The sequence below is a fragment of the Callospermophilus lateralis genome, chromosome 1 (assembly GCF_048772815.1).
Source record: "Callospermophilus lateralis isolate mCalLat2 chromosome 1, mCalLat2.hap1, whole genome shotgun sequence".
Lineage (NCBI taxonomy): Eukaryota > Metazoa > Chordata > Mammalia > Rodentia > Sciuridae > Callospermophilus > Callospermophilus lateralis.
The window spans coordinates 216,981,926-217,054,014 of record NC_135305.1 but is presented as its reverse complement, the minus strand read 5'-3'; the positions used below and the strand labels follow the sequence as shown (position 1 = coordinate 217,054,014).

Here is a 72,089-nt window from a genome sequence, read left to right as displayed (position 1 = left end):
TATATACATGCATAATTCCATTCTTCTATACATCTGTCCCCAAAATGCAAACACTGTCAGGAATTTGATAAGTATATTTTGTCCATGATTTTCTAACATCAGTATTGATTTGCTTATGTGTAATTCTCTTGAAAATCTAGGTAACCAATATGCTACTCTATATTACATCTAACATTTTAATAAAATACTGAATTAAAGTCTTTCCATGAAGTACATATATTCAGATATAACATTTCAATGCATAACATTGCCTGAAGATTGGATTTCATTTTATTTTTAATTTCTCATGACAACAATCCTATGAAAATTCTCACACTTCTCTTATCACACAAGTGAGAATTTGTATATGATGTGTGCCTGCAGGATACTGTTTTGAGTTGTAAAAAAAGATGTCTATTCAATTTTTACTATTTAATGCCTACATTTGTTTTTTCAATAGAAAAAATCAGGTGCTATCAAATACTTTCTTTTATTAAGATATCAAATGAAGCAAAGCTCAGTGGAACACACCTATAATCCCAGTAACTCAGAAGGCTGAGGTAGGAGGACCACAAATTCAAAGCCAGCCTCAACAAGTGAGGCCCTAAGGAACCTAGTGAGACCCTGTTTCTAAATAAAAAATAAAAGCACCCCTGGGTTCAATCCAACAATCAAAACAATACAACAACAAAAAAAGATATCAGATAAGAAATATTCTTGAATTCTGTCTAATATAATCACTCTCTGAGAGTCCCATGTGAAAATTCTCATCTTATATAGGAAATAATATTTCCATGTCTCAGATATTCAAACTTGGTTGTAAAAGTGCATTATTATTCATTTCAAAAATTACATACTTATGTCAGAAATGCCTCTATAAACCACAGTTCATGCTGCCACTTCTCAGATGAACTTACTGAATTGCAAGAGAAAGAATCAATGCTTCTGCCTTGGTTTGTTCATCTGTGCTCGAGGAGGTTTTACAAGAAAAACTCTAATTTGGCTCTCATGAGGAAACAAAGTCCTGAAAGTACAGTCAATAGACCACGGTCTGAGTCCAATTTCTTTTTCTAACACTCACACTGTAGTACGTATAAAGAACTCTCCCCTTCTCTGTACTAGCTTTCCTTATCTGGAAATGGGGAGAATAATACTAAACTCTAGAGATGTACAGTGCCTAAACTTAATAAATATTTGTTTATTAATATTTGAATCATCATTGGAATTTATTCCAGGCTTATTCATAAAATACAATCCTATACAGTTTTTATGCCCTTCTGTTGTTTATATGGTACAGAATACAAGTCTCTCAGGTCTCAGGCACTGGAGCCCAAGAGAATTGAAATAGAAAGTTCTATTCCTTTCAAGTAAAAGAACAATAATGTTTTATACCTGGAAGTGACCATTGTAGATGAAATTAAATAAACTATATAGAGTCAGGCACTTGGGAAAGTTTAACAAGGATTCATGACATCATCATTATAGTCATCTTTGTTCTTATCTTCATCCTGACCTTCATGATTATTTTAGAGCACATAAGAGACAGTTTAGAGAGATCCATTTCTTGTGATAATAAAAGAGATACCTACCAGAGCTAGAACTAGTGTGGAAAGAGAACAGAACTCCTCTCAGTCATGGATCCTGACCAGAACCAAGACTATAAACTAGAATAGTGGTCACAGAGGGTGGGAAGGGAAGGGAGAAGTGGGAAAGAGGGAGATTGGATAACAGGTACTAAAATACAGTTAGCTAGGAGGAATAAATTTTAGTGTTCTATAGCACAGAAGGGTAGGCAAAGTTTACAATACTTTATTATATATTTTATAAAGAACTAGAAGAGAGGCATTTGAATGTTCCTAACACAAAGAAATAAGAAATGTTTAAGGAGATATAAATGCTAATTATCCTGATTTCATCATGAAATATTATATACATGTATCAAATTATCACACTGTGCTCCATAAACATATATAAAATTATTATGTCAATTAATTTTTAATTTAATTTTTTTATTTCATAGGCCTCTGAGTTAAAACTTTGTATTTGGTGGGCCTCCTATCTGGATACTCCAACTTCTTGTCTAGGTAATGAGGAACTGATGCTCTCTGAGTCCCTTCTGCATCTAGTTTCTTCCACCACACTCACCAGTCACAGCTGTCATGCTGGGGCATGACCAAGGAGTGACAATCCATTGCCTCTCCTCTGCCTGGTAAGTGGTGAGGAATCAGGCTCCGTCCTCAGAATTGGCAGGAGGACAGACTCAGGCATGGACCTCCAATGTAGAAAATGACTCTGGAAAGAGGAGACACACAGAACCAACTGGACTGGGACCAAGAAGCTGCAGGACATAGGCCTATATTTCATAGTTGTATGGGTGGGACTGAGAGCTCCAGAGGCAGAGCTCATAATTAGCTAAATTGGTTCATGTAATGCTAATCTCTGAGGACTCATTAATATTAATGGAACAGAAGCACAGGGAAAGTTGACTACTCCCCTCTTACAACTCTGAAGCTTCATAAATATCAAACTCACTTTTTAAGTTTAAACAAAATCAAGAGTTTAATCTCATTAAAAGCATGCAAATTACCAAGAAATTTTGAGAAAATTAGATCAGTATTAGAAATCAGATTGCATATCAGATAGCATAATTATCTCAAATTAATACTTTGCCTCTAGAATGAACTCACAGAGGTGTCTCAAATCTCCAACAATAATCACATTATTAGACTTCAAGTGTTCAAATCCCCCTTGCAAACACACCCCATAAAGCAGGACATTCCATGGGACTACTCCTAGTAGCTGAGGACAAAGACCAGACTCTCTTAAGTAAGGCTAAATTTTCACTACACACATCACAACCTGGGCTTCAAACAAGACTCTCTTGGAGCAAAATGAGCATAGTTGTTGGAACATCTACCTTCAGAATACCTTTTATGTAACAAATAAACCCTATCAGTCTGAGTGTGCCTATCATTTGGAGAAGCCAGTATTGGGTTGAGATAGATTGTTTTTAAAAATAACTAATCTACTCTGGGTGTGGTGGCATACACCTATAACCCCAGTGACTCAGGAGGCTAAAGCAAACATTGCAAATTTGTGAGGGCCCTGAGCAATTTAATGAGACCCTGACTCAAAATAAAATTAAAAACGGCTAGTGATGTAGCTTAATGGTAAAGTACCCTAGTTCAAGCCCTAGTAACAATAACAAAAAAAAGACATTGATCTGTCTAGTAAATATTTTATATACATATTCATTTATTTGTGCTAATGTACTTACCCCTCCCCCTTAATTTAATGCTATATGTACCTGTAATAAACTTGTGCAAAACTAACTTAGCTGAAAGTTAACTAAATTCAGTTCTAAGCATTCTAAATCCTGCAACTAAGGTAGTAATGGATTTCCTTCATTAAATAATCCATTTGTTCATTCCTATACCCTCATCTCTTTCTTTCTGTCTTTCCCCCTCCCCTCACTCCCTGTCCTGGCCCACTTTTATTTTTGTTCATACTTTTTCACCTTTGGAAGGGACATTAGTTTTGGTCAATATTCTGGTCCAGATTGTCAGCACTAATACTAGTCTAGCAAGTTCCTACCCTTAAGTCCACTCCCATTTATATGGGGGAAAGTTACACAGGTACAAAATTTGAGAGCTATCATGACTACTAGGCAATAAGGTACAGTCACCGTGAACCCTAACTTTGTCAGATGGGTGAACACAGGGTTCGCCTACTCAAGCCCAAGGAATTCTGACATAGAGGCCTAAAGCTAGGCCTAAAAGTTTTTGCCTTCGAATCACCCCTTCTTCTGGTGCCCAAGGTTTCAGCTCTGGTCCTGCCTGGGCTACTGCATTGAGTAAGAAAAAGAACGTTGAAATAATATGGAGAAGAATTATAGGATTGTGCCAGCATTCTCTCCTTCCCTTCTCCTCTTCCCCAGATCCACAAGAAAAGCAGGTGAATCTATTTAGTTGGGAACAAACCTCAGTGTTGAATATGAGCTCATACTCCCAAAGGCCCTTCATGCCTTTATCTCTGGCTATTTTAGACAACTCAAGTTATTTCAATTGCCCATCCTACTTTTCTATTAGACCTACTGTAGTTTAGGTAAGTGTCCCCCAAAGGCCCATAAAGTCCCCAGAGCAGCACCATTGGGAGGCAGTGGAATCTTTAAGCAGTGGGGTCTAATGAGAGGTCTTCAGAATGTGGGGCACATGCTCTCAGGGGATAATTTGACCCCAGACCCTTCTTCTTCTATTTCACAATCATGAGGTGAATGGCTTTCCTTGACCACATACCCCTGCCATAATATGCTACTTCCTACAGTCCCAAAAGCAACAGAACCAACTAATAATGGACTGAAACCTCCAACACTGTGAGCCAAAACCAAATTTTGCTCTTTATAAGTACCTTGTCATTTGTTATAGTGATGGAAACCTAACACAAAACTATTAGTCTGAGGACAAAAGTGTGTTTCTTGGTATGAGGAATGAGACACAGGGGTCCAAATTGGTGCCTTGTCATCTATTCTAGTTCTTTTATGGTACTCTGAACATTCACTTTTACCATCTAGTAAGAAAAACCCAGTCCAGAGATAAATTTCTATTCCTGTCAGGATCACTTATGTTTTACAGTTGGACATAAATCCAACCCACCAGCCATGTGCAGGGCCTTCCTCCTAAGGATTCTGTCCCCTAGCCATATGCAGCCTCTTTCTCTCTTGTTGGCACATAGAATGTTCATATGGGCACTCTGTATCTCAGAGGTGCAAGGAAAATATGTCTACCTTCAGGTCATGTATACACTGCTGTTGCCCCGTTTTGGTCAGCTTTTTCACTACTGTGACTAAAAGACCCTATCAGAACGATTGTAAAAGAGGAAAAGTTTGAGGGCTCACAGTTTCAGAGGTCTCACTCCATAAACAGAAGGCTCACTTTCACAAGGTTCAAGGTGTGGCAGTACATCATGGAGGAAGAGTGTGGCAGAGGGAAAAAGCTCACATGCTGATCAGGAAAGAGAGACAGTCCACTCTTCAGATCCAAAATATATATGCCATAGCCATGCCCCCAGTGAACCACTTCCTCCAGCCACACCCCACCTGCCTCTAGTTACTAATCACTTTAAGTCATAAGGAATCAATTCACTGATAAGGTTAAAGCTTTGACCTAAACATTTCTCCTCCAAATCTTCTTGCATTGTCCCACACATGAGTTTTGGAGGACATCACATATAAATCATAACTTTCTGCTCCTGGTCCACAAAAACTCACTCTCATCTGACAATGCAAAACACATTTAGTCCATTCCCAAGAGTCCCCATAGTCTCAACTGTTCCAAAATTGCTCAAAGTTCAAGTCCAAAGTATTCTGAAGCTCAAGGCAATCTTGCATTGTAAGCTCCTGTAAAATTAAAAGCAATTTACAAGTATCCCATATATAAAGGTACACAGTAAACATTAAAAAATAGGGGTATAGAAAGAAGGAAGGGGACCAAAGCAAGACAAAAATCCAGCTGGACAAACAAGTCCTGTAGTTCTGTGTTCATCCTCTGGAGTACATGTCATGATATCCTCTCCAAAGGGCTTGTATAGCTCCACCTCTGTGGCCTTAATGGCTGCAGTACAAGTAGCCTTTCTGTTTTCTTGCCTCTGCTCAATTCCTAAAGCTTTCCTACATTTTTGGCATTTCTTAATCTCAGGGGTCTCCACTGCAGCTTCAGCTTCCTCCTCAAATCTCCATACCTTGTCTTCTCAGGTAGCACCTTCAGGGAATCTGACCCTGCTACACTTTGCCTGGCTTCCAAGGCCTTCCTCTGAAATCTTGGCAGAAGCCTCCATGACCCCCTAAATATAGCATCCTGCATTCCTGAGGAACTAGCATCATGAGGTGGACACCAAGGTCTGCCACCATCTTGAGCAGTAGCCAAGCCTCTAGGGACCTGGATTATTATTTCAGCAGCCTCTGAGTGTCTGGGTGGCTGAACACATTGAAAAAATTTCCTAACCCCTCTTATGCAAGGATTCCCCACTGGTCCCTACTCAAGAGAATTTTCACTTTTACTCCCTTGAGCCTGAGATGGGTGTGGTTTTGCCAGGTCCTGAGATGCCCTCAAGCCATCTTTCTTATTGTCTCTGGGCAAAATCTTTAGCATTTCTTTAGTGTCAGTGATGTCTTTAACAACTACAACTTCCTTAGCCCCAGTTTTACTCCTCCTTTCAAGTCCAAGTTTTTTAAATATTTCTGTTCTGCTTTATGCTCCTGAATATCACAATAAACTTGGCTAAAATCCACCAGCAATACACATGCCACTTCCTGTAAGCTATGTTGCCTAGACATTTCTTCTGCCAGATTAATAAATCCATCACTTTTAAAATCAGCATCACAGAGAGTCTCAGGACACAGAACAAAATGCAGATAACTTCTTACCTAGAACATAACAAGAATGACATCTAGTCTAACTATCAATAGAATACTCCTTTTCCTCTAAGCCCTCTTGAGTCCTTTCTTCACTGTCCTATTGGCATTCTGGTCTTCTGAGCTCCCACCAGAATCAGCCATTAAGCTTTGCTTACAACAACCTAAAGCATTTCCAGCTTACACTGATAAACATTTCAAAATTCCTCCCACCTATTCAAAATGTTCCAAAAAGTTAGCAAACACAGGGTAAGATTAGTCACAGAAAAGAACCCACTTCTAGGTGCCAATTTCTGTTTTAGTCAGCTGTTTCACTGCTGTGACTAAAAGACCCGACCAGAACAATTGTAAAGGAGGAAAAGTTTATTTGATGGCCCACAGTTTCAGAGGTCTCACTTCATAGACAGTAGACACCATTTCTCAGGGCTCAAGGTTATGCAGGACATCATAGAGGAAGAGTGTGGCAGAGGGAAGTAGCTCACATGGTGATCAGAAAACAGAGAGAGAAAGACTTCACTCTCCAGATGCAAAATATATACCCCATAGCCATATCCCTAGTGAACCATTTCCTCCAGCCACACTCCACCTGCCTCCAGTTACCACTGATTTAATCCCATCAATATGGATTCACTGATAATGTTAAGTCTTTGACTCAATCATTTCTCCTCTAAACCTTCTTGCATTTTCTCACATGAGTCAATGCCACTCATCTCATGACTCAGATGGACACCTCAAGGGAGCACACCAGAATATCGACTCACTGGTTCCAATCATCTTACACTCCTAGAAAAGAACCTCTGATCAGCACCAACATGTCCTCTATTACTACCTCCCTTAAATCTCCATAGTGATTTATTTCCCAGGGTCATGCCCCACATAAACATACCTTTAATTGGTCAGTTTGCCCAATGTAGCTAGGCCATTGGCCAAAACCCATGAGGTAGTAAAAATACAAGTAGATAGGCAAACACCATGCAATTCAACTCACTGAGATGATTTGTCTCTATCTTCCTCTCAGAGTGGCAGCCTACCATCTGTTCAGCTTGTAATTGCCATCCATAAACCAAGTAGTTAATCAGTTTAGAGCTATACATAGATCACTGCCCAAGTGACAATGGAAGTGGACATTTCCTTGGATGATTGCAAAGGCTACCTGCTCATAAATACTTGCTTGCATTTATCCAATAATACATTCCTGTATAAATCATTTCCATTTCATTATGGAACTTATCTAGGTACCCACCTCCTCATTTGTGCATTTCTCTGACATTACCTAAGACATTATAGATATTTCAGGTATAAAAATTATTGTAAGCACTTTACCCTTAGGGGTAGTGTGTTAATCTTTTCAGGGTGTTATAAAGAATACCATAAACCAGGTAGCTTATAACCAATAGAAACTTATTTTTCACAGCTCTGGAGACCAAGAGGTCTAATATCAAAGAATCTGATGAAGGTCGCTTTCACAGATAGTGCGTTCTTACTGTGCCCTTACATGGGAGAAAAGGCAAAGCAACTCCCTTGGAGCCTCTTTTATAAGAGCATCATGAGGGCAACACTCTCATACTCTAATCACTTCCCAATGGTACCCTTTCTAATTCCATCACATTGGTGATAAGGTTTCATCATATTAATTTGTAGGAGGATAAACCTTCAGATCATAGCAGATTATTTCAATTAATAACTACAATCAAGAGAGTAATTATCTCTCAAATGAAAGTTTTCAGGACTAAAATTCCTGTGGACACTACAGGGTGGTGATCACAAGTTTTTGATTTAATTTGTAGTCTGTGCTCCACACAGCACTTTCACATAGATTTGTGCATACCAGTGTCCTGATTTCTTACATGACACTTTTTTATTCTTTTGCATTACTGGGTATTGAACCTGGGCATGTTATACCACTAAGCTACATCCCAATCCCTTTTTCATTTTTTATTAAGACAGGGTCTCACTACGTTTTCTAGGCAGACCTCAAGCTTGTAACCCTCCTGCCTTAGCCTCCTGGGTAGCTGGGATTACAGATATGCACTATCATGCCCAAAGTAGTAATCTCTTTTTGTCTACCCAGATATTATATGCCTGAACATGGATTTTAGCTTTATGAGGGCAAGGATTTTTTTTCACTGCTATATTCTTAGCATCTAGAACAACCTGGTACACTATAGATATCCAATAAATATTGCCAAATGAATGAATTTAACAAGAACTAACAATGATTATTGGTAAAAAATGAACTATTTAATGTTTTATCCAAGAGTCTCTGAGTTGATACTTGAATGGTTGTATAGACCTATAGGAATGCAAACATCAAGTTGAGATGTAGTGATGTAAAATGTGAAAGGAGTAGAGGTGGGGAATACAACTGAGGGTAACAGAGTGATCACCATAAAAGATTCAGACAAAATACTCACAGGGATCTTTTGATTAAAGATAGAGAAACAGAGTTGGTGAGGGGTGAAAGCCTATATAATTTAGATTCAGAATTTCCTGATGAAGAATTTCTTTTGCTGGTACTTTTGCCACATCAAGAGCCCAGGAATAGTATTCTTGTCACTGAACATAAAATGTTCTGCCAAGAAGTTTCTTCGGGGCCCTCTTAATGTCTGTGTTCCTCAAGCTATAAAGGGGTTCAGCATGGGGGCGAACACAGTATACATCACGGAGGCCATCATGCCCTTCCAGGAAAATGATGATGCTTCAGAACTGAGGTATACACCAAGATCTGTCACATAGAATAAAGAAACCACAGATAGATGAGATCCACAGGTAGAAAAAGCTTTATATTTTCCATATGTTGATGGAATTCTCAGGATGGAAGAGACAATCCGGGTATAAGAGAAAAGGATCCCTGAAAAGGGAACAAATCCAAGAAGGCCAGTCACCATGTAGAGTATTATGTGATTGATCAGTGTGTCTGAACAAGCTAGCATGAGGGCCTGAGCAAGTTCACAGTAAAAGTGTCGAATTTCCCAATTGGTACAGAAGGATACACGCAGCATCAACACACTCTCGATCAGAGAATATGACAAGCTGATTAACCAGGATGTAAGAACCAGGAGGCCACACAGATGGGAGTTCATGATGACTGGATAGTGTAGGGGATGACAGATGGCTACAAACCGGTCATAAGCCATCACAGTGAGAAGGAAGGTATCCATGCCTCCAAAAACCATAAAAAAATACATCTGGGTGATGCAGCCTGCATAGGTGATGGATCTACTCTGTGTCTGAATGTTCACCAGCATCTTTGGGACGGTTGTAGAGATGAAACCAATGTCAACAAAAGACAGATTGAAGAGAAAGAAGAACATGGGCGTATGAAGATGGGAATCCGAGACAATGGCTATGATGATGAACAAGTTCCCAAGGAAGGTGACTATAAATATGGATAGGAACAATCAAAATAACATCAGTTGATGCTCTGAGTCTTGGAAAAGTCCCAGCAGTATAAATTCTAAAACTTTTGTTTGATTTCCTAGTCCCATGTTGTTGACACATCAGCTAGACAATTAAAGAGAAAGAACATGAAATAGACACCAGACAGACTATCTCGGCTTCTTTATTTCTTGAGGTAAAAAATTGGGCATGAAATCCTTAATATTACAGAATCTAGAAAACCTACATTCTCTCATTCATTATAGGCAACATTTCATGATATTGACAAATCCATGTCTATTGGCCTATGGGAGACTCACCCATTCCCTTTGTCTCTGCCTTAGAATTAACTACAGAAAGTTAGAAGGAATTTTAGATCTTAGGGATAAAACAATCCACACCTGCTCCAATACACATGGGGCCCAGAGACCTAAAGAAAGGTCTTCCTTGTGTGTGGCAGGACTGGGACTCAGAGGAGGGTCAGATGACTCTGAGCAATAAGAAAATTTGAGAGGAGGGGAAATATCTGAAAAAAATATTTCAGGATGAGCAGGATGAGTAGGATTTCAGTTTCTAAAGGAAATGAAGAAATAACAGAAGAGGAGGTCAGAAGGAAGGAAGGGAGAGAGGGAGAGAGGAAGGGAAGGAGGGAGGAAAAGAAAATATTTTCAACAAATGATAAACCATGTTAACAAATGACTAGTAGGTAGTGTACCTGTGACCCTCAACCTTCTACAGAAACAAGTGCTTTCTGCACATTTGCTACATGCTATTATATAGGTGCTCTTCACCTATAATAAATCAACTGATTGGTCAAACAGTCAAGGAAAACATAATTATCAAGGTTTAAACCATTGCAATGCCATAAGACATGGAAAAGGTCACAAAGAGATGTGGGGATTTCGGTTTGGCCCTGGTTTTGATTTTTTATTTTGGTTTGGTTTTCATTTTGGTTTTGGGAGTTTGGGGGTGAGTAGTTGTTGTTATTGTTTGGGGTTTTTTACTGTTCTTGGTTTTTTTTTTTTTTTTTTTGCTTGCTTCTATTAAGGATCAAACACAGGGACTCTCACATGCTAACATTCAGCTACAACCCCAGCCCTCTTTATTTTTTATTTTGATACAAGTTCTCAATAAGTTGCCCAGGCTGCCAATATTTCTAAAATGAAAAACTGGTTATTTTATTTCCCTGCCTGAAATTTTCTGATGCTGTTCAGAATGCTACAACAAAATATCACAACTCCATGGTTAACAAACAACAGAAATTTATTTTTCTCTGTTCTGATGACTGGAAAGTCGACCATGAAAGCACTGAGGGACCCAGTATCTTATGGGAGTCCATTTTCTTTGTTCATAGATGGCACTATCTTGATGTGTCCTCACATGATGGGAGAGGGTGAAAAAGCACCTTCGAGCCTATTCTATAAGGACACTGATCCCATTCAAGAAGCTTAACAATCAAGATGTAATTACCTACCAAGAGGTCCCATCTCTTAATACCATGGCCTTGGAGGGTTAGGATTTCAACATGTGAATTTTTTTCAGGCCAGTCATTCTGAAAATATCTGGAATTCTTGATCTATCATGGGTCCACTCTGATCCTACAGCCTCATTTCTATGCACTTCTCAACTGTTACTCTAAATTCTGAACATACTGAAAACCTTCCTTGTATCAAAATGGGACAGAGCCTCTTATATAAACATGATTTTCAAGCACTCTTCCCTCTAATTTCTTCCTGTATTTCTATACTTGACACAGCTCTCCCCTGTTTAGGCTATTTCCAACCCCATCCATCCTTAATTCCAATCGATTTCTTGGCATAGGGGATAACTCATATTGTTTGGGGCTAAATTAATGAATGGATGAGCCCACAATTTTGTCCATTGCTGTAACTCATCTAGGATACCCTGGTTATCTATTACTCCAAAATCTTCAGCAACCCTTGCCCCCAAGGGAGTTAATATACAGAGATGTGATAAAAGAAATCAAATGTTTTTGAAAGACAAAAGGAAGACAGAAGAGGTAATATGCTTTTACTCATTAAATAACCAGGCCTTCCTCTCAAGCCTAGGCAGGATATATCCCCAAGTTAGCACATCCCAGGATGCAACAGTGTAGCCAGCCCATCTTCTCTTGCCCTTCTACTTACTCTCTCACCAGGAATCCTTTCCAAAGGAAACATCAGCAACTTCCTCTCCACAAGCTTTGTCTGAGTCACTTACATACATGTCCCTGGGTTTCTGTCCTCTTTTACAATGAAAACAAAAGGAAGAATAAATAGAGGAATCACACATTTACATGAAATTCACAGAGAACTGTCATAACAGTAGTTCTGGTGGGATTATAAATAAGGGGAGTCATCATTTTCATTTCTGTCTTGGAAGTTCCTCAGTATTTATATTTGTCCTTTCACTTGCATGTAGAACAGCTGAATACTTTCCATCTCTGATTGAGGAAGTCCTCTCTCTGTGTTCTCTCCCCAAACACCACTTTCCCAAAGAGAACAATAGAAGGCAAATGGATGAGAACATTCCCTCCGCTGTGTATGGTTGCAGGAGCCTCAGAACATAAATAAGAAAAGAGCCATGCCAGGAAAATGCCCACCTCTCCTTCCCAGTGCTATGCCAAGCATCCCCCCATCCATTCAGGAGCCTATGAGAACAGTGGGATATCAGTCTTCCACAAGTAATTAATGAGCACCAGAGAGGAGAGTACTCCAAAGTATTCTCATGACCTCTGCTGATTTGGGGAATGGTTAATGAAAGGATTGGCCTCTGAAGCTGGAATCTCTTCTCAGCTCTATATTAGGTCCTCGGAGAAAAAGATATATAGTGTCTACACAAACATTCAGGTTTTAGAAGGGAAGTGCTTTTATGAAAGCACTTCTCCCTTAAATGTTTCTGCTGAGAACCATGGATACAGGTGAAGTGGGGAAGAAGGCCAGGTCTGTAGGGAGAAACAGGGGTGTTACTAAGCACGTGACAATGACAGCAGAATTAATAAAGGCTTCTTCTAGTCTATGGAAGAATGAAGACTTTGGAGTTCTTGGGTCAGACAACAAAAAATGACTAGAAAAGACCAAGACTTTACTACAAAGCATCCATTTGTAAAATCCAGACTGGTAACTCTAACACTGGACTATGTCATCCACAGCAATTCTGTGCTGTCAGGGTGCCCTGACGACCAACACAGAGTAACCCTCCCCATAACCTCCTCAACTATCCACCCAAATACTATAGAATCAAAGTAAAACTTCACTATACAAAGGAAACTTTAAGGAACTCATCTAGGCATTCTACTTTCCAAGCAAATATTCTTGAGAGCTCCCTCTCCATGAATATCATCTCTTTTCCCTCAACACTTACTGGGCTATGTAGACTTGGCAGTGTGTACCCACTGCAGGGCCAACTTCCTCGAATTGTGTTCTCTGATAAAGACAGAAGATCTGTCCACTGAAAGAGAAGGGAGACAGAGCCAGGCATATGGTATGGGGTCTGGTTGACTTCTTCTGGAGAAGGCATGAGTGTCTTAGCCTGGCACTTAAAGGACTTAGTGACTATAAGCTGATGAGTTTCAAGTTGCACCCCAGAGGCTGTATCCCCAATGAAGTTTATTAAACAAATTGATCAATGGTTTGTTCCTTCCTTGATCAGTTTGGCTCCAGAAGAGCAGGAATACACAGGAAGAAGTCTCTAACTCATCAATTCCTTATTCCAGGGAGACTAACTATAGGTCCATCAGGATTCCTCTCTCCTGTGTTCCTCTCCTCTGGGAAGAGTCACTAGTCTTGCTACATTCCCTCTTGGTGACAAATGTCACCATTTTCCACTTACAGTTTCCTAATCAGGCAGATGGCTGAGTTGCAAAGGGTCTCAGGATTCTCTAGGGTAGGGATTCTCAAAATTTGGCCTACACCAGGATGACCATGAGGACTTGTTTAAATTCAGAGTACTGAGACCCACTCACCCCCAGTTTCTGTCTCAGTAGGTCTGACTTTAAGTCTGATAATTTGCAATTTGGGCAAGTTTCAATTTTTATATCCCCAAGACAGTCTTTTTTTAAGAGAGAGAGAGAGAGAGAATTTTTTAATATTTATTTTTTAGTTTTCGGTGGACCACAACATCTTTATTGTACTTTTATGAGGTGCTGAGGATGGAACCCAGCGCCCTGCGCATGCCAGGTGAGCACGCTACCACTTGAGCCATATCCCTAGCCCCCAGTACAGTCTTTTGAGAAACACTGTTCTAGGATTTAGGTTTCTCAAAATCATCAACTTGGGCTTTGCTAATATACAACTTCCTACTCTATCCAAGACTTACCTTGTCAATATCTTCAGGGAAAGATTTCAGAATCTACTTTTTAAATATTTCAAGGGGTTTTTAAACTTTTTATTTATTTTTATTGTGGTAAAATATAAATGCAAAATATACCATTGTCACGATATTTCAGTGCATGGTTCAGTGGCACCATGTGTATTCACAATGCTGTGCAGCAGCACCACTGTCCATTGCCCAGGCTTTTGATCACCCCAAACATAACTTTTATTTCCATTAAACAGTAACTCACCATACTCCTCCACCTCTAACCCTTGGAAACCACTATGTCTCTTTTTATGCCTATGAATTCCCTCTTCTAGGTTTCTCCATCTAAAAGGTAAATACATGGAGGTAGCCTTTTTATTGCCTAATGATGTTCATCATGCGGCACGTAATCAGGAAAAGAACAAATTTTAAAAGGAAGAATTGAATCCTTATTTTACCATAGAGCATAATATTTTAGTTTTATATACAATATTATCTAACCTCAGTATTGGAAGCAATATCAAATCAATAGTATGTTCCTTCCTTGATCGATTTGGCTCCTTGGATCTACCTATTATGATTTCAATTTGATATTACATTTTGAGGGATCTACCCACAATTATTTCAATTTGATATTATAATTTTTGCTACTGATCCAGCATTCTAAATTTTCTAATTATTCAATCTCTCCCTTTCCAGCCAACCTCTAAATACATGCCACTTGATCACTTGTTCTCCAAAAATTACTCTCTGCCATTTACCCATACATACACACACCATCCTGTCTTGTATATCCATTGTAATTGGGTATGGATTTGAGTTTTCCTCATGTCAGTTAATGACAAACTAATCTCTCTGTCCTCAGTACAGAAATATCCCAGTCAAGAGGGCTGTATATCATCTCTAATTATCAGAGAAATGCAAATCAAAAACAATACACCATAATTCTCATATATTCCACTTGATCAACTATATAAAATACTCAGAGGTGAAGAGCACACTTATTGAAGACTTCATGAACTGCAAATAGGAACAAATATAATGCAAGTATATTCTAGAGTTACATGAGTCTTTGTAACTAAGCAGAAGTGAGAATTCACTGGGACAATTGTTGAGTTCAGACACAGAATAGCTATTACTGAAACTGAATGATGGGGGACTCTAGAGGTAGTGGAAGACAAACTAGATAGATTCTTCTGACTGCATGCAGAAAAATGAAACTGGACCCTTATCTCACACCATATACAAAAACCTCCTCAAAATGAATTAAACATTTAATCCTAAGACCTGAAACTGTAAAGCTACTAGAAGAAAACCAGAGAAGAAAAAACCCTTGACACTGGTCTAGGAAAATGGTTTTGCTTGATTTTTTTATTAGGGACTGAACCAGGGGCATTTAACTCCTAAGCTACATTCCAGCCCTTTTTGTTTTTTATTTCAAGATAGGATCTTGCTAAGTTGCTGAGTCTGGCTTTGAAATCACAATTCAACTGCCTCCATCTCCCAAATTGCTGGGATTACAGCTGTGTGCACTGTGCCCTGTAAAAATGTTTTTAGGGTATACAGGCAAATGAGATTACATCTAACTAAAAACAATTTTGCACAGCAAAGAAAACAATCAGTGAAGATATAACCTACAGAATAGGAAAATAGTTTGCAAACCATTTATCTGACAAAAAGTTAAGATACAAAATACATATGGAACACAAACAACTCAATACCAAAAATAAATAAATAATTCAATTAAAAATAGACAAAAGGCCTAAAATGACATTTCTCAAAGAAGAAATGAAATGGCAAACAGATATATGAAAAATATTCAACATCTCTAGTTGTCAACTGAATGCAAATCAAAACCATGTAAGTCACATGTTTTATAATGGTTATTAACAAAAAGTCAAAATATAACAAGTGCTGGTATGGGTATGGAAAAAAGGAAACCTATGTACTTTGTTTGTAGTATATCCATTATGGAATGCCATATGGAAGTTCCTAAAAATAAACACACACACACACACACACACACACACACACACACACACACACACAGAATCATGTGATTCAGCAATTCCTTTTGATTGTATATCCCAGGAATAAAATATTTGCACTTTTACACTAACTTCAGCATTATTCACAATAGCCAACATATAAAGCAATGTGTCTGACACATGAATGGATAAAGAAAATGAGATACACACACACAGTACCCAAGGTGTGGAAACAACCCAAGTATTCTTCAAAAGATGAATCAATAAACAAAAGATAATGTGTACATACAAGGGAATATTATTTAGCCTTGAAATTCTGGAAATTCTGACACATAATACAACATGGATAAACCTTGAAGACATTATGATGAGTGAAATTATCCAGTCACAAAAGGACAAATACTGTATGACTCCACTTATGTGATATCCCTAGAGCAGTCAAATTCACAGAGACAAGAAATAGAGTGGTCATTGTCAGGGGCTGTGGTAAGTGGAAATGGGTAGTTATTGTTGAATACATACAGAATTTCATACAGGGAAGATGAAAAAAGTTCTGGAGATAGTGGAGATGGCTGCAAAACATTGTGAAGGAATTTAATGCCACTAAATTATGTACTTAAAATGGCTAAAATAGTTATTTCTTATGTTGTAGACCATAATTATAAAATAATAAGGCAACATTACCTTTGCAAATTCCAAGACTTTTGGCAATCACTTACTTTTGTTTCAGAGTAGATCAGACACCAAAGTGTCTTATTGAAGTTTGTTAGAGTCAGTAAATCAGAACTCTAATTTAGCCATTTTTATGAGAGTATCTCTTATCACTGGCTGGTATGACTTCTTCCTTTGTAAACAGCATTTCCTTCTTGGATATCAGTACTGAGGAGTAAAGTTGGTAGACAACTTAGCTTAATAGAAAAAAGACAAATAGCATGACATCAGCTCTGTTGAGAGTTTCCCTGGACTATGTCACATCATAGCAGGTGGCATCATGAGGAAAGCACACAGAAAGGGAAATATCACATGGAAAGCAGGACTCCAGAGAGCAGGGAGGGGCCAGCCTTGCTCCTTTATAACATACCACTCTCATGAGAACTAACTTATTTCTTGAGACCAGCATTAATCACTTTCAAGGAAACCCCCCAATAATATATTTAATTTCTAGTACCCCACCACTCAAAGGTTCCACCACCTCCTATATCACCACTCTGAGGACCAAGCTACCAACACATGGAGCTTTGAGTCACTGTACACACACCAGAGCACCCAGACTGAGGACCAGTTACATTCATCCTTACACATAACATACCTAAATATATCTAAAAGACATGAAAGTAGTATAGAAAAGAGGTATGAATTCTTGAAAGGGATGAAGATTAAAATTACTTTTCAAAAACATTGGTGCATTTCTCCAAGATGCTCGGGCCATAGATGAAAAATAAAGAAGGTTATATAGATGTTGTAGAATTCAGTTATACAGTGACTCTAATGCAGACAAAATTCCATAGTACTCCATCAATCCCATTACATCAATCCCAAAGAAGCAATGTTCATATAGGAGATATTGAGAAAACTGAAAGACATGAGAGCTACAAAAACTACAGAACCAGATGGGCAGAGTTGGGCGATCCATAAGTTTGGTTTCACTGGCTTATCCAATATGTACACTGTACTTTTGAGGAACCTCCTCATGGTCCTCTTGATGTCCCTGTTCCTCAGGCTGTATATGAAGGGGTTGAGCATGGGAATGACTGTGGTGTACATCACTGAAGTCAAATAAATAAATACACTTTATAGAAAAAATGAGTGAAGAAACTAGACAAAGACTGGAAAAGGTTATCTGATATAATATATATGCATTCTTATGACCATATATACTATATGTATATATGTGTGTGTATGTGTGTGTGAATATAAATAGATAGATAGGTCAATGTGTATGTATCAAGATACAAAATTACGTATACATACAATTGGACAAGTAACCAGAGAAAAGCATTCAATTTTTTTTAGAAAGAGAGAGGACAACAAATGGGGGAACTGATTCAAAAAGTGCCTTCATAAATATGACCAAATAACCAATAAGCACACAAAAAAGTACTCTAAACCATTACATATCAGAAAAATGCATAACATCACTACACACTCTATTGAATGGCTAAAGTTTCTAAGCATGAGCCAGGTGTGTGGAACTGCTAAAACTTACATGCTGTTGGGGGATTTCTGCTGAAACTAACATTTTTTAAAAAACTAAAGTATCTACCAAAAGTATACATGAAGTCTTCCCTTTCATTCTGTCATTGCATTACTCCACATACAGCATATACCAAGAGAAGTAAGTGTGTAAGTCCACCAAAAGACCATCTAAAAGATAAACCAGGCATTAAGCTGAGTTAAAGAAGACAAACAAATAAATGTACATATTATAGTTTAACATTTATCTAAAAGCAAGAACAATGAAACCAAATCAAGTATAATAAGAGTTAAAATTGGGTTTCCTCTGTGGTTCGATTATTGACAAAGGGATAAATGAACTTCCTGGAATCTTGGAAATGTGTCCACCAGGATGTATACATTCACGTGAAATTTCATCAAGCTGTACACAGATTGGCACTTCATGCACATTAGTGTATGTATACCTTGACAAAACAGTAAAAAAGTAATTAAGGGAAATGGTGAAGTTATACTTTTAGAAATAAAGTATAACTTTTTTAAAAAACAAAAAAAGGACCCACTAAAAAGAAATGACCAGATATGATGGCACACACCTGAAATCCCAGCCATTCGGGAGACTAAGACAGGAGGATCACCAAATTCAAAGCCACCCTCAACATAATGAGGCCCTAAGCAACTTAGCAAGATTCTATCTTAAAACAAAAACAAAAAAGACTGGGATTTGGCTCAGTGGTTAAGTGCCCATGGGTTCAATTCCTGGTACCAAGAAAAAAAATCTAAATACAAAGAATGAATTCTAAGTGATGATGATATATCAACATAGTTCATTAATTATTTTTAAAAATTACCATTCTGGTGAGGCTATCCATGTTTGGGAGTAGAAAAATCTCTCTACCTTCCACTCAATTTTGCTATTAACTGAAACTTCATCTAAAAGTAGTTTGATTATCTTCTGAAAAAGAAAATCCACCCAGAACCTTTGAATATTGCCTTATATGGATACAAGGCCTTTGTCAATATACTAAAGTTAAGATGAGCTTATTCTGGATTAAGATGAACCCTAAATCCAATGACTCATGTCCCTATATCGACAGAGATTAGAAACAGGTACACAGGAAAGGTAATGGTGGAGGCAGAGACTAGAGTGATACATCTATAAACAAAAAGGTCTGCCAGCAACCACCAGAAGCTAGAAAGTGACAGGGAAAGACTTTTTCCTTAGAGCCTTTAGAAAGAATATAGCTCCACTGATACCTTGTTTCACACTCCCAGATGCCAGAAATATGAAAGAATAAATTTCTATACTTTTTACCCACCAGTTTGTGGTACTTGTTCACAGAGGGCTTAAGAAACTAACATTATCTACCCCATAGACTCAACTCTAAATCATCCAAAAAGCAGCACAAATTCTCTAATAGGTACTTTCCAATGCCCTCTTGCTAAGATGCCCCTCGATTCCCCATGGGTATGTTCTCCCACGAATGCAAAATAAACCCTGCTTCTTTAACTTACAGGTGTGCTCCTAGTGGTCTCTGGGTAAAGGGCATTCACAGCAGTAGACTCTTCAAAGGTCTAAATCACAAACTCTCCCTGTGTCCCAGAGAAGCCCGTCAATCCCCACACATTCAACACTTAATAAGCCTCAAGGCTTTCAACCATAAAAAGGAAAAGAAAAAACAAGTTTAATATGCCCATGTTCATTTTCATGAAGAAGCCTCTAGATCGTAAGCACCCTGTGATCAGTGACCATGTTTGTCTTATTTCCCAAGTACTCCTGCTCCTCAGCACAGATCCTAGAACAAGGTCAACTAGTAGATAAAACTGTTTTCTAAAAACTACATGGACAACATTGCCAATCTTACCTAGTGAGACCAGGTTCTGGAAGGTTTCCAGCATCACATCTCTGTAGAGGCTCCTCTGAGCAAGATCCAGCAAACCCCACTCCTGCTGGGTAAAGTCCACAGCCACATCCTCAAAGGTCACAAACTCTGTTCAGAAAGGTACAATTCCTCCATTGTGTGCGAGATGATGGGTGACACTGACAGCACTGGGGATCTGAGAATCAATTCAGGGGAGGCTCAGAAAATTCTGTGTTCTCCCCGAGTCTATGTCAGGACTCAGTCAGCAGATCTCTTTCCCTTTCTACCCACATATACTTTCTGGTTGATCAAATTCTTTCTGACAGACTTATCAATTCTAAAAAAAATAAATTTATCTCTTCACAGTATAATTATAATGAGGTCACACAAAATTACTCTTATACAATCACCTAATTTAGCACAGAATACTTCTGTTACAAGATGTCAGGAGGATCTGCACACATCAAGCAGTCCAGCAGACACCCACTGGGTATCTGATAATTCAATAAAACTATTTTACCATCTAGCTGGAGATACTGTCATTCCACAGGCTGAGGGCTCAGTCCCACAATACTTTTCCAAGTCCTGAAACCAGTCACAGGTGGTAGGTTGTCACATACACCTCTGACCAACTGGCTACCTCCTCCTTGAGGGAGGGAATTTGCTGGCACCACTCAAAGAATGCAAAGAAATACTTCCCTGTGTTTACTAGTTTCTTATAAAGAATACTGCAAAGTACATATATGGATGGCCAGATAAATAGATGGATAGGACACAGTATGGTGGCAAAGGTACAGAGCTTCCATGCCCAAGAACCTCAACATATCCAGCTATCCTGAAGCTCCCCAAACCCACTCTTCTGGGGTTCTCATAGAGGCTTTATTTGTACCCACTGGTTATCAACTTAACCCTCAGTCTGTTTCCCTTCCTAGAGTTTGGCCTATGGGAATGTGAAAGTTCCAATCCTTTAATCATGCCTCCATCTTTCTGGACCAGGCATGATCCTTAGCTTATCTACAACCTACTAGCCACTAGTCATCTTATGGGCATACAAAGCTATTTTTATCACTCCAGACATTCCACAGGTCTTAGAAACTCTGTACCAGGACACTGGACTAAGACCAAATACAGACCACACAATATCACACTTGGTGACCAATTCCAGTTCCATATTACTCCAGAACATGTGGCAGAAATGAGAGAAATATTCTAAATGAAATAATTTCCACAATGATAGAATCAGTTCCTTGTAACAGGAACAATTTCACCTGCTACCTTAGTTACATCATAGCAAATATGCACAACATAAAACCCAAGATTAAATGAGTTTTTGTTTGTTTGTTCCTTCTCCACCTTGCTGAGGATTGAATCCAGAAGCACTCTAGTCCTGAGCTACATCCACAGCCCTTTTCATATTTTAATTTGAGACAGGGTCTTCCTAAATTGTCTATGCCCTTAATCTCAGAACCTCCTTCCTCAGTCTTCCAAGTAGTTGGCATTACAGGCACATGATGAGGTTTTAATGAATAAAAACACACTGAGGGAAAAGGAATTTCTCTGTTTTTCCCCCTCACAAACCTGAGAGGCCTATGAGCCTGCACAGCACATCTTTATGGCAGGCCCACAAGTAGCAAATTTTCTTTATTCTAGGCCAGGATTTGGCAAAATAGGCATGAACTAATCAGTCCTCTATTTGTGTACATCAGTTTGACTGGAACACAACAAAACATTTCTTTATAAGCTTTCCCTTGGTGCTTTTGTACTAAAATGAGAATTTCCTTGCAATAGAAATTCTCTGGCCTTCAAAACCTAAAATATTTCCTCTATGATCCAATAAAGAAACAGATGGCCAACATGTTTTCTAAAACAGCTAAGCAATACCCATCACAAGACACATTATGATAGCAAGAACCAGAATTCGTTGTTCCTCACTGCCTAGAACATATGAACCTTTGAATATCTGATGAATGAAAACTGTTAATGGATGGATGAATGAATTCTAATCTGTGAAGCCAAGTATGCAAATCTGGAACCTCTTTTCTGTGAGATTTTTGTAATCATGTTCACGTTCAATTGAACGCCATATATTCCTTTTAAATAAATACATAAAACAGCTAGAAAACCAGACACAGAAGTACACACCTATAACCCCAGTTACTTGAGAGGCTGAGGCAGGAGGATTACTATTACAAAACTGCTAAGCCAGAGTATGACAAGTCTACTTGGATTCAAAGCATAAATGCCTGAGTACATTTCTGGACACATGCCTTACAATTTAATTGTTATTAGAGTTCTTTTTCCCTATTATCAGAATTTAACCTAGAACACTTTTGGCCACTATAGTGTCAGAGCAAAGGCTTTATTCAAATGTGCTATCTCTAAGCTCCTCTTCCAAGCCATTGGCCTTGGACATGGACATTTTTCTTAATACCCACACCAACTACTCCTTAATATCATTTTACTTAGGTAATATTTGTGCTTACCTTACCACACACAGTCATGGGCGTTAGTTTTGGAAAATGAAAAACCCCAAGATAGTGCAGCCTGGGAAAGGGGAGTGAAAAAGAAAGCCATACATTGATAGCCTTCATCTCTTGAAAGATAAATCCTTTTCAGACGCTGGCCACAAGTGGGGAGAAAGTGTTTCATCAAACCTAAAATGAGAATCTCTGGAGAGCTTTTAATCTCTTTCAAGATGAATCCTCTCCAGGTGCTGGCCACAGATCCCTCAACCCAAAAACTCAAAATTTCTGAGTGCTCAAACTGACATCCTCATTAAATCACCTCTCATTATAACCTATTTTAGCCCAACTCCTAAAGTTCTGTGTTTGCCAGGGCACAGAACTTTCCACCAGGACAGTGAGTCCACTGGAGGTATAATACCATTCCTGAATAAAAAGCTGATGAGAGCTGGGACAGTGCTCAGTGGTCAAGTGGCTTGCCTCGCTATGTGTGAGGCACTGGGTTCAATCCTCAGCACCATATAAAAATAAATAAAAACACTGTGTGTTCATCTACAACTAAAAAAAAAAAAAAAATTCCTGAAGTGTCAAGCACAGTGCTGCACACCTCTAAACCCAGCTACTAGAAAGGCTGAAGCAGGAAGATCACAAACTGCATGCCAGCCTGGCCACTGAGAACCCAGTCTCAAAATTTAAAAATAAGTAAAAAAAAAAAAAAAAATGCTGGGGATGTAGCTCAGGGGTAGAACATCCCTGAGCATGGGTGAGGCCCTTGACTCAGTCTCCAGCACGACAAAAAAAAAAAAAAAAAAAAGGACATTTAATCACTGGTTAGTAAAATTCACAGCATTAATAGAAAAAAGATCGTCTGGTTCATCCCCTTGGTCGTGACACAGTGACAAACCTATTTCAACATAGGAGCCTGGGCAACTACAATTTAGCCCGCTAGAAAGAAAGGGACCTCGCGGAGACACTCTCCAGGCTCCTGTCCAGAACCTGACGCCAACATGGCTTCCGCTCTCTGCAGAAGGGCCGCGGGTGGAGACCAGAAACACCCCGGGGCTCTCCAGCTCCCGCCCACGGGAAACACGCCAGCGCCCCTGAGGAACCACCTGACCGGGAGACCCCAAGGAACCGGTGTAGAGGCGTACTTCCGCTTCCGGTTTCTGCATGAGAGAGGCGGGGCACACTAAGCAAGGGGCGGGGCCTCGGGGGCTGGGATTTAGGGTGGTACATCCTAGGAGGGCTGAGGCCTGCTTGGGTGCTGTCGGAAAATGATGGGTTTTGCAGGGGCTGAGGGTAAAGAAAGAATAATCAGGTCGTTTGGAAAAGCAGAGCATGATGGCGACTATCCTCTGGCGGTGATACCAAGTTGAAGAGCTATGCGCGCTCTCAGCTACCTTCGCAAGAGCTGAGGAAACCAATGCACCCCTGGTAGGCTGAGGCCAGGTCAAAACCAGTCTGGGCAACTTAGTAACACCCTGTCTTAAGATAAAAACTTCCAATCTGGTGCACACCTGTAATCCCAGCAGCTCAGGAGGCTTATGCAGGAGGATCACGAGTTCAAAGCCAGCCTCAGCAACAGCAAGGCCCTAAGCAACTCAGTGAGACCCTGTCTCTAAGTAAAATTCAAAAATAGGCCTGGAATGTGGCTCATTGGTCGAGTACCCCTGAGTTAAGTCCTCAGTACCTAAATAAATAAATAATTTCCAAAAAGAGCTGGGGATTTAGCTCACTAGTGGAGCATTTGCCTAGCCTGGGTTCCTTCCCAAGTAGGAAGGCAGGGGATGTTAAGGAAACCAGTTGAGAGACCATAGTGCCTGCTGTTAGTAGGAAAAAAAAAAAAAAGATGTTTGAAGAGGATACAAAAAGAGTTGCCATCCTCCTCCATCTCTAAGCAGCTCAGCATGTACAGACACTTTCCACCTACAAAGGGAGAAAGAAATAACTCTAGGTCTTAGATTTCAAACCCTTTACCAGGCCTGGGTGAAACCAGCTGCCATGCTGGCAGGTGGAACGGCCTGTAAACCCTGTAATCCCAGCAATTTGGAAGGCTGAGGCAGGAGTCTTGAGAGTTCAAAGCATCCTCAGCAACTGAGCCAAATAAATAAAATATAAATAAAATATAACGGACGGGGACTAGGGTTGTAGCTCAGTGGTAGATCAGTTGCATTGCATGCATGAGGCACTTGGTTTGAATCTCAGCACCACATAAAAATAAATAGATATTGTGTCCATCTATTTAAAAAAAAAAAAAAAAGAATTGTTAAAAAGGCTGGAGATTGGCTCAGTGGTTAAGTGTTCCTGAGTTTAATCCCCAGTACAAAAAAAAAAACCACCACCACCTATGGCCATGGCCATGCACAGTCCCACAACCTCCAATACTAGCTCAGTGAGCTTGCTTCTGGAACTGTGTTTGCCAGGGCACAGAACTTCTCCATCACCCTTCCCCCAAGAGTGGGCAGCTGAGGGAGGAGAAGAACAACCTCCATAAGAGAACAGGTGATAAAAGCTAGTACGGGTCTTTGTCTTAGAGCTCAGTGCCAGGCCTGCAACTGTGAGACTGAGCAGAATAGAGACCAAGGCCCATATAGGCCCGAGTTCACAGATGGAGCCTCTAGACATGAACCAGCATCAGGCAGATACCTGCATGCCACCTGGGAGAGACTACATCATTCAGCCTATATCATCACCAGCCTCCCCAAAATTGTATCTGTCCTCTGGATGTGAGACTCAGATGTGACCCGGCTTAGTGTCAGTCTTGGGGTCCATTGCTATCACCAGTCACCGAGTCTCAGGCAGCACAGCTATTGTGAGTCCAGTACCTACAGATGAGGCTCTAGAACTTCTTCAGCACCAGAGACCTATGGGATGAGCTAATTTTTCCACCTTCATTACCACCAGCTTCAATTTTGGAAGTGTAAGAACTGGGTATGATCCAGTTAAATACCAGCCTGGGTGGACAAGGGGCTGCCTTTGTTATTGGAGACAGGATCTTCTGGCTTGGAAACAGGAATGAGACCAAGTCCAATATTGTGGGCACAAAGAGGCAAGCCTTTAATTAGGGCTTCACCAAAGGTGGACAGCACTGATTAAGGAACTAGGCTGTTTCACCAAAGCAAGATGTGGAAACTTTTATTGGTTTTCTGGGGTGAGGCAAAGTCCAATTATTTCCAATAACCAGGGGCATGATTCCAAAAGATGTTTTTTCTTGCAAGAAACTAGAATACTGGGCCAACAGGAGGTTAAAGAAGAATAAAATAAAAAGGAAAAAAAATTACAGGGGCACACACCTGTAATTCCAGCAACTTGGGAGCCTGAGAAAGAATTGTAAGTTCAAGGCCAGCCTGAGCAACTTAGCAAGACCCGTCTCAAAATAAAAAGGGCTGGATATGTGCCTCAGTGGCAGAGTTCCCCTGGGTTCAATCCCCAGTACCAAAAACAAGAACAAAAACCAAGAAAAAAAAATCATATATATATTTTGATAAATCACTAAACAAACACCAATATAAATACAGACATGATTTTTTAAAGTACCATGTTGAATCTAGCAAAATGAAAAGGCTATAGACCAATATGTACAAATTTATTTTATTCCAGTAATACATATTGTTTTACCATCTGAAAATCAAAGAATGTATCGTTCATTCTGTTAACAGAATTAAGACCCTGACACATGCAGAAAAGGCACTGGATAAAATCCAATATCAATTTGTGATTTTAAAAAATATTTGACAATCCAGGAACAAAACAGAATTCACTTAAATTGATAAAAGTTATCTATGAAAATTTACAAGTAGCATTATATTTAATGGTGAGATGTTGAATACTCTTTCATAGAGGAACAAGGAAAAGATATTCATTTCCATGACTCTATTCATTAAATGAGACAAGAAAAATAAATAAAAGATTTAGAAACCAGGTGAGAATTACTTGAGTGAGTTAAATTTATCTCACTAGCTATAAAGCTGATGTAAGAAAAAGGTATGTACTAATCCAAAAATTAAAAATAAAAAAAGTTACAAAGCAAAACACACCATGTATCTAGAAATAAATTAAACAAAGGCATTCAAGACCTCTACAATTAAACTACAAAACACCTTCAGAAAAGTTAAAGACAACCTAGGTAAATGGGTTATTGCATCATGTTCATCAATTGAAAGATGCAATTCTGTCTTAAGATCTCAATAAGTCTTAGGTTATTCTATAAAATGGACTCTGAATATTTTTATAAAAATTAATAAATTCTAAAATGAGAATTCATTACTAGATTTCCAAAAATACTACAAAGCAATACAAATTAAGATAGTATGGTGCTGCTGCAAGGAAAGACAAACAAACCAAAAGACATAGATTGCCTACCTAAGCTGAGGGAAAACATGATCTAGTGGATAAATCTGTACACATACACCTGCATCCTACCTCACACCCTATCAAACAAAAAAGTACTTGAAATGGATCACCAACGTGAATACAAGAAGTCAAACAATGAAGGGTCCTGAAAAAACGTAAAATATATTCAGTATCTTGGTCTAGGTAAATACTTCATAAAGAACACTCAGATCTCTACTTATTTTTATATTCTGTAAAGACTGAGAGCAATTTTTAGCAATCTAAAAGACACATGGCATCTGACATTCTAAAACGATTTCTAGGAACTAACAAACACTGGGTAAGTTCCCAGACTTTGAATTTCCTGAAGTCAGCATAAGGTGCAATATTGCCCCTAGTTTGAACCCCCACCTGCTCATAGCTTCCTCTCTCTCCTCTCCATGTGCATCATAACTACCAGGGTTCTATGATTTAGGGGTTTAAATTCTAACCTCAGTTTCTCAATAAGAAACTGGGAGCTGGTCCTAAACAAATCAGAGTATTAACATTCCCCTGGCCATGGTGGACAAAAGAAGCCATTAATCAGATTCCATTTTTTCATTATTAACTGTTCAAAACATTACATGGCTCTTAACACATCATATTTCATACATTTGATTCAACTGGGTTATGAACTCCCATTTTTACCCCGTTTACAGATTACAGAATCACATCGGTTACACATCCACGTTTTTACATACTGCCATACTAGTGTCTGTTTTATTCTGTTGCCTTCCCTATCCTCTACTATCCCCCCTTCCCCTCTCAGATTCCATTTTAATGATTATATTGAAACTGTTCAAAAGATTTCACTCTTCTTCCTGAAGCATTATCTTGGGAAGAAAGCAGCACAGAACTTCTGAAGCCTACTGTGAAGAAAACATTCCAGCTGGAAAAAAAGGCAATGCAAAAGGATGCACAGCCAAGACACGGAGACAGACAAATGCACATCTTTTAGCCTCAGGATCCAGATGAAGCTTAGTTATAGGCAAGGACTTTTTAGCAGCAAGGAAACACTTCAAAAGAAAAAAGAAAATAAAAATGGGTGAAATGCTTCAAAAGGTAGCCTAATAAAGATATCCAAATAACCAATAAGCACACCAAAGAGTACCCAAAATCATGACATATCAGGAAAATGCATATTTCAACAACAACAACAAAAAAAAAATGCCACACACTCTGCCGAAGAGCTAAAGTTAGAAAGTGTGGGCACAGTATTCGGAATAGCCAACACTCACATGCACTGTTGGGGACTTACTGGTGAAAACCAATATTTTTGAAAATCTAAAGTATCTACTAAAACTATACTTGAAGTCTTCCCTATCATTCATTAATTGCATTCCCCACATATAGCATATACCAAGAGAAATAAGAGCAACCAACTGACAAACCAGACATTATGTTGAGTAAAAGAAGCCAATCATGTAACAGTACAAGTTGTAGTTTTAACATTTATTTGAAAAGTCACAAAAAGCACACCAAATCAAGCATAATAAGAGTCAAAAACCAATTTCCTCTGTGGAGTGATTACTGAGAAAGAGATGAATGAACTTCCTGGAAATGTGTCCACCAGGATGTATACATCTATGTGAAATTACATCAAGCTGTACACACCTTGCACATTAGTGTATGTATACCTTGATAAACAGTAAAAAGTGATAAGGGAAATGCTATAGTTATTCTTTTAAGAGATAAAATACAATTTTGTAAATATTTTTAGTTGTTAATAGACCTTCATTTTACTCATTTATTTATATGCCATCCTGAGAAACGAACACAGTGCCTCATACATGCTAGGCAAATGCTCTACCACTGAGCCACAACACCACCCCTTAAAATACAATGTTTTTAAAAAGGGGAGGAGGTAGCAAAATGTACCTGAAACAGCTCAGAGCATTCCTCTTCTCACATAAAGGCAGTAAAATCTTCGCTGTCTGAAGGTATCAAATATAAATCCTCCTCTACCAAAATAGGATGACACTTATCTGAGGCTTGCCTCAATTACAGTCAGGATAACTTCATTAGTCACAGCTCTACTCACTTTTGGGACCACAGTAGGCTTGTATAGACATCAATACCATAAGCAGAGTGAAGAATGGGACAGGATTGTGAGCATGATGACAATCCTTCCGCAAACTGGTCAACTCTAACAGGGCAGTGAAAGTGCCAGAGGAAGTGCAATGAGAAGCAAAAATGCCAAAATGGCAACACCAGAGCTTGCCAGAGGAATCTAAGTTGTGTTTGGCCAGGATACAGGAGTTAATGGAGATGTTTGTGGAAGTACAGCCCCTGAGGAGACTGAGGTAAAGCACTTAACATTCAGTTTTGAGCAAGGATGGATCAGGGCGGATGGACCAGGGTGTTCAATACTCAGAAAAATGAGCTGAAAACTGGGGCCCACAAGGTCCCTACTCATCAGTCTACCTATATCATGGTCTTAATAAGCAGGCAATTGTAGTTCCTTCCCTAAAACCTTTCAAACTTCTTGCAAAGTTATTTTAGAAAACTATCACCTAGGATTAGAAGTGATTAAGGGAAATGTAGTCCTCAGCTATATCCAAATTAATATAACACACTTTATTAACTTAAAACATTAGATCAAAATTCCAGCCATGAGGGCTGGGGTTCTGGCTCAGTAGTCGAGTGCTTACCTAGCGTGTATGAGACACTGGGTTCGATTCTTAGCACCACATATAAATAAATAAAATAGAGATCTATCAACAACTTAAAAAATTTAAATTAAAAAAGATTCCAGTCATGAACTAACATAAAGAATAAAACACAAAACAGCAATCAGATGAGACTATACTCTTTCAAGGCCTTTGTACTAAATAATTTCTACTAAAAATTTTATTACACATGAAAAGCTTTAATAGTAAACACTTATATTCTCAAAAACAGTTGGTACTCTTAATTTAAATAAAAGGGGGGAATTATTGGGTAGGCAACTTTCAGTATCCAGACGAAGAAAAAGATGAAGGCAAAGATGAAGATGACGAAGAAGAAGAAAGCGAAGGCAAAGACGAAGACAAAGACGAAGAAGAAAAAGGTGCCCATGCTGTGAGTTCAAATTTAATTTAAAAAAAAAAAACAAAAACACCACGTTCCTGCCTACCAAAAAAAAAAAAAATACACTTGAGCCAGACTCAATGATATATGCCTTCACTCCCAAACTTAGGAGGCTAAGGCAGAATTTCAGGAGTTACAAGCCTGGACAACATAGCCAGACGTTCTCTCATGGAGAAGCATACACACACGTACACACACAATCTCCCAAGAATCCAAAAGACTTTGTAATGGAAATATCATTTACATCTCATCTAAAGAAACTCACTTCATACTCAAAAGTATGTCATAAAAGCTGAAAAGGAAAACATATAACCTTAAATCTTCCTATTCGAAAACATTGGAAATCAATGACCCTCTAGAAGTCCACTTTAATAAGGCACTGATCTCCTTTTCTAGCTCAAATTTTGAATTTTCTTATACAAGTGTTGAGAGCAACAGCCAAGTCAAGATGGCGCATGACACTTTGCCAGGAGGAGTGGTTTGAGAAGTAACACCAGCGAGCTATTAAGAGGATGAGGATTCCTTAATGATTGACTGCTCTAACTAGATGATGTTAACTGAGTTAAGCTGTGCCTAATTATTAAGATGATGAGGATTCCTAAATGACTGATTGCTGTAACTGGATAAGGTAACTGAGATAAGTTGTCTGAATTTACTTGGGTATATATACTTCTGCTGGTGTGAATACAGCAGCTCCGGCTGTTTCAACTTTCACAAGTTGCTGTTGCCCCCCGGCTACTTTGCACAGCCCAGCCAGACTGCGGCACAAGTTATGTTCAAAATCAAAAGGCTTTACAATATAGCTTACAAACACAGGGTTTCTCTCAGTTGTCCTCAACTATTCAAAAGAATGAGTGATAATCTCCTACATTCTCACATTTATACTGTCTCCACACTATGAGAATTCACAAAATGAGACTTCACAAATTGCATTAGTTCAGAAAAAGTCTTGCAGAGATACAATTACTCCTTACATTTATATGTTGTCCCTTGTGTGAACTTTCAAATGGCTTCGAAAGTAGGCTGGACAAAAAAAGGCTTTCCCACATTCCATACATTAATATGGTTTCGCTCCAGTATGGCTTCTCACATGTATCCCATAGGATGAGGGAGAACTGAAAGCTCTTCCACACTCAAGACATTCAAAGGGTTTTTCTCCAGTGTGCATTCTAGCATGTATAGTAAGGGATGAATAATGTCGAAATGCCTTCCCACATTCCTTACATTCATAAGGTTTTTCCTCAGTGTGGGTTCTCACGTGGCTACTAAGACCTGAAAAACAAATAAAGGCTTTCCCACATTTTTTACATTCATAAGGTTTTTCTCCAGTGTGAGTTCTTCTATGTACTTTAAGATAGGAAGAACAAATGAAGGCTTTCCCACATTCCTTACATTCATATGGTTTCTCTCCAGTATGGCTTCTCACATGTATGCCAAAGGATGAGGCAGAACTGAAAGATCTTTCACATTCCAGACATTCAAAGGGTTTTTCTCCAGTGTGCATTCTTCCATGTATAGTAAGGGATGAAGAATGTCGAAATGCCTTCCCACATTCCTTACATTCATAACGTTTTTCCTCAGTGTGGATTCTCATGTGGATACTAAGAGCTGAGAAACAAATAAAGGCTTTCCCACATTTTTTACATTCATAAGGTTTCTCTCCAGTGTGAGTTCTTCTATGTACTGTAAGATAGGAAGAACTAATGAAGGCTTTCCCACATTCCTTACATTCATATGGTTTATCTCCAGTATGGTTTTTCACATGTCTCCCAAAGGATGAGGGAGAACTGAAAGCTCTTCCACACTCAAGACATTCAAAGGGTTTTTCTCCAGTGTGCATTCTTGCATGTATAGTAAGGGATGAAGAATGTCGAAATGCCTTCCCACATTCCTTACATTCATAGGGTTTTTCCTCAGTGTGGATTCTCATGTGGCTACTAAGACCTGACAAACGAATAAAGGCTTTCCCACATTTTTTACATTCATAAGGTTTCTCTCCAGTGTGAGTTCTTCTATGTACTGTAAGATAGGAAGAACTAATGAAGGCCTTCCCACATTCCTTACACTCATAAGGCTTTTCTCCACTGTGAGTTCTGAGGTGTTCAGTGAGGGATGAGGAATGACGATAGGCCTTCCCACACTCCTTGCATTCATATTGCACCTTACCATTGTGATCTCTCACGTGTGCTTTAAAGGATGAGGGACAACTGAAGGCCTTCCCACATTCCTTACATTCATAGGGTTTCTCTCTACTTTGATTATTCACATATGTGTTCAGGAAAGTGGGAAGACAGAAGGCTTTTCCACATTCCAGACATTCAAAAGATTTCTCTCCAGTGTGTTTTCTCAAGTGGATACTTAAGGAGGAGGGGCAATAGTAAGCTTTACCACATTCCTTACATTTATAGGGTTTCTCTCCAGTGTGTGTCCTCACATGTACAGTGAGTTTTGAGGAATCAGTGAAGGCCTTCCCACACTCTTTACATTCATAAGGCTTCTCTCCTGTGTGAATTCTTATATGTCTTTTAAGATGAGAGGAAGAGCTAAAGGCCTTCCCACATTCCTTACATTCATATGGCTTATCTCCACTATGAATTCTTTTGTGTTTGGAGAGTGATGAGGAACAACTAAAGGCCTCCCCACATTCCTTACATTCATAGGGCTTATCTCCACTGTGAATTCTTTTGTGTTCTGTGAGGTGGGAAGAACTACTGAAGGTTTTCCCACATTCCTTACATTCACAGTTTGCCTTTTCACTATGAATATTCATATGTGCTCTGAACATGGAGGAACAACTGAAGGCCTTTATACATTCCTTACATTCATATGGTTTTTCTTCAGTAGGAGTTTTCATATGCTTCTTAAAACCACCAGGAAAATGGAAGGCTTTCCCACATTCCTTACACTGAAAGGGTTTGTTTCCAGCATGAGATCTGGTGTGATTCTTAAGTGATGAATGAAACAGGAAGGACTTTCCACACTCACAGCATTCAAAGGATTTGTCTTCAGTAGTTCTCTGGAGCATAAGATTTGAAATTTGTCCACATTGATTTTCTTCATTGTATTCACAGATGTTCTCTACCACATGACTTTTAAAAATAAAAGACAGATTATTAGTAATAAAATTTACCATTTTCAGTAAATATGTATGCTTTCTGCCCCATCAATTTATAAGCTAAGAGTTCTCAAGAACGCTCTTCCACAGCCAACATTGTCACTGAGCTTTTGACTTGTATTATTTTTCTGATACATCTGTCAAACCAATCTATGTGTCAAACCTTCAATATCTCAGTATCATTTGTAGGAAAAACTCTCTAGACAAAATTCTTTGTGAAAGTACAATTTATTTTTATTTTGAATTTGAATCTTTATTTCTTTTTTTAAATTTCTTTTTTATTTGCATGTATTCCATTAGTTATACATGATACCAGAATGCATTTTAATACATCATACATTAATGGAGTATAATTTCTCATTCTTCTGGTTATATAGGATGTTGACTTACACTGCTCATGTAATCATATATGTACCTGGGAAAATAATGCCCAATTAATACTACTATTATTCCCACACCCCCTCCCTTCCGCTCACTCCCCACTGTCTAATCCAAAGTACATCTATTCTTCTCAATCCCCCCCACTGTAAATTAGCATCCACCTATCAGAGAAAACATTTCGCCTTTTGTTCTTTGCACCAGCTTCATCCATTTACTGGCAAATGCCATGATTTCATTCTTATGAAAGCATAATTTTTGACCTAGGTTTATGTACAAAATAGGTTTCTTTTTAAGAAATATTTTTTAGTTATAGATGGATGCAATATCTTTATTTCGTTCATTCATTTTTATGTGATCCTGAGGATTGAACCCAGTCCTCACATGTGGGAGGCAAGCACTCTGCCTGCCACTGAGACATAACCCCTGCCCCAAAATATGTTTCTTAAATCTCAAAATTGTTTCCTGATGCACTACCTTCTCTTATATGAAGGGCACTCACCTTAAACCTTTCTCATGGCTTTTTTTCCAATCATCCACACCATGGAAGTCCAGGTTTTCATGTAAAATAGAGGCGCAGGAACCATTTCTTTTGAATCTCACTATTTTCTGTTCATTGTATATTTTTTCTCCACTGTTATCTTGAAGAGTAACTAATTCCTTAGTATTAATTAGAGACTCAAAACCTGAAACAAAAAAAATAAAACAAAATAAAGTTACTTATGAGCAAAAAACTTTGAGAAGTGCAGCTGTTTCAGGATTTCATTAATAATAGGCAGAAGGGTCAAAAGTAAAACAGTTCACTAAAAAATATTTCAATGAAACCATAGTATGGTAACATGCTTGTAATCCCAGCTACTTGGGAGGCTGACGTAGGAGGTTCACAAGTTCAAGCACAGCTTCAACAACCTAGACCCAGACTCAAAATTAAAAAGGGTATGGGATGTAGCTCAGTGGTAAAGCACTCCTGGGTTCCCCAGTGCTGAAAAATAAAAAATAGTTCTATGAAGAATGAAAGTGATGGTAACTTAACCAGTAGAAATTATTGGGACCAGAGACATGAAAAATTGGGCTTCATATGAATCAAAATGCATTCTGCTATCATGTATAACAAATTAGAACAAATAAATAAATAATTTTTTTTAAAAAAAGAAACTTTATGTTAAAATATTTCTGTTAACTTGATATTTCATATTAATATAGAAAACATATTAAAAATTTTCATTAATAATTTTTTAACAATTATTAGGAGAGGAAAACAGAAAGGATCAAATACACATACCAAAAACAAACATTAAAAAAAAAAATATGGAGATCTTTGCCAAGAACAAGGAAAGTATGAGAGGACAGATAAACAGTCAAAATAGTCCTCTGAGGCATCTGTGGATAATGAGCCTCCTCAGACAAAACAAACTTTTGCTTTATTTCTATTTTATTTTTTTCTCCTCCCAGGCCAGTTTTTCCCAGAAATTCTTGCCTTCCTGGTGCTGCTCCATACAGATGCCCTGAATAAGTTCTGTCTTCACTGTCTGCAGTTCCTCCTCTTGCTCCCACTGGGAGATCAAATTGGGTGTGAATAGTGGGTACCCTGCACATGAGGAAAGGACTATCACGAGGGAAAGCAATGAAGAATCACAAATCTTTCCATGAGATTGAGTCAAACTTTGGTCTTCTGATACTCTAAAGACAGAGAAGGATGAGATTAACTGAAACAAAATGTCAAATCCATTGAAGAAAAAAAAAAAGGCAAAGGAATAAGAGAGAGGAAATAAGAAAGAAAAGAAAAATAGAGAAGATTTTTAAAAAAGCTGAGATGTGGGGGGAAAGGCAGCCTCTAATGTGAAGAAGTGATCTGAATCAAACATGGTGACACAAGCCTATAATCCCAGGGTGGGATTGGGAGGCTGAAGGATCATGAAGTCAAGGCCAACCTCAGCAACTTAGCAAGATCCTGTTTCAAAGCAACGAAAAACAAAATTTAAAAGGATTGGGGACATAGCTCAGGGTAAAGTGCCCCTAGGTGTTCAATTCCCAGCACAGAAAGACAAAGAAAAAAACATTGATCTGGGCTGGGATTGTAGTTCAGTGGTAGAGCACTTGCCTAGCATGTGCAAGGTGCTGAAATTGATCCTCAGCACCACATAAAAATAAATAAAATAAAGGTGTAAAAATTATAAAAAAAAAAAAAAAAGAAAGAAAAGAAAGATTGACCTAAATTCACAGTGGAACCTCAATATTGTTATAACACAGCCAGAATATTTTTTATTTATTTTAAATATTCTTTTAGTTGTTGTTGGACACAATATCTTTATTTATCAGGTTGAACACAGTTTCACCAAAAGTCATGTCCAAATATATCAATGAAACACAGTAGAGAGCACAGATACAGATCTACATAAGTTGGCTCTCTATATCTGTGAATTCAAGCAACCATGGATAGAAAATACAATAGGAAAAAATTACATCTGTATTAAACATGTATTTTTTTGTGCTTATGTCCAAATCAATACAGTACAAAAGTAATTATGAATAAGACAGGATAGATAGTAAAACAGGCAGACTGTTAAGAAAATGCACTCCCCCATACCAAAGGAAAAAAAAAAGAGAGAGAGAGAGACAGGACTTTAAATAAAGAGGCTATTTCACAAAACTAACCTATAGAAAACATTCCAAACATTACAGCCAACTTCTTTGTCCCGGGTGGCAGGAAAAAGGAGGTAGAGCCGACCTGAGTGAAGACTACAGACTCAAGGCCTAACTAAGCAGAATGTCACAGACCAAACCAAGAGCCTTGGCACTTTTCCAATACTTGTTTAGCATAGGTGTTGACCAATAGTACTGACACTTTTTTGAACATGATTAGCATAGATACTGACCAACACCCTTAGTATCTTTCCAAGACCTGATTAGCGCAGACATTGATGAATGCCTCATCCAGTAGCTATTTAAGTCCCTAGACTAGTACACTTAAGTGGAAACCTACTCTCAGGTTCCCCTCTCAGCCCCAGAGAGTTCTGCTTCTTTTCTTTTCAGTTATAGAAATACTACACCTTCACTCTTGCCTTCTGTTGTCTGTGGATTTGTCTTCAAATCTGTGAATACGAACCTGGAAAAAAAAAAAATGGCAGCCAGCTGCTGAGGACTGCCATTGAGAGCTACAACACACTGCTCAGTAATAGTGAAGAAGAGTCAGGTTCTGCCAGCTCTGACCCATGGAGCTGACCAGACAGGCATTTCCCTGCTGTGATTAGTTGCAATATTAAAATGGGCTCTCTCAGCCGCAGAGGCATGTAACTTATGAGGACCTACAGACCAGCAGAGTGGAGAATCTGGTTTCATTTCAAACTCCAGTTTCAATTACATAGCACTTACATTTTGTCAGGCACTAAACATAATCAAGAGATGATGTAAAGTATATGAGAGCTTAGGCTGTATACCAGTGAATTTTATTTAAGAGATTTTGACCATCCACAGATGTAGGTCTCTGGGAAGATACTAGTATCAAATCCCTACAGACCAAGCAAGAACTATGTAGTCAACTGACCTTTGACAAAGAATTGACAGCAACACAATAGAGAAAAGATAGCCTTTTCCACAAATGCTGTTAGAACACTGGACATACCCACATAAAATAATGAATCTATGCCCTTTACAAACATTAATTTAAAATGGATCATAGATCTAAATGTAAAACGTAAAACTAGAAAAATTGTACAAGATAGAAGGAGAAAATCTAGATGACTTTGGATTTGGCTATGACTTTTTTGATACTATATCAAAGGTATGATTGATGAGAAACAGATTGATACAATACACCCCATTAAAATTAAAATTCCTGCTCTGTGAAAGATAATATCTAGAGAAAGAAAAGATAAACTATGCCTAAAAGAAGACATTTGCAAGAAATTTCTCTGGTAAGAGGCTGTTTCAGAGATTTATCTGATAAGAAACTATTTTCATGTTCTTTACACAAAGAATGCTTTTAAAAAAATTATTTCTTAGTTGTACACAATTCCTTTTTTTGTTTATTTATTTTTAATGTGGTGCTGGGGATTGAACCAGGGCCTCGCATGTGTGAAGTGAGCGCTCTACCACTGAGCAACAACTCCAGCCCAGAATGTTTTTGTTTTTTTTTTACATATTTTTATTACTGTATTATCACATACATAATATTGCAATTCATTTTAACACAACCATACATGCATGGAATTAATGTGCTCCATTTCAATCCCCAGTACTTCTCCTTTCCTTTCCCTCCTCCCTCCTCCTGTCCCCTTCCTCTTCTCTACTGGTCTTCCTTCTATTTACCTATTGTTTTAATTCCTGCTTTATAGATACACACAATAGTGAAAGTCACTGTGGTATATTCCTATATGTGCACAGCACGATTTGGCCAGGTGCACTTTTCAGTCCCCTCTTTCCCTCTTCCTCCTTCCTTCCCATCTGCCCTCTACCTATCCTACCCTTCTGATTTTCATGGGCTCCCTCTGCCTGTTTCCCTCTTATTTTGCTCAAGCTTCCACACAAAAGAGAAAGCATTAAACCCTTAGCTTTCTGAATATGGCTTATTCCACTTAATATGATATTTTCCATTTCCATCCATTTACCAGCAAATGCCATAATTTCATTTTTCTTTATGGCAGAATAAAAACCCATATGTCAATTGCTGCTGCCTCTGATTCTACTGCTGCCAGCCTGAGGTCGCCTGGTGGTCTTCTTTCTGGGCTGCTACAGAAGCCACTGCTGTGCCCAGAGGTCACTTTTCTGGGCACTGCCTGGTTACCCCTGACTGTATTCTGATGCTACCTCCATGGTTGCTGCCACTGAACCGGAAGTCTCCTATTACTCAACTGCCACCTGCATCACTACTGCCATTGCTGCTCCCTCTGATTTCCCTACTGCTAGACTGAGATCACCTGGAGGTGTTCTTTCTGGGTGCTACTTCCACAGAAGAAACTGTGGATGCAACTGAAGCCCAAATATGTGAAATACAGTGCAGTATGAGGATTGAAATCAAAGAACATACAGGAAGTGAAGGAATATATCAATAAAGAGTTAGAGATCATTAAAAAAATAAAAGCAGAAATCCTTAAAATGAAGGAATCAGTAAACCAAATTATAAATTCAATAAAAAGCATCACCAACAGAGTAGATCACTTGGAAGACAGAACCTCAGACAATAAAGAAAAAATCTTAAAAGTAGAGTTCCCCATGAAGAGAAGATGGTAAGAAACCATGAACAGAACATCCAAGAATTATGGGATAACATGAAAACAGCAGATTTAAGAGTTATTGGAATAGATGAAGGAGCAGAGAAACAAACCAAAGGAATTCATAATTTTTAAATGACATAATAGTAAACAACTGCCCAATCTAAAGAATGGAATGAAAAAATCAAATACAAGAGGCTTGTAGGACCCCCAAATGTACAAAATTACAGCAGACCCACACCAAGACACATTATGCTAGAATGACTAACTCAGAGAATAAAGATAAAATCTTAAAGGCATGAGAGAAAAAAATCAAATTACATATAAAGGGAAACCAATCCAGATCTCAATTGATTTTTCAGCCCAGAACCTCAAAGCTAGGAGGTCCTGAAATAATATATTTCAAGCTCTGAAAGAAAATGGATGCCAACTAATAATTTTATGTCCAACAAAATTAAGTTTCAGATTTGAAGATGAAATTAACACATTTTATAATAAACAAAAATTAAAAGAATTCACAATTATAAAGTCTATATGACAGCGCATTCGCAACAAAATATTCCATGAGGATGAAGTGGGGGAAAAAAGTGAAAACCAGCAAAGGGAGGATCTACACTAAAACAACACTCAACCAAATGAGAATCTAAGACAAATCAAAAACCAGAAAAAAATCAAAATGATAGGGAATACAAAATCAGATCACAATAATAACCTCGAATGTTAATGGCCTAAACTCATCTATCAAAAGACATAGCCTGGAGATTTTTATTAAAAAGAAAGATGGAACAATCTGCTGTCTTCAAGAGACTCACCTCATGAGCAAAGACATCCACAGGCTGAAGGTGAAAGAACGGGGAAAACCTTATCATTCAAATGGATTGTATAAACAAGCAGAGGTTTCCATTCTCATCTCAGATAAGTAGACATGAAACCAAAGTTAATCAGAAGAGATTATATATACTTCCCTTAAGAGGACATTTCATACCTCTTAAGAAAAGTATATATAAGAAGGATATAACAATTACAAATATTCATGCCCCAAAACAATGTAACATTTATGTACATCATACAAATGCTTCTCAATTTCAAGAGTCAAATAGACCACAATACAGTAATACTGGGTGACCTTAACAAACCTCTCTCACTATGTGACACATCTTCTAAAACAAAACCTAAATAAGAAAACTATAGAACTAAATCACACAATCAATAATTTAGACTTAACAGACATATATAGAATATTTCATCCATCAACAAGCAAATATACTTCTTCTCAGCAGCATATGGCTCCTTCTCTAAAACAGACAATAGCTTATGGCACAAAGCAAATCTTAGTAAATACAAAAAAACAGAGATAATATCTTGCATTCTATGAGAACACATGGAATTAGAAATGGAATTAGAAATCAACAATAAAATAAAAATAGAAGTAACAAATGGAGACTAAATAATACACAATTGAATGATGATGTATAGTAGAAGAAATCAAGAATAAAATAAAAAAATTCTTAGAGATAAAGGAGAACACTGATAATCATATCAAAATCTCTGTAACACTATGAAGTCAGTACTCAGAGGAAAGTTTATTGCATCAATCGAATTCATTAAAAGAATGAAAAGTCAACAAATAAATCACCTAACACTACATCTCAAAGCCCTAGGAAAAACAAAACAAATCAACACCAAAAGCAATAGAAGACAGGAAATAATTAAAATCAGAGCAGAAATTAATGAAATTGAAACAATTGGAAAAACTGACAAAAACATAAAGTTGGTTCTTTGAAAAAATAAATAAATTAGATAAACCCCTGGCCATGCTAACAAAGAGAAAACTCCAAATTACTAAAATACAAGATAAAGAAAGAAATATCACAATGGACACATCTGAAATACAGAAGATAATTAGAAACTATTTTGAAAATTTATACACTGATAAAATAGAAGATATTAAAGATATCAACAAACTTCTAACGATATGTGACCTACCCAAACTGAATGATGAGGTTATACATGCTTTAAATAGATCCATTTTCAAGTAATAAAATAGAAAACACCATCAAAAGCCTACTAACCAAAAAAAGCCCAGATCAGATGGACTCTCAGCTGAGTTCTACAAGACTTTCAAAGAAGAATAAATACTAATACTCTTCAAAGTATTCCATGAAATAGATAAGGAGGAAACCCTTCCAAACTCATTTTATGGAGCCAAAATCACCCTGATACCAAAACCAGACAAAGACACATCAAGAAAAGAAAACTTCAGACCAATATCCCTGATGAACATAGATGCAAAAGTTCTCAATAAAATTCTGGCAAATCACATGCAAAAATATATTCAAAAGACAGTGCACCAATATCAAGTGGGATTCATCCGAGAGATGCAAGGTTTGTTCCATATACAGAAATCAATAAATGTAATTCATTATATTAATATACTTAAAAACAAGAATCATATGATCATCAATAGATGCAGAAAAAGCATTTGACAAAATACAGCACACTTTCATGCTCAAAACACTAGAAAAACTAAAGATAGTAAGAACATATGTCAACATTGTAAAAGCTATATATGCTAAACCCAGCATCATTCTAACTGGAGAAAATATGAAAGCATTCCCACTAAAAACTGGAGCAAGACAAGGATGTCCTCTTTCAACACTTCTATTCAACATCATCCATGAAACTCTGGCCAGAGAAATTAGATAAAAGAAAGAAATTAAAGAAATGCAAATAGATAAAGAAGAACTATCACTATTTGTTGATGACATGATTCTATATCTAGAAGATCAAAGAAATTTACTAGAAAAATTCTAGAATAAGTGAATTCAGCAAAGCAGCAGGATATAAAATCAACACCCATAAGTCACACACATTCCTATACATCATCAATTAATCCACTGAAAGAGAAATTAGGAAAACTAACCTATTCACAATAGCCCCCCCCAAAAAAAAAAAACTGGGAATCAATCTAACAAAAGACCTCTACCATGAAAACCATAGAACACTAAAGAAAGAAACTGAAGAAAATTTCAGCAGATGAAAAAATCTCCCATGCTCCTAGACAAGCAGAATTAATATTGTCAAAATGGCCTTACTACCAGAAGCATTATTCAGATTCAATGCAATTCCTATTAAAATCCCAATGACATTCTTCAAAGAAATAGAAAAAGCAATCATGAAATTCATTTGGAAAAATAAGAGACCCAGAATAGCTAAAGCAATCATTAGCAAAAAAAGTGAAGCAGGTGGCATCACAATACCAGATCTTAAACTATACTACACAGCTACAGTAACAAAAAACAGCAGGGTATTGGCACCAAAATAGACTTGTATCAACCAATGACACAGAATAGAGGACAGAGAGACAAACCCACATAAATACAGTTATCTCCTACTAGACAAGAATGCCAAAAACAATCACTGGAGAAAAGATAGCCTATTCAAGAAATGGTATGGCAAACACTGGAAATCCATATGTAGCAAAATGAAATTAAACCTTTATCTCTCACCCTGCACAAAATGTCAACTCAAAGTAGATAAAAAAACTTATGCACTAGAACAGAGACCCTAAGCCTAATAGAAGAAAAAATTGGCCCAAATATTCACCAAATTGGATTAGGATCTAACTTCCTTAACAAGACTCCTAAAATGCAAGAAGCAAAGTCAAAATAATCAACAAATGGGATGGATTCAAATTTAAAAGCTTCTTCTCTCAAAGGAAACAATTAATAACATGAAGAGAGAGCCTACAGATTGGGAGAAAATCTTTAACACATGCAACTCCAATAAAGCACTAATCTCTACAATATATAAAAAACTCAAAAAACTTGACACCAAAAAAAACAAATAACCCAATCAATAAATGGGCTAAGGAACTGAATAGACACTTCACAGAAGAAGAAATACAATCAATCAACAATTTGCATTTCTTCTTTTTTATTAACAAATAATCTTTTTTTGATATATTTATATTATTTATTTATTTTTATGTGGTGTTGAGGATCCAAACCAGGGTCTCGCACATGCTAGGCGAGCTCTCTACTGCTGAACCACAATCCCAGCCTACATTTCTTCTTTTGAAAAATCTGTTTAGTCCCTTTTGCCCATTTCTTGACTGGGTTATTTGGTTTTTATTTGCTTTGGGTTTTTTGTTTGTTTGTTTCTTTTGTTCTGCTGTTGAATTTTTTTGTTCCTTGTATATTTAGGATGTTAATCCCCTATCAGAGGAGTAGGTGGAAAAGATGTTCTCTCATCCTGAAGGCTGTCTCTTCACACTTAATCATTTCTTTTCCTGTGTTATACAAAGAAATCTTAAAGATCACTAATAAGAGAACAAAAAAATACCATAAAAATATAGCCAAAGGGGCTGGGGATGTGGCTCAAGCAGTAGCGTGCTTGCCTGGCATGCATGCAGCCCGGGTTTGATCCCCAGCACCACATACAAACAAAGATGTTGTGTCCACCGAAAACTAAAAAAAAAATAAATAAATATTTTTTAAAAAAAAATAGCCAAAGACCTAAACAAACACTTAAACATACAGACAAATGGCAAGTGAAAAAGTAAAAGTACGCTCCACATCCTAAAATCACCCAGGAAAAACAAAACAGTAACACACCTGTACACACCTTTTTGAACAGCCAAAATCCAGAAAATTGACAATGCCGAATATTGACAAAAGAGTAGAGAAACTGGAACTCTCATTCATTCCTGATGGGAATGCAAAATGGTATAGCTACTTACGAAGACAATCTGGTAGTTTCTTATAAAATTAAAAAAAAAAGCTTACCATGGGGCTGAGGCTAGCGCGCGCCTAGCACATGTGAGGCACTGGGTTCAATACTCAGCACCACATAAAAATAAATAAATAAAGATTTTGTGTCCATCTAAAAAATAAATATTAAAAAAAAAAAAAAAACTCTTCTTACCATATGATCCAGCAATTAAATTGTGTCCCTTGGAATTCATCCAAGGAGTCAAAACTGCACACAAAAGGCTACGCATGTTTATGAGAGCATAATTCATACTTGTCAAAAGCTGAAAGCATCCAAGATGTCCTTTAGTAAACAGGATGATAAATAAACTGTGGCACATCCATACTACATAATGTTATTCAACAGTAAAAGAAAAATCATAAAAAGATATGAACGAAACTTAAATGCACATTACCTAGTGAAATAGGCCAATCTGAACAAGCTACATACGATATACATTCCAACTTTATGACACTCCACAAAAGATAAAAAATATACAGATGATATAAAGACCAGTGGCTGCCAAAGGGTTAAGAGAGAGTAAGGGATTAAAAAGTGAGAGCACAGAAAATTTTTTAGGGGAATAAAACTACTCTATATATTACTATGATGGTACATGTCATTGTACATTTGTCCAAAGCCATGCAATGTACAACACCACAAATGAACCTTAATATAGGCTATGGACTCTAGTTAATGATGAAGATGTGTCAATGTACTTTCATCATTTGTAAATTAAACATGGACCATTCTAGTGGAAGATGTTCATAGTGAAAGGGGCTGTCTCTGTTGTGAGGACAGCAGTTGTTAGAAATCTCTCTACCTTCCAGTTAATTTTGCTTTGAAACTGAAATTGCTCTAAAAATTAAAGCCTGTTACTCTGGGGCATGGTGGTGCACACCTATAACTCCAGCTATTCAGGAGGCTGAGGCAGGAAGATCCCAAATTTGAAGCCAACTTGGGCAACTTAGCAAGTCCTTTTCACAAAATAAAAAAGAGCTGGGGATTTCGCTCAGTGGTAGAGAGCCCCTGGGTTAACTTCTCAGCACATAAACACACACATACAAACATATATATGTGCAGACATACAAATGAACATACACACATACATTTTTTTAAAGACTATTTTGAAAATGTTCACCCATATTCAGAATGTTGCCTTATATGGAAACAAGGTCTTTGTCAATATAGTAAAGTTAAGATGAGGTCATTCTGGATTAAGATGGACCCTAAATTCAATGACTGATATCCCTATATGGACAGACATTAGAAACAGGTACACAGGGAAGGTAATGGTGGAGGCAGAGACTGGAGTGATACATCTATAAACAAAAAGGACTGCCAGCAACCACCAGAAGCTAGAAAGAGACAGGGAGGGACTTTTCCTTAGAGCCTTTAGAAAGAATATAGCTTTGCTGACACCTAGTTTCACACTCCCAGATGCCAGAAACATAAAAGAATAAAAATTTCTATACTTTTTACCCACCAGTTTTATGGTACTTTTTCATAGAGAGCCTAAGAAATCAATATAATCTACCCCACAGACTCATGTCTAAATCATCCAAAAAGCACAAATTCTCTAATAGGTACTTTCTAACGCCCTCTTACTAAGATGCCCCTCGACTCCCCATGGGAATGTTCTCCCATGAATGCAAAATAAACCCCGCTTGTTTAACTTACAGGTGTGCTCCTGGCGGTCTCTGGGTAAAGGCATTCACAGCAGTACAATCTTCAAAGGTCTCAATCACAAACTCTCCCTGTGCCTCAGAGAAGCCCCTCAATGCCCACATATTCAATACTTAATAAGCCTCAAGGTTTTCAACCACAAAAAGAAAAAGAAAAAACAAGTTTAATATGCCCATGTTCATTTTCATGAAGAAACCTCCAGATCGTAAGCACCCTGTGGTCAGTGACCATGTTTGTCTTATTTACTAAGTACTCCCACTCCTCAGCACAAATCCTGGAACAAGGTCAACTAGTAGATAAAATTGTTTTCTAAACCACTACATGAACCAACATTGCCAATCTTACCTAGTGAGACCAGGTTCTGGAAGGTTTCCAGCATCACATCTCTGTAGAGTCTCCTCTGAGCAAGATCCAGCAAAGCCCACTCCTGCTGGGTAAAGTCCACAGCCACATCCTCAAAGGTCACCGAGTCCTAAAAGATGCCACAAATTCTGTTCAGAAAGGTACAATTCCTCCAGTGTGGGTGAGATGGTGGGTGAGGCTAACAGTACTGGAGACCTGAGAATCAATTCAGGGGAGGTTCAGAAGATTCTGTGGTCTCCCCAAGTCTATGTCAGGACTCCATCAGCAGATCTCTTTCCCTTTCTACTCACACATACTTAGTGACTGAACAAATCCTGTCTAAAAGCCAAAATACTTCTAAAATACTATATTAGTTCTTTGCAGTTGATGGTAATGAAATAAGAAAAAAAAAAATCAAAGTTATTTTCCTTCAAACCTGCACAGAAAACTGGATATTAGGTATGTGGGTAATTTTCCACACACATCAAGCAGTTCACCAACAGACACTAGCTAGTGCCGTGAAAGAGCTCATCAAACTATTAAAATGTACTTATTAAAGCAAAAAGAAGGAATTGGGAAGGGGTATATATTCGCCAAAGATAAACTTAAAATAACCCTTTTTACTCTAAATTTTTTAAATTTGGATTCATTAGAGCTTGGTGCTGATAATGCCAAGGTCACGGGTTCGTTCCCTGTACGGGCCACCAAATGCCGCAGTCTGGCTGGGCACAATTCAGGAGCCACTTGTCAAAAGAAACTAACTTTATTTTTAGAACCACACACACCAAACAAAACAGCTCCTCAGAAAAAACCCTCAGAGCCCAACTGCCACCACCGGCTTCCCACAAGCTTCTCCACCTCCCCCACTCCTCCTGCTTTTGAGGCCGATTGGCTGGGTCCCATGGGCGGAGCCAAAAAAGTCCCCCAATGAGCAGCGCCATAGTCTAAAAGGGCGGGGAAACAGCCCAATGAGCATCACCGCAGAGGAGCCAATCAGATAGATGTTGCTGGGGCCGCTGTGAGCCAATCATCAGCAGCCAGTCTGAAAGGCAGGGGAAACAGCTCAATGAACATCTCCAATGAGCATCACCGCAGAGGAGCCAATCAGCTAGATGTTGCTGGGGCCGCAGTGAGCCAATCATCAGCTGGCAGTCTGAAAGTCTGCTGGGGCCCCTTTGGCTATGGCTCTCAACAAGCTAGGTTTCCTGTTATTCAATAACATTCTTATACTGTCTACATGGACAGCTTCATCCCACAGGTTGAGGGCTCAGTCCCACAAAACTTCCCTATACTTCAAACAACACAACAACTAGTACATTGTCATTTATACTTCTGACCAAATGGCTACATCTCAGGGTCCCCACTGTACCCTCCTTGAGTTGGCTAATATGCTGGGATGGCTTACAGAATCTAAACAAACACTTCCTTGGGCTTATGGTTTCCTATAAATACAGAGAACTATCCAGATAAAGAAATATATATGGCATAGCAGGGTAGGAAAAGCTGCAGAACTTCCATGCTTATTGGCGTGCCTCGTACCAGGAACTTCTACATATTCAGCTATACAGAAGCTCCCTAAATTCATTCTTCTTGGGTTCTCACAGAGGCTTTACTAGAAAGCATGGCTGATTTAAAATAGCAATTTAAATAATCAATTTAACTTTCAGTACCTCTCAACTTCAAGGTTAGTGGAAAGGGCTGAAGAGTCAAGCATACTTTAGTTCTTCTGGACCAGCAGTCATCCTGAGGCTATCTGTCCTGGTCACCAGTCATCATACGAAGCTACTCTTATCACTCCAGACATTTGAAGGGTTTTAGGAACTCTATGCCAGGATATGGGACCAAGACCACATATTGGACAATATCATATTATTCTTTATTCAGAAATTCTTCCTTATTCAAGAATAACTTCACCTGCTACTTTATTCCTATTAAGGCATTGAGCACAACATCAAACTCAGGTTTAAATCCTGATGAGGTTTTAATGAATGAAAACACAAAGAGTGAATGGGAACTTTTCCTTTTTCCCCCCCTCACAATCCTGAGAGGCCCAAGAGCCTGCACATCTTTCAACTCAGGCCCACAGCTGGCTCAGTTTTATAGTATTGTGGTCTGGGCTCACCAAACTATAGCACATGCACTTACTCTAGCCTATCACCTACTTATGTAAGTAAAGTTTTATTGCAATACAATAAAACATTTGTTTATCTTCCTATATGAATATTTTTTGTATTAAAATGACAATTTCCTTGTATTAGAAATTCTATGACCTTCAAAACCTAAAATACTTACCATGTGATCAAAAAAAAAAAGAAGCAGATTGCTAACCTGTGCTCTAAAATAGCAGCAGGATATCAAATGAAATAGAAATATTCTTTTAGAGCATTATACCTTTTACTTACCTGTATCATACTTTTCTGTAACCCAACACTTATTCTTTCTTCCTCCATGTCACCTTCATAAAGAAAAGTAAGACACTGAGAAGTTATAGGTAAGACAGAAGCTGACATGGGAATCCAACCTTCCAGAGAATTCCCATACTCATGAGCCTGGATATTGTAGCACATCAATTACCAGTGACAACTCAAAACACATACCATGACTCCCAAGTAAATACAAACTGAATTTGTGTGTAACTGGAACAATCCTTTCTCCCCTAGAGATACAAAAAAACACTCTTACCCTTGTCAATGATACAAAAAAGGTTAATAGTAACATTTTATTAGTAAATTAACTCAAGTCTTAAGAACATCTGGCTGTCCATTTCCCCATAACAAAAAGCATAAAATGTATCAAGTGGTGCCTTCAACCCTAAGAATATATATTCCCTGATTCATATCTAAGAAACCACTAATTTATTTAAACACTAGGCTTCTTGGGGCACCTTGACCAATATTTTTACTTCTTTACCATTTTACAGGGTAATAGGCATTACTACAAACCCCTGAACACTGCTGTCATCCCAACCCCACCCAATAGGCTCCACAAAACCTAATTTCTGAGAAAGAGAATCAACCTATTTGTTATGGTTTGAATCTGGGATGTCTTTCAAAGCCTCGTGTGTTGAAGGCTTGGTCTCCAGTGCTGCAGTGTTCAGAGTTTGGGCTTGGGGGAAGTGACTGGATTAAAGGGGTCTGACTTCATCAGTGGATTAATCCATTTTATGGATTAAGAGTTTGAATGGACTACTGGGAGGTAACAGGAACTATAAGAGGTAGAATCTAGAAGAGATGAGAAAGAGGAAAAGGAAGAATAGTGGAGGTGGTGGAGGTGGTGGGTGGTGATGGTAGTGGTAGAAGAGGGGGAGGAGGAAGAAGAAAATTTCATTGTATCCAGTCATTAAAAGAATCATATTTAAAACATGCACAAGGAAACAGAAGTTGCAAACTGTTTTACAGAGAGTTTCACAAAATAAGTAGGAAATTCATAATTCCAGTGTAGAGAGGGAAGATAATTATCTACTTCCAACACCAGAAGGGTACAACTAAAATATACGCCAGATCACATACAAAGTACAAACAATACAAAAAGTATTGGTAACAGTTGAAAAATGAACAATAAGTATAAATCACAATTTAAGTTCATTTCATCCTGGGAATGACAGATGCTTAAAAACTGAATCACTAAAAAAAGAAAAAAGAAAAAGAATAAGACTGAATCACTGGGACTCAGTGGTACCGTGCCTTACTAGCGTTGACTCCTTGGATTCTATCCCAGCACCACAAGAATAAAATAAACAAAAATTGAATCACTGATAAATGAAATTCACAGTATTCATAGAAAGGTTATTTGACATATTCCCTTAGACACAAAGCAATGACTAATCCATTACAGTGTACATTCCTAATAATAACTTAGGCCACTAGAAAGGATTATATTTTATACCTTAAAAAATGCAAACATTCTATTTAATAGTTAAATACTGATTAATTTTCTCTGAAATCAGCAACAAGGCAAGAATGAAAATTATATGCTAATCTCCATTCAGCTGGGAATCCTGGCAAGTGCAGTAATAAGAAACATAAAAAAAAATGGAAAACACAAAGATTTAGGAGAAAAAAATTCAAACTGGCACATTTTCTGTGCAAAATTTAAAGAATCTATAAATAAGTGACCAAGCTTTTCTCTCTCTCTCTCTCTCTCTGCATTTTGCAGTACTAGGGATTGAACCCAGGGGCACTCTACCACTGAAGTACACCCCCTGGTCCTTCTAATTTTTTGTGTAGAGATAGGGCCTGCCTATATTGCTCAGGCTGCCCTTGAACTTGGGATCAAGTTCTACCTCAGCCCCAAGTAGCTGGGATTACAGGCGTACACCACCGCGCCAGGCTAAAATGTATCACTTTATTAAGGATGAAATGCACTTGCCCAGGAGGCGGGTTAACAGTACTTTAAAATCAGCTCCCTCTTGTGTATCTGAATGCAATGTGTCAAACCTGCCCCAGGCCCCCGGGGAACTCTCAGACCCGCGCTCCACAGTGGGCAAGGCCCAGGGGCAGCGGGCCGAGCTCACCCCACGGTGGGTGTGTGCAGACCAGCAGACCCGCACGAGGCTCCGGACCGGGACCCCGACGCGGACGAGGCCTCTGCTCTCCGCAGGGAGAGGTCGCGGGGCTCCCCAGCTCAGGCCTGCAGGAGACGAGCCCGCCGCTGGCGCAGCCCGGAGTCCCCGAAGCGGTCACCGGGACGAGCTCGGCGCAGGAGGAGCCTACGGGACTCTGGGCCGCGCGGCTGAAGGGGGCCCGGGGAAGGCGAAAGAGCGGAAGCCAGCCTTCCGCCTCCCACGGCCCATACCTGGATGGCGCGGGGCGGGACGGATAGGATTAGGCGGCGGACGAGAGGAAGCCAGCCTTCCGCCTCCCCGGGCCCATACTTGGATGGTGCGGGGCCGGGACGGATACGATGCGGCGGCGGAAGAGAGGAAGCCAGCCTTCCGCCTCCCGCGGACCATACCTGGATGGCGCCGGGCCAGGACGGATAGGATGCGGAGTGAGGCAAGAATATATCTCAGACGCGGGCTACAGCATAAAGTGTCATGGCGGCCTCAAGCACACAGTGAGCTACCTCGCGCGTGCGCAGCTGTGCTCTTCTGCCTCCCGCTACCCCCTCCCCATTCTGAGAAACGCTCTGCGTAAGGGGCGGGTCTTCGGGAGCTGGGCGTGGCGAGGAGGCGCCAGCTCAGTCCATCAGCGCATGAAACCTGCTAATTTTCCCTGGGGTTGTAGGTAAAAAGAAAACCAGAACCGTGGCCGAAGCTGGGGAGGGACCAGGCTAGGCCGGCCGAGTGGACTCAGGTGAGACCAGATCAAGGGTCGTGGCTTTTAATATTCCAGAGGTTGGATCTAAGATGGGACCTGGTTGCCAAGCGAGACCCCTGGAAATTCCTAGAGGCGGGGCTAAGGTTAGAGCCTGGCACACAGGTTCACGGAGGCCTGGGAGTATCATGCTCATCAAATGCGGTAATACCCTTGCTAGAGCCCTGTCCACAGGCCATCATACTTAAAACTCTGAGTCTACCAACCTGTGCGATAAACTCTTTTCCATTGATTCAGTCCTTTAGGTCTTTACTTTTCCCTTTCATTGTTTTATTGACTATTGCTCTGCTAGAAGAAAGCTATTGAAAAGTATTTAATTAGATCCTTCTATCTGGAAACCTTGCTGAACTTTAATATCTGTAAGTTCGTTATTTTGGACTTAAATATAAATAGTATTTCCTGTGCATTTTTGTTATTATAATATTCATAAGTCGTTTCTTCTTCTTCTTGTTTGTGCAGGACCTCCTAAATATAAGTCAGATAAGAAATAAGGTATTCTTGTCTTAGTTAATAATAATCACCAAGGTTCCCATGTTAGCTGTAGTTTGTGGCTTTTATCAAGTCCTGTTTTGAATCTGCTTTGTGAAGACATTTTATCAGTAGTTTTGATAAATATTATACAATGTATATGAAACTATTAAGTTCATAATAGTTTACTCCAACTTGATTTATGATGTCATGTCTGTAAGAAACAGACTCTCCTGTCCAAACCTAAAGAATAGATTAAGAAACAAAAGGTATAGCCAAAAAAAGCAAGGAATGTGATTTTCCTGTCCCCCGAGGCCAGGTAGGGCTGAAAGCAGATTGTTTTTTAGCAAAGAAAGCATGTGGAGAATCAGTACAGTGAACTCATTTTATAGAATTATTCTCTTAACCTTATGTTCCCACCATCTTCGTCTATTTGTACCCTTACACCTTACATCTAAATCTGTCTGTCCCCTTGATATAGGACAGATGTGGCTGGACACCAAAATCAGGTTTATTTTAGCTGCAGCAGTCCAGAGGAGGCTAATGCCTAAAAAGCTTTGGACCCTGAATCTGAAAATTCTTTTAGACTTATACTCAGTGGGGTGGCTACATGTCACTGGGTGGGTACATAACAGTTACTCTTTGTCCCACATTTTTAGGCTAGACAGAGGTTTCACAAATTTTGTCTGCAAACCTGGCATTTATAAGAAAGAGGAAGCTACAAACCACAGAAATTTTTGCTGATATCCTATTGACACCCTTTGTAAAATTCTTTCTGACAAGGAAAGAAGCTTAACTGTGGCAATGTTCTTTTGGATGTGGGTAACACGTCTGCTTCACCCTTACAAAGCAGTAAAGATTTTTTTTTTCAATGTTAGGAATCGGACCAATGTGTTGCACATGCTAGGCAAGTGTTCTGCCACTAAGCTATACCCCTACCCCAGAACAAATTTTATTTAGGACAATTGCAGTAGGGGAGTAGAGACCTCAGTATAGAACTGGACTCAATTCTGAATATAGCACAGATAAGTGGAAATTTATATGCCAAGGAACATGGTGGTGGTTCTAGGTAGACATGAGCAGTGGGAACAGGGTGTTTAAAGGGTTAATTTTATGTATAAGTGAAGAATATGGAAAACAACATCTCCCTAGAAAAGGGAAATGACAACCCCCAGGGCTGAGGGAGGACAATGGGTCCTGGGAGAGAAAAGGCAAACAAAGTGCCTTGTGCTCTCTCTGGTCTTTCCTCCTTTCCCAGTATCCTGGAGGGCAAGGTAAACAAATGGGCTCTGGGCTCTAGATTATTATCCCAGTAACAAAGAGTTTCAAGCTTTTACAACTGTTTTCCTGACTTAGATTTTTAACCTGCACAGCTAGTTTCCTGACTGTCCAGTTTAGCTAGTTAAAATGTGATGTTTGACCTGAGGAGGAGGAAACATTTGTAATGGACCTTCCTCCATCCAATGTTTACTTCAGAATTCACTAGTGTATGGTGCATGTCTGCTGGGTTATAACTAAAGAACACAAATCAAATGCCCCTCTCCTGCTTGGAGCCCGTTGAGTGCCTGCTCAGTCCCTAAGATTGCTATCAATTCAGTCTCAAATAGGAGCTTCCTAATGCAGTACCATGGAAGGAAGAAACATGATCATGGAGGCCAGTGGATCAAATAGATCAAGCTGAAGGGCTACAGACTGATAATTGACATTCATATGACCTTGGAGGTTCAATGCAAAAAGCTCATAATTAGACAAATTGATCCGTGTAATCTAAATCCCGAATGATTTCAGTATTTCAATATTGAGTATTGTGATACCTCCAGCTCTACTCTGCTTTGGTTATTCTGCATCTGAGTTGCATTGGCTATTCTGAGTCTCTTGTTCTTCCACAGAGATTGTAGAACTGTTATTTCCAGTTCTTCTCAGAACTATATTTTGATGAGTATTGCATTGACTCCAGTAGATTGCTTGGTAACGTGGCCATTTTAACAATATTGATTTTTCCTAACTCTGAACATGGGAGGGCTTTCCATTTTCTGGTGTCTTCTCTCTTACTTTTTCCAGCCTTCCATACTTTTCTTTGAGGAGGTCTTTCATCTCTTTGGTTAAATTAATTCTGAAGATCTTTTGAGGCTAGTGTGAATGGAACTGTTTTCCTGATTTCTTTCTCAACATATTCATTATTGACATGTAAGAAAGCACCTGGTTTTTGTGTGCTGATGTTGTGTACTTCAGAATTGCTCAATATGTTTATAAGCTCAAGAAACCTTTCCTCAGCTGCTTTCTCAAGGCACTCCCTACCCCAACACTGCCACCCCTGCGCAGTCTCACTAGAGGGAAACAGTTTAGGGCAAGCCTTTGTCAGACTCCATCTGCTTATGCAAGATAGGGTTTGGACTGCTGTCCCTTGTATGGGCATTGCAGACTCTCTCTCTCTTTGCTATCCAGGCGTGTCCTGCCACCTGGACTTCTAGCTCCTCTGTCCATCTTCCCTGGAGAAGCCTGAGCCAAGCATAACTCGGGAAGCTATTTAGCACTACCCCTGGGTTCAGCCCGCCACTTTCTTTCTCTACTACAGCAAACACCATCTCCACCATCTTAGCCTAAAGAATCAGCCTGAGGGGGCTGGGAGAAAAAAATTGACACAGTGAGCAAGGAACAGCTTTTAGCCAGAAACCCCTGCTCTGAGAGCTCATATTTCTTCATCTTTCCCATTGATGGCTTTCAGCTTCACCCTTCTCCCATGGGGGCAGAATTCTATGGGCATAATTCACGGATCTTTCCCTCCATTTTACATTGCTAATAATGGGTGATAATCTTGAATCTTTAGGCATCTCTTCCATTGAATTAGAATGGCTTTCTCATAGTTTATTTTAGAAAGATATTCAATATACTAAAGCAAACCAAAAAAAAAAAAAAAAAAAAAAGAAAGAAAACGAAAAAGAAACCATTAGTGCAGTTTTTAGGATCTTCTAAGAATAGGATTATATCATCAGCAAATAGACAATTAGACTTCTTCCACATGATTTATGTTTCTTTATTCTTCCTTCACAAATTCAAGAACAGGGCAAAAATGTACACTTCCATCACCTCTATTCAATACCATCCTTGAAATATTTGTTAGACAAATTAGGCAAGAAAAATAAACTGTGGTAAATTTAAATCTCAAAACCACTACAGTTTTTACCATTTTCAAGTACACAGCACAACAGCCTTAATTACATTGACATTGTCAAACTACCATCATCATCCATCTCCAGAAATTTTTCACCATCTCAAAGTGATATTTTGTTCCCATTTTGAAAACTCCCCAGACCTCCTTTCCCAATACTGCTTACAAGCATTCTTATATGAAATGTGATGAGAAATTAAAGTCATTAATGTTTGAAGGAGATGAGATTGAAAGGACAAAATACCCTGTTGCTGGACACCAAATGTCCTGGGTTTAGACAGTCCTACTGTGCAGCCTCCTCAGAGCACTTTTAATGTCCCTGTTCCTCAGGCTGTAGATGAAAGGATTCAACATGGGGGTGACCTCAGTGTACATCACTGAAGCCACCACAACTTTTCTGGGAGAATGTGACACAGCTGAGCCAAGGTACGCTCCAAAGCCTGTCCCATAAAACAAGCAAACAACTGCCAGGTGAGAGCCACAGGTGCAGAAGGCTTTGTACCCCCCCCCCGAGGATGGGATCTTCAGAATGGAGGAAATCATTTTATATGGCACCAAGAAAATACTTAAGGATGTTATTAGAGAAGGTGTCAGGACAGGCAAGGTTAAGAAGTTGAGAAGGGTCACAGAAGAAATTAGAAATTTCTACACCTTTGAAGTTAGTAAATTGTAAGATGATCAAATTGTGCAGTTGGGAGTCCAAAAGACTAACCAAAAAGACACAAGAACTAAGAAGCCACAGAGTTGAGGGTTCATGATGACTAAGTAATGCAGAGGGTGACAGATGGCCACATGTCGGTCATAGGCAATCACAGTCAGAAGCAGAGCATCCATAGATCCAAAAATGAGAAAAAGAGACATCTAGGTCTGGCAGTCCACATAGTAGATGGCTCTGCTGTGAGTCTGGATGTTCACGAGCACACTCTCATTGTTGCTTTATGTGTTATTCACCCCTTCTTTCTATATGCACTTACAGACTTTGACAAGAACTTTAAGCAGAATGTTAGATGTATAGGAGCAGTAGACAGAACAGTACATGAGCACAATAATATGCAGTCTACTCTTTCTGGAAAAAAATACAGAATAAGTAATAGCCTTCCTCATTATGAAAGCATCACTTTAGAACAAGAAAATTAAGAAGCAATCTAACATGCCTTATTTTCTTGTGAACCTTGAGACAAATTCTTTTGTCCTATAATATTTGAATCAGTGTGTGAGGACTTGCTGAATTAAGGTAATTAGCAGAAGACATTTTTACAAGCCTGTCATTATCTAGAGTTTTCACCTGTCTTTCGTTTTCTGATTTTCTTCCTTTGTGGATTTAATTTTTTCCTTTAAAATTATGTAAAATACAACAGGTGAATGGAAAAGAAAATGTGGCATATATACACTGTAGAGTTTCACTCATCCATTAAGAAGTATGAAATTGTGGCATTTGCTGGTCAATGTATGGAACCAGAGAACATCATGCCAAGTGAAATAAATTAGATTCAGAAAGTCAGGAGTCAAATATTTTCTCTCATATGTAGAAGCTACAACAAAATTTTAAAAAGAGGCAGGGCTGGAATCCCAGTAAAATAGACGAGATATCAATGGAGTTAAGTGTTTGAGGGGGAGAGAGGAGGCATGGGAAATGGGAGGAATGTTGGAGTTAAATTGACCAAACTATCCTAGTACATTTATGAATATACCACAGTGAATTTCACCATTGTCTACATTTTGTAACACATTAATTTTTAAAACTATAATAAATAGAAAAAAGACCAGTGTGAAGGGAATAGGAGGAGGGAGGAGAGGAAAAAAAGGGAAAGTACTGGAGACTGACTTGGAGCACATTGTATTTCATGCTTGAATAATTATGTCAAAATTAACCCCAATATTATATATAACTACAATATACTAATAAAAATTTTAGAGATCAAAAAGCTATTTAATTATTATTTATCATCTTTTTGCTATTGTTTTAAAGTCCAGTATTGCACAAAAGAGTTACCTTATTTAACTCTTCTTCTCAATGCTTTTATTTTTATGATTCATTATTTAACATTTAGAGGTAGATTTCAGTTGTCACTTTCCACTTTATTCCTCTCATTTTTTTTCAATTTTTTGAACAACATTAGCATATGTTGTTTCCATAACAATAAATCATGGCCAGATGTCAAAAAAATCATGTAAAATAAATCAAGTACCCTTGGCTTCATTGAATTTCAAATATTGGTAACTATCATTAAATGCACATAATCAATAGTATCTCTGACAAAATATGTGAAATTAATGTTCTCAGTACCTCTCAAAGACATAAAAATAATAAATAATAGAAAATTTCTTTGAATAGTTTAATTTTATGCTGGTTTATTTGCATATATACATACAATACTAATCTGTACACTACCAATAAAGTATCTGGTAAAAGGCAGGCATTTGTTTCTTTTCTTTTTCTTTGTTCTATATTCCATTGTGGCATGCTAATTCTGCTACTATTTTTCTAATATTAACCCATAAAATTTATAGTTAACTATTTTAGCACCCGTGAAAACCCCAAAGCTCAGTTTTTGTCCCAACCTTCTTATTTATACTTCATATATTTTCTGGTCAATCTTTCCTGATATATGTATTGCATATTCTCTTACTTCAGCCACATGAAGGAAACTCAGGTTCATTAATACAGCTATGTGATTGAACTGGAAAACAATGTAAAAGAGAATAGAACAGGAAATAATGTGAACATCACTGGATTGCCTCATCCTATAAAATGGAACTGAAACTTACCTACTTTATATGACTGTTACAAAAGTTTCTTTAAAATTCTTTAAATTGTACAACAAGTAGTTCTGTCTCACTTATTAATATAAAATCATTTACTGTCCAAGTACCCTGATCTCAGATCAAAAGCAATTGTGTCAGCATATCTGGTGGTACATTCTATAAGAATGTACCACATATCTTGGTGGTACATTCTTATACCAGCTTGGAGATTCAGTGCCTTAAAATATTTCTTGGCACTTAAAACTAGGATAATGATGCCAGGCTCACACCTGTTATTCCAGCATCTCAGGAGGCTGAGGCAAAAGGATTATGAGTTCAAAGCCAGCCTCAGCAGAAGTCAGGTTCTAAGCAACTCAGTGAGACCCTGTCTCTAAATAAAATATAAAATAGGCTAGGGATGTGGCTCAGTGGTTGAGTGTCCCTGAGTTCAATCCCCAGTTCTCCCACAAAAAAAAAAAAATAGGATCATGATATTCTCTTATTATATCCATATTGAAATAACAGCATTTGATAATACTTGTCACCACTTGAAAGTGACCTGAATAATTATTGATGAAATTTGAGTTCTTTGGGTATCACAACATAATTCCATTCTCCTGCTCAGCTGTGTTCCAAAACACAGGTACTGTCATGAATAGGAAGGGTATTATTTCTTGTCGATGTTTTCATATTAGTATTAACATACCTGGAAGCTGTTTTCCTTAAAATCTGGCCTAAAGATACTTAAAGAACAGCTAAGTAGATGACAACACAATGTTTACTGTGTCTGAAATGTGCTAATTTACAAGAATATGTGATTTTTAAGTCTGTGATGTACTTTCTTCTACTTCAAAGGCTTTATCTGATTAAACATTACCTAATGGAAGGACATCATTTAACCTGTAAGTTTATTATATAACAATCAGTTTTAAATACACCTGCCTCTCTCTAATAAGAAAACTCAATTTAAACAAGACTTTAGAGTTTTCAACCTAAAATCCTACCACAAATTACATAAAAATATGTTTTTTTTTAATTTTATTTCCTCCAAAATTAAAATATTTGGCAGTTTTAACATTGAGATAACTATGGAAAGAAATGAATACAATCTCTATAGAGTGCAGTATCAAAGCCTGGCACTCAGAAATCTCCCAATAATGGTTCATGATTAGAGGGGCAAGGGTCAGAAGAAAGGAGGAGGGGTCTTCAGTGAGGTAGGCGGGGAACGAAGTTGATCAAATTATGCTACATGCATGAATGAATATGCCACAATGAAACTCACTACTCTGTGTCATTAATATATGCCAATAAAAATATTTAAAAGGCTAATACTTGAGTCAGGTAGACATGTATTTGAATCCTGGATATTAATTTTTTTCCATTCTGCCAGAAGGGTTAATTAGTTATGAAGATTTTATCATTTAAAAAGACTCAGCATGTATAAAATGCCCACATTTTATACATGACTGGCACATAACAGTGCTTAATTATTATTTTAATAAAGGTGAATTTCAATAGTAAATTTAATAAAGCGGAAAATTTGTAATATTGGCTCATGATGTGATGGACACTATCCTCATCCTCATCATCACCTTCATAAATGTCTTGGAGAGATTAGGAAAGAGTTCAGTGGGACCTACTTTCGGTTATGGTCTGAGAGCTGTCCATGGGAAGTAGAACCAGGGTGGGATGAAAGCAAGACTCTGAATGAGATTTCTAGGACCCCTCCACAACCAAGATCATAAACTTCACAATCCTCGTAACTGAAATTTGACCCAATCTTTTTCTCCCATATGGCTTTCCCAAAATGCATGTCTGTCCTGGTGATGAGGAAACAATGCTTCATACAGTTCATACTCCGTCATTTGCCTCCCTCAGCACTTACTGGTTTGCACTGGGACTCTGGTGGGTAATGGCCAAGGAGTGAAGATCCAGAGCTCATCCCACTGGACTTGGAGCCATCAAACTGAAGGGCTGCAGGCACAGACTGATTGTTGACTGTTATATGACCTTGGAAGCCCAATGCACAGAGCTCCTAATTAGCCAAATAGGTCCAGGTTACCACAAACTCTAAAAGTCTCCTCATATCAATGCCAGCTAAGGAAGAGAAAAATCAGTGTCCACAAAAGCTCTTGGGCTCTTCCTCTACACCAGAGGAAGCTCTTGGGTATTATCATTTCTTTCATTATTTTTTTTCCTTTGCCTTGTTCCATTTTTATGATGGTGAAATTTCATTCCCTCTAAAAATGGCAATTTTCCCCATTGCCAAGTGCACAGATAAGCAGCATTAATCACACTCACACTGTGATGCATCCATCACCAGCATCCATAGCCAAACTGAAAATTTCTACACAATGTAAAAAACTTGCCAGTCCTCCCAGCCACAAAATTGGCACCCAATATTCTCCCATCAAAAAGGATGACAAGTTGAAGCTATTATACCACAACAATAATGTGACCAAGAGACAGGCTATATTTCCAGGTTTACTTTTGTAGTTCTATAGCCTTTTCCACCCTACATTTAAACTGATTGCTCGTGTCTTCATAGTTCTGCTGTGGGGTCTCCTTAGAACACTTTTTAGGTCTCTGTTCCTCAGGTTGTAGTTGAAGGGATTCAGGGTAAGGATGAACAAGGTGTAAATGATGAAGGTCACCAAACACTTTCTGGGATATTGACATAACTCAACCAAGGCACATTCCAATGATGAGTCCACATTATAAGCCAACAAATGACAGAAGAGAACTAGAGTTACAGAAGCATTTATACATCCCACATGGTGATGGGATTCTCAGAATGGAGGAGACAATATTTTAGAAAGACAAAAGAATTCCTGATGGGATAAACACAAATATGCCACTATACTTGACAATGATATTAGAGAAGGTATCAGGACAGGTGACATTAAACAGTTGAGTAGGATCACTGAAGAATTGGAAATTTCTACATCCATAGAGTAAAAATATTATGATACAATCAAATTATGCACCTTAGTGTCCCAAGGCTAACCAAAAGACACCAAACTAAGAAACCCGGAGTCAAGGGTTCTTGATGATTGGGTAATGCAGGGAGAAATTCATGGCCACAACATGTCCTAGGCAATGACAGCAACATACAAACTCTACTTCAAAAACAACAACAACAAAAAAAGCCTTCCGTGTAATGCAGTCCACATGGGAAATGATTCTATTGTGATTTTGGATGTTCACAATCATTCTTGGGACCCTGGTGAGGTGAAACAGAGTCAGCCAATAACAGGTTGAAGAGAAGAAGTACATGGGAGTGTGGAAGTGGAGGTCGGAGCTAACAGCCAGAATGATGAGCCTGTTTCCAAGGTACATAGACAGGAACAGTCCAAAGAGGAATGATTAAACTGGACCATGGGAGATGCCCACGAATAAGCATTTCATGACATATATAAGGTTTTCTAATATATTGTTTGCAAACATTCAGGGAAAATAAAGAGTGTTGGATAAAAGAACAAATAAGCAAGGGAGGAAGATTACCTCTAGATAGGTAATAGGGGTGGGAGGGAAAGGGAGGGAGAAGGGGAATTGTATGGATAGTGAAAGGAGACCCTCATCATTATACAAAATATATGTATGAAGATGTGAATTTGGTGTCAACATACCTTATATATAATCAGAGATGATAAATTATGGTATAATAGTGTATTAAGAATTATAATGAAAAAATAAAGAAAGAAATAAAAGAACAATAGAAAACACCCACCACTCAGTATATATTTTGAATTCAGGTATTCAAAGTAAGATATTCACTCTTGAGGTACACACACCTTCTGCAATACTTCTCAGTTGTGACAAAACAATTTTTACAACACTTAAGTTACATATTCTGTGCTATTGTCTATGGACACCTACTTTAGAGGCACTCAGTTGAGCATGATATCATAAAAAGCCAAGACCATTAGAGAGAAACTCATGGTAACTAAAATAAATACAACTCTTTGAAGAAAAATATAGGGAATAATAAATATACTTCCCCTTTTAATAAAAAATCACTTTTAGAACTGAGATGTAGCTCAATGGTAAAGTGTTTGCCTCTCATGCACAAGGCCCTTGAATTTCATCTTCAGTACCACCAAAAAGGAAAAAGAAAGAAAAGTCACTTATTAAGGAAAATTAAGAAACAATTCAATATTATTGCTAATTTTATTCTACAAAAATGGCACTTACCATCTGTGTTTAGAATGCTTGTGAACTTAATCCTAGTGGCTCAGTTAACTGAGGCAGGAGAATCATGAGTTCAAAGCCAGCCTCAGCAACTTAGCAAGGAAGGCACTGAGCAACACAGCAAGACCCTATCTCTAGATAAAATATTAGAAAAATGGCTTGGAATGTGGCTCAGTAGTTCAGCACCCCTGGGTTTAATCTCCAGTACAAAGAAGAAGAAAAAACAAAGAATGCTTGTGAACACTCTATAAGAACTAGGACTACCTTATCCAGACCTTAATTTATGATCAATAGTTAAAGACTAGAAAACATTGTGTGCCAGTTATTCCAGCAGTTTTTCAACATTTTTGGGTCTCCTCATTTCTCTTCTTTCTACATGAAGCACTCAGTCAAATAATATTTATCTTTTAAAAATCATTAAATATATGACTCATTTGCCATGGTAAACTAAAAATTTTAATATAGTTTAGTTAAATCTATAGTTTAGTTAAATCTACATAATCATACATCACTGACCACAAATGTAGCATTAGCGTACACTATACCTCTCAATAATTAAAACATAATGAAGTTTGAAGTAACATTTTTGAAATTTTTATTTCATATGTTTTTTCCATATTTCTATTGGTGCATTGTAGTTGTACATAATGGTGGGATCTGTTATTACATATTCATATATGCACACAATGTAACAACATAATTTGTCCAATATCACTCCTCAGCATTTTCACTTTCCCTCCCCCCACTCCCCCGTTCCCTTTCCTCCATTCTACTGATCTCCCTTTGATCTTCATGAAACCCCTACCCCACATTTCTTTTCCTTTTTTCTCTTTAGTTTTCACATATGAGAGAAAACATGTGACCCTTGACCTTCTGAATTTGGCTTGTTTTACTTAACTAATGATCTCAAATTCCATCCATTTTCCTGGAAATAACATGATTTTGTTTTTCTTTATGGATGAATAAAATGTGTATGTATGTGTGTGTGAGTGTGTGTGTGTGTGTGTGTGTGTGTGTGTGTGTGTGAGAGAGAGAGAGAGAGAGAGAGAGAGAGAGAGAGAGAGAGAGAGATTGTCTTTATCCATTCATGTGTTGTTGAACACCTAGGCTGGTTCCATAGTTTGGGTATTATGAATTGTGCTGCTGTACACATGGGTATGCATGCATCACTGTAGTATCATGATGACTTTAATTCTTTAGGATAAATACCAAGGAGTGGTACAGCTAAGTGTTATGGTGGTTGCATGTCTAGTCTTTTGAGCAATGTCCATACTGTTTCCCATAGTTGTACTAATTTACAGTCCCACCCAGTGTAAAAGTGTTCCTTTTTCTCCACATCCTCTCCAACATTTACTATTATTTGAATTCTTCACAGCTGCCATCCAATATATGTTTCTTTTTATCAGCCCATTAAATCTTACTAAAATATCTCTTGTGTAAGACATTTCTTGGCATTTTCCCATTGACTCTACATTTTACAGTAGTCTGGTAATACTTTTCCTTTTTTCTTTATTTTTATTTCTAGTTTTTGTTGTTGTTGTTAGCTTATTTTTCTCCCCATAAACCCTCCATTTTGTAGTTGGAGACTTTGACACCTGGAAATGTGCTAAGCCCCAGAGTTTGGGTGCTAACTTTCATGCACCTACTTAATGGACTTTCTGGTCAATACTTCCTACTGTAGGGACTGCTACTTGCCTACTTGGGAGACCTGAAGGCAAGTCTAATCCATTATTTTGCCAGACCACACTCTGATTCAACTGTGGGGGGGGGAGGCAAAAGAGAAAATAACAGGAAATAGTATAAACACACCTGGGCAATTTGCTCATGTGTAAAAGGAGAAAAACAATTACTTGAGTTATATGACTGTTTTAAATTTTTTTATTAATTTTGTGGTTTGGGTGGTGCATTATAATTATACACAACACTAAAACTCATTGTGAAATTTTTTGTACATGCACATAACATAACTTTTTCAGTCTCATTCCCCAGGACCGCCCCTTTCCTTACCCTCCTCTCTCACCTTCATCCTCTTCCTCTACTGGTCTCCTCTCTGTTGTTTTTTTAATTAATACACTATAATTATACCCAAAAGTGGAATTCATTGTGGCATATTTGCAATGAATATAGTATAGTTTTGTCAATTTTGTTCCCTCATACTGCCCCTGTCTCTCCTTTCCTCCCTCCCCTCAATCCCCTTCATCTACTCTTGCTCCATACAGGGAAAGAAGAAAATTTTTATTAAATCTCTTAAATTGAGTGCAGTAGTGATACTCAATCCTTTTTAATAACATATTGACCTGTCAATATTTGAAATATCTAGGTACTTTGGCTTCACACACTAACAACTTAATCATAACATCTGCTTGTGAATTATTTTGTTTGTTTTTTGATTTTAGAGTTTTTTGTACTATAGATTGAACTCAGGGGCCTTAACCATTGAGCATTTTTTTATATTTTATTTAAAGAGAATCTTGCTAGGTTGCTTAGGTCCTCCCTAACTTGCTGAGGTTGGCTCTGAACTTTTGATCTTCCTGTCTCAGCCTCTGGAACCCATGGGATGCCTGTGAAGTTCTTTTGGTCCATTCTTATACCTATGGTAAAAAATAATGACCTTAAAATATTTATGTTATTGAGAAACAGCCAATTAATATTACTTATTACTGATATCAAGAAGACCAGATATATATATAATATGCTTATATGTACATTTTATGTGTGTGAGGGTGTGTATGTATGTAATATATATATATAGGCAAGCACCACCATGCCTAGCCCAAATACCTATATTAAATGTGGAAGTTAATTCATATTTGCATCAAAACTAATATTTTGTAGATATTTAGATAATTACCAATGAAATTTTATTTCTTGGTATCTCTGCATGATTTCATTCTCCTACACACCTCTTCTCCAAAGGAAAATAGCATAAGGAATTTTGTAAGTGGATTTTCCTCACAATGTTTCCATGTCAATTAATTTATGTATCCATAAACAGTTTTTATAGAATCTTACCAAGAAATATCTGTCTAGCTATTATACAACATATCTATTGCCCTCAATATGTACTGGTTTACATCAACATGTGTATTTAATTCTGTTTTTGAAGTACATACCTGTTCAATAAATGCTATAACTGAACAAAGCATTTAATTTGAGGAAGGGATATCATCTAGTTTATTGGTTTATTATTACAAAAATCCTTTAAAACATCTTGTCCTTGTCCCTCTCTTCATATCACAAAAGGGAATTTCCATAAAATATGTAGGAGGATATTTCTTTAACTTTTAACATTTTGTATATTCAATTTTACTATTAAAAAGTTACATTTGTTGTCCAAATTTTTTAAAAATCAGTCATTTTCCATCATATCCTCTTATTCTGATGACCTATTATGGCAGTATCACTGCAGTCTATTGATTAATAAAATTCCACCATAAATCACCAAGAATTTTCCTCTGGTGTTATGAACATTATTTCTATTGGCTTCAGTAGAAAACAGAGCAACCGGGGATGAGAGGAAGGAAGTGAACATGTTAGCCCTGTATCACTGACCTAATATTATGTGCAGAATGTGTGCAAGTCTCTCCACCTCTCTGTGCCCATACTGCTTAATGGAAATTGGGAGAATAGCACTCTTCTCAACAACACAGCACCACAGGTGGTGTGGAACTTAATGAATATTGGGCCATTGTGGTATTATTCAAATACAAAATCCCATCACTATGGAAAAGATGAGTTTAATGATGAATAAATTTTCCAAATGTCACTGCAGTCTGGAGTAATGTGATTTCTACAATGTGCCTTAAACCAAATCATAATTTTTGCCTACACCCTTCTCTTTGTACTACATTTTCTTTTTATATTCATGTTAATCACTTTTTATAAATTCAAGATCTGTCCAATATTAATTTACATTTTCTATTGTGCTGAAATATACTAAAATGTATAGTTTTAGTCATTATTAACTTTGCAGTTCAATATCATTAATAACATTAAGGTTGTTGGAAAACTATCACCATCATAAAGGGCTAAAATTTTTCTCATTTCCTATCTAAACCTTTATACTCAATTCTAAACTCTCCATTAGTCTCTTCACAAAACCTTATAACTACAATTCCACTGCAAAACATGAGAAATTAAAGCTATTAAATTACAAAATAATGTAACCAAAGAAGCAAGATTTACAAGTACCAGTGTTAAACTTCATTGGTTTTCCAAATTAAAAATGAAATATAAGTCACTGATAATCAGATTAGACTATCCTACTAAGGAGCTTCTTGAGGGCATTTTTAATGTCCCTGTTTCTCATGCTGTACATGAAGGGGTTCAGCATAGGAATGACAGCTGTGTACATCACTGAGGCCATGGCACCCTTTCTAGAAGAATGAGACAGAACTGAACCAAGGTACACTCCAATTGCTGTTCCATAAAACAAACAACTGCCAGGTGAGACCCACAGGTGGAGAAGGCTTTGTACGTCCCACCTGAGGATGGGATCTTCAAAATGGAGGAAACAATTTTATAATATTAGAAAAGGATCCCTAAGAGGGGGAAAAAGCTGTATATGGCACCAAAAAGATACATGACTAGGTTATTGGTAAAGGAGTCCCAACAGGAAAGACTGAGGACTTGAGAGGGATCACAGAAGAAATTAGAAATTTCAACATCTTTGAAGGTGGTAGACTGTAATGCAATCAAATTGTGCAGCTGTGATTCAAAAAGGGTAATCAAAAAAGACGCCAGAACTAAGAAGCCACAGAGTCAAGGGTTCATAATGATTGGATAATGCAGGGGGTGACAGATGCCCACAAACCGGTCATAGGCCATCACAGTCAGAAGCATGTCATCCATACATACAAAAATAAGAAAAACAGACATCTGTGTCAGGCAGCCCACATAGGAGATGGCTCTGCTGTGAGTTTGGATGTTCACAATCATTTTTGAGACTGTGGTAGAGGTTAAACCAATATCAGCCCAGGACAGGCTAGAGAAGAATAAGTACATAGAGGTGTGGAGGTGGGAGTCAGAGATGACAGCCAGAATGATGAGCAGGTTCCCAAGCACTATGACTAGGGACATGGACAGGAACAGGCCAAAGAGTATGGACTGCAGGTCCAGATCCTATGGGAGGTTCACAAGTTGAAATTCAAAAGCACATGTAAGATTTTGTGGGTCTATATTGATTGGACACCTTTTGAAAAAGAAAAGAGGATTAAAAAAGAAATATATAAATGGGCACCTAGCACTCTGTATACATTTGAATTCAAGTCTTCACAATAAAAGTATTCATGCTTAATATCTATGCAACTTCAACAATACTTCTCAGTAGCAAAAAACCCGGTCTTCCTGTACTCTTTGGTTGTTGCTTTCTGCATTATTCATTGCTTCCTTCCACACCATTAGAAGTCCAGTGGCAGTGGAGGGAACAAGTTGTGATGACAGTAAAACGCAGCCTACTCTTTAAGGAAAAATGGGAGAAGGTAGTAAGCTTCCTTTTTATTAAAAAAAAAAAACAATTTTAATAAAAAGAAATTAAGAGGCAGTCCAAAGTATCTTGTTTTGTTCTAAGACCTTGGGACTAATTTCTTTGATTTGCAATACTTAAATGCTGTGTTCCCCATGCCAATCAAAGAATAGGCTCTGGAAAATTGAAAATGAGAAAAGGAGATTTTTCTTCCCAAATACAGACCATATAAATCTGGTGGACTGAAAATAAAATGTCCAATAAATAAATAGGAAAACAGCAACGTCAGGTGACTGATGTTTTAGCTGAATGGCATGAAGAATAAACTTATTATTAGTAATAACACATTTATTTTTCCCTAAATTTATATATGCATCACACATTATCACATACAGAAGCCCTATTATCTATTTAATCCTTCCTCATTGGAGATATCTCAACTAAAAATCAACTCAGATAACAATGCTGAGTCTCAGATACCAACACTTCCCCCACATCTCAGAAATGATAAGAACAGTAGAAAGACTAAAAAAATAAATGCTTTGACTCTGAGTTGGGTCCAATAAATGTTTCATTATTTCCCAGCTGTCAGAAAGTTTTTAGCAGAGGTCTTAACCACAGGTACAATTCAAGTTATATTTTTAAAGTCTTCCCATTTCTGTGAGTAAGAATAAAATCAAGACCTGACATAAGGTGACCTTTTGAGAATGAGTGGGCTATTTACAAGCATTGACGACCATGTAGTCAGCTGTAAGGATGTTCCAGAGTGGGTACAAGACAGAGATCTGTGCTGAATGATCATGAGTCTCCCCTACTGTGACCTCTGGCTGTTCTTTAATAGTGCATGCACCAGGGACACCCACTGCTCTGCCCTGTGATCCCCTGGAATCCAAACAGAAAGAACACAGTGGACAAGGCTCTCTTTCTGCTGGTAAGAGAAATGGCTGATTGGCTTGTTGATGGGACAGCCTGCCAGGATTCTCCTGCATGATGCCCTGTGTCCATGGTCAGACAGACCAATGTAAACATGGCTTTAATATTTTCTACCTATAAATGAGTACAAGTAACATAAATATAATGCACATTTTCCATTTGCTTTTTAAAATATTTTTATTCATGCAGTAGTTATACATAGTAGTAGGATTTCTTTTGATAAACCTATATATGCATGAAATATAATTTGCTTCATTTTAGTCCCCATTACTTTCTCATTTCCTCCCCATCTCCCATTCCCCTTCCTCTACTCTATGGGTCTTCCTTCTATTTAGTTATTGTTTTTAACTGGTGATTTATAGATATATATTAAGATGAAATTCACTGTGGTGTACTCATATATGTGCACACCATAATTTGGTCAGTTTCATTCCATGGTTCTTCCTTTTCCTGTCCCTCCACCCTCTTCCTCTATCTTCTTCCTCTACTCCAGTGAACTCCCTTCTACTTTCACAGGATCCCTCCTTTTTTTCCTATTTTGCTCTAGCTTCTGTTTGTGAGAGAAAATGTACACTCATACATTGTTGGTGGGACTGCAAATTCGTACAACTACCCAGGAAAGTAGTGTGGAGATTGGCCAAAATCTAAGAATGGAATCACCATATGACTTAGCTATCCTATTCCTTCGTATTTATCCTAACGAACTAAAATCAGCATTTCATAGTGATATAGAAACATCAATGTTTATAGCAGCTCAATTCACAATATCCAAATTATGGAACCAACCCAGGTGCCCATCAACAGATGAATGGATAAAGAAAATTTGGTATATATACACAATGGAGTTTTACTTAGTCAAAAAGAAAAAATTAAATTATGGCATTTTCTGGTAAATGGATAGAACTGGAAAACATCATGGTAAGTGGAAATAAGCCAGACACTTCTCATTTTGTATAAAACAGTAATAAAGTGGCCTACTAACTAAACTGAGATGGTACACATGAAATGAAACAAATGACAGAACACATTGTTCAGCACCTGGAACCAGAGAAGCCCTCTGTATCAGTTCATGATCCTCTGGCTTCTATCATCCTCATCATCATCCTTATCATCACTATCATAGTCCCTTTTCAGTGCTTAGGAAACTCTTTAGAAGGACCCATTTTGTGCTGTTGTGGGTGAGATTTCTATGAGAAATAGAACCAATGTGGGAAGAGAGCAAATTTTGAATAAGAATTCTGATATTCCCACCTTAAACCAAAATGTAAACTTTACAATCCCCAAAGCTGAAATTTTCATATGGTATCCTCCCATCTGGCTCTCCAAAATGTGATGTTCATCCTCATGGTGAAAAAACAATATTCCAATAATTCTTCCCACATCCACTGGCCCCCTCTGCACTTACTGGGTTAGGCCGCTTCTCTGCTGGGTCATGACCAAGAAGTACAGATCCCAAGATCTAACCATGACTGGGGCTCAATTAGACTCAGGCCCTGTTCACGGCAATCATATGGATAGGGTATCAACTAGGAGCTTCTTGATGCATTGAACCACAGCAGGAGACACAGTACGCAGCTCTCTGGGATGGACCATCAAAGAAAAACACTAAAGCCATGGGCTCTTTATTGATTATTAAAGGACCTTGGATGTTAAATGCACAGAGCTCATAATTAGCCAAATTAATCCATGTTGTCCCAGTCTCTGAGGACTTTCTAACATTAATGGAGGAAGAATAACAAGAGGAAATAAATGTCCACAAAAGGGCTTGGACTTTCCCTCTACCTTGGAGGAAGTTCATATACTATTCACTTCTTTCACCTCTACATTTTTTAAAGGTACCTCTGCTTTTTTTATCCATTTTCATTGAGGTAAAGTATAAATAACAAAAAAAATCACCATTTTAACCATATTGAGTACCAACCCATCATGGTGGATATTTAATATGAATTCATAGTTTTAACTTATTGTGCTCACATAATTATGCAATCATTGCCATCATCCAAACCTAGAAACTGCCTTATTACCCAGATTGTGTTTTCCATCACTGCTTCCCTCAAATTTTATGGAGTCCTGAATGTTGAGATGACAGAATGCCAGTCAAACCTATCCCCACACCCATTTTCCTCTAACCTCATATGCCCCTGTCATCTCTGCTGAGAAAGCCTACCATGAAGAGCTTACTGTAGCAGAGATCACCATTGCTTTCTTTGAGCCAGCCAACCTGATGGTGAACTGTGACCCTGGCCATGGTAAATATATAGATTGCTGCCTGTTTTAACATGATGATGTGGTCCCCAAAGATGTTAATGCTGCCATTGTTGATATCAGAACCAAGGATACCATCCAGTTTGTGGATTGGTACCATAATGACTTCAAAGCTAGCATTAATTATCAGCCTCCCTCTGTGGTGTCTGGTGAACACCTGGCCAAGGTACAGCAAGCTGTGTGTATGCTAAGCAACACCACAGCCATTGCTGAGGCCTGGAATCACCCAGGTCACAATTTTAACCTGATGTAGGCCAAGTAGGCCTCAGTTCACTGGTACATGGGCAAGGGGTTAGAGTAAAGAGGACATGGCTGTTCAAGAGAAGGACCATGAGGAGGTTGAAACAGACAGTGCTGAGAAAGAGGATGAGGGTAAGAGTATTTATCTTTCTGCTGCAATTTTACACTCTATTGTCTTGTCTTATTTCTCCTTTTTGTAGCCCTGGACAATCAAAAATAGTGTTTCTATTCAAAAAGAGAAAGATTAATTTCAGGCAGCCCACTATGTAGATGAGCCCACTGTGAATGTTGGTGTTTATACTCATCTTTGTAACTGTGGAGGATGAGATATAGAAGTCAACCAAGGACAGGTTGGAGAGGAAAAGTGCATGGCTATGTGGGGTATGAAACAGACAAATGATGAGCAGTTTCCAAGCAGCATAACCACACACAGGGACAGGAATCATCCAAAGAGAAAAGGCTGCAATTCCAGAACACCTGTGAACCCAGAGGAAAGATTCTGTCCCATGTGTAAGATTTTGTTCTTTTATATTGTTTGGACACCTTTTGGGAAATGTAAACAGGGTTGGGTCAAAGACATGAAAAAGCAAGCACTTACAACTCTGTTTATATTTTAATTCACACATTCACAAGTATTCACACCTGAAGTCCATACAACTTCAGCATTACTTCTCAGTTGTGACAGGCCCAGCCTTCTTAGAACTCTTGCATTTCTGGTTTCTGTGACATTTATCTCCTACACACACCCCCTTTAGAGATAATCAACTGAGCAACATTAGTAGTCTAAAAGCAGGAGAGATAACAAGTCCATGATGGCTCTGTAATATATTCTATTCTTTGAAGAATACAGAATAAAAAATGCCCATACCCTTTAAGGAAAGCCATTCTCATTAAGATAAAATAAGAAGAGTCAAATATACCTCACTTTATTCCACAGCAGCGGTACAAAACTGCATTTAGAATGCTTGTGAACTCTCTGTAAGAGCTAGGACTGCCCTATCTGAACTCTAGGTTAAAGTTAATAGCTTGTCATGTGCCATTTGTCCCAGGGTTTTTCATCATTCTTGGGTTTTCCATTTTCCCTTCTTTGTGGATAAAAGTGTTCAGTCAAATATGATTTATTTTTTAAAATCATTTAACATATGACTCCTATTATTAATCTTGAAAGATTTTAAATTTTGATAAATACACTTAGATTCCAAAAATCATATGTTCTGTTTTGGATGTAATGTATCCCTCAAAAGCTCATATATGAGACTATGCAAGAAGGTTTAGAGAACAAATGATTGGGTTACCAGAGCCTTAACCCAATCAGTGAATTAATCACCTTATGGGATTAATTGAGTGGTAAGGCAGGTGAGGTGTGGCTGGAGGAGGTGGGGCATTGGGGGTGTGGCTTTGGGGTGTATATTTGTATCTGGCAAATGGAGATCTCTCTCTCTCTCTGCTTTCTGATCACCATGTGAGCTGCTTCCCTCCCTCTTCTACCATGATGTTCATCCTTACCTTGAACCCCAAGGAATGGTGCCAGGCTTCTGTGAACTGAGACCTCTGAAACCATGAGCCCTTGAATAACTTTCCTCCTGTACAGTTGTACCTGTCAGGTCTTTCAGTCACAGCAGCAAAAAACCTGACTAAAATAACATACAATATTACTATCTACAAATGTGGTATCAGTACACACTACAATTACCTGTCAATGAGTAAAACATAATGAAATTATAAGAAAAAAATCTTAAATTTTTCATTTAATATAGGCTTATTTCTATCAACCTATTAAATCTCACTATAAAGCAGAGGTAGATAATGAACCCTGACCCATCCACA

At 38.1% G+C, this 72,089-nt stretch overlaps 1 protein-coding gene and 2 pseudogenes across 1 annotated transcript; 1 reads left to right on the top strand and 2 right to left on the bottom strand.

Annotated features, from left to right (window-relative positions):
• Positions 1-8,941: 8,941 nt before the first annotated feature.
• LOC143410696 (olfactory receptor 7C1-like) lies at positions 8,942-9,876 on the bottom strand (annotated as a pseudogene).
• Positions 9,877-30,951: 21,075 nt separating this feature from the next.
• Positions 30,952-50,502, bottom strand: LOC143394711 (uncharacterized). The gene is made up of 6 exons (XM_076849369.2): positions 50,426-50,502; positions 47,875-47,927; positions 45,476-45,602; positions 34,960-35,070; positions 33,985-34,168; positions 30,952-33,078 (listed from the first exon to the last, which is right to left on the bottom strand). Exons 2-6 carry the CDS (start codon positions 47,920-47,922, stop codon positions 31,047-31,049), a joined length of 2,502 nt encoding a protein of 833 aa, XP_076705484.2. The 5' UTR covers positions 47,923-47,927; positions 50,426-50,502; the 3' UTR covers positions 30,952-31,046.
• A 19,235-nt stretch (positions 50,503-69,737) lies between these two features.
• On the top strand, positions 69,738-70,462 carry LOC143400712 (tubulin alpha-1C chain-like; annotated as a pseudogene).
• The last annotated feature ends 1,627 nt before the right edge of the window (positions 70,463-72,089 follow it).

Excerpts from the sequence above, each read along its gene's own strand:
- LOC143394711 (XM_076849369.2), bottom strand. The coding sequence starts at position 47,922 with ATGGAGGAAGAAAGAATAAGTGTTGGGTTACAGAAAAGTATGATACAG. Across the intron at positions 35,071-45,475 it reads CCAGAACCTGGTCTCACTAG|GGTACCCACTATTCACACCC; the intron begins GTAAGATTGGCA and ends CCTCATGTGCAG. Across the intron at positions 34,169-34,959 it reads TATGGAGCAGCACCAGGAAG|GTTTTGAGTCTCTAATTAAT; the intron begins GCAAGAATTTCT and ends TTTTTGTTTCAG.